This window comes from Chiloscyllium plagiosum, unplaced genomic scaffold, assembly GCF_037043375.1.
Source record: "Chiloscyllium plagiosum isolate Xiang-an unplaced genomic scaffold, Cpla_swu_hap1 HiC_scaffold_35, whole genome shotgun sequence".
NCBI classification, from domain to species: domain Eukaryota; kingdom Metazoa; phylum Chordata; class Chondrichthyes; order Orectolobiformes; family Hemiscylliidae; genus Chiloscyllium; species Chiloscyllium plagiosum.
Genome location: NW_028270173.1, coordinates 49,201,479 through 49,273,342, shown reverse-complemented (window position 1 = coordinate 49,273,342; position 71,864 = coordinate 49,201,479). Strand labels below are relative to the sequence as shown.

The 71,864-nt window shown below is 48.6% G+C and overlaps 1 protein-coding gene, 1 long non-coding RNA gene, 1 other non-coding gene and 1 pseudogene across 3 annotated transcripts; 3 read left to right on the top strand and 1 right to left on the bottom strand.

Annotated features, from left to right (window-relative positions):
• Positions 1-19,164: 19,164 nt before the first annotated feature.
• Positions 19,165-45,716, top strand: LOC148140811 (cytochrome P450 2K1-like). The gene is made up of 9 exons (XM_087978923.1): positions 19,165-19,356; positions 22,393-22,555; positions 24,674-24,823; positions 33,432-33,592; positions 34,628-34,801; positions 36,162-36,303; positions 39,390-39,574; positions 42,312-42,453; positions 45,140-45,716. The coding sequence occupies exons 1-9, from the start codon at positions 19,165-19,167 to the stop codon at positions 45,316-45,318; spliced, it is 1,488 nt and encodes a 495-aa protein (XP_087835049.1). The 3' UTR covers positions 45,319-45,716.
• Positions 45,717-53,924: 8,208 nt separating this feature from the next.
• On the top strand, positions 53,925-54,061 carry LOC122541669 (U1 spliceosomal RNA; annotated as a pseudogene).
• Positions 54,062-56,947: 2,886 nt separating this feature from the next.
• LOC148140810 (U1 spliceosomal RNA) lies at positions 56,948-57,111 on the top strand. Its single transcript, XR_015753212.1, has one exon. It is a non-coding gene; the product is annotated as a U1 spliceosomal RNA (small nuclear RNA).
• Positions 57,112-58,054: 943 nt separating this feature from the next.
• Positions 58,055-59,044, bottom strand: LOC148140809 (uncharacterized). The gene is made up of 2 exons (XR_015752963.1): positions 58,774-59,044; positions 58,055-58,484 (listed from the first exon to the last, which is right to left on the bottom strand). It is a non-coding gene; the product is annotated as an uncharacterized LOC148140809 (long non-coding RNA).
• Positions 59,045-71,864: the final 12,820 nt, after the last annotated feature.

Genomic DNA, 71,864 nt, shown 5'->3' with positions numbered 1-71,864 from the left:
GAGACACTCAGACCCTGGGGGAGGGAGGGGAATGCAGAGAGAGAAATGAAGAGTGTGGTGTGGGGTCTTCATGGAGTGGATTAATGACAGAGAGTGGTGTGGGACGTTTAGTTCCAGAGGCTCCAGTATGGGAGTTGATGGTGAGAGTCTGGTACAGAGAATCCAGCATGGAGATTCAGCTGGTTCCCTGCAGTCATGGGAGAGCCCATCTCCCCAGTGATCCTCATGGAGCATTCCATGTGCTGGAGGCAGACCCACAATGTCATTAGGGAGGGAGGGAATTCCAAGATTTGGAGCCAGTGACAGTGAAGGAATGGATGGTCAGGATGGTGAGTGGCTTTGAGGGAATTTGCAGATGATGGTGTTCCTCGGTGAAGCTACAGAACAGGACGAGGTGTGCAGAAACAACAGGAGCAGCAGAGACAGAGCTCAGTGATTCCACAACCAACAGATCAGATCTGCTGTCCTACCACATCCAGTCATGATCATTCAACAACTCAATGTAGGAGGAGGAGGCTCCACTTGGGTTGCTGGATTCCTGCTCTAGGGACAATCCCGATGTACCATCGCCTCCCCCAGTTGGAAGGACTGAGCCATATGTTTACTGTGAGAGGGGGATCGCAGGGTCCTAATGCTGTCCTGACGCTCATTGAGCTGGTGGGGGAGGCCTCTTCTCAGCCCCAGCCTTACTGGCTCAGAGCCTGAACCTCAGCCTGGCTGTGCTGGAGCTTCCCCGTCACTGGGACCGGGTGATCACTTAGCACTTGTTCCATTTTTCTGCTTCTGCAGCTTCACATCAAACAATGGATCAAATTTCTCAACAAATAGGGTGCAGTCTCCAAAGATTGTTGTGTTACTGGTTTTTCCAGTTTGTAAACAGAAGCTTTTTCCCCTCAGAGTGTTTAATTCCCAGTTCCTGATTGGAATAGGGGCAGTGTATTCCCAGAATGTTGTGATCCTTTCCTTTACCTCCCTGTGTTTTCCCTGAGTCTCTCCCGATGAGTAGAGAATTCAGCTTTCCATTCTTTCTCTGGGAACTGGGAGATTAAAGGCCATTCATGAATCATAGAATCCCTACAGCTAATCCACCCAACATACACATCCCTGGACATTGTGGGCAGGCGATTCATCCCATTGAGTCGACACTGACCCTCTCAAGGTTTTCCCACCCAGACCCACCACTCCATTCCATCCCGTAACCCTGCATGTTCCATAGCTAACCCACATGCCCATCCCTGGACATTGTGGGCAATTGAGCATGACCAATCCTCCCAAGGTGCACCTGTTCGACTGCGGCAGGAAACTGGAGCACCCAGAGGAACCCCCTGCAGACTCAGGGAAACTCCATACAGGCAGTCGCCCAAGGCTGGAATCAAACTCAGGTCCCTGGTGCTGTGAGGCAGAAGTGCGAACCACTGAGGCATGGTGCCACCCTGGGTCATGGGTCACAGGTCAGTATCAGTCACTGCTAACCCTGGGCTGGCTGGGAATCCCATGGACCTTGGTGTTCGTCCTGGTACTGAGTCTAATTCAGGACACAGTCAAAGGGGAGACACTCAGACCTTGGGAGGGGGGGGGAGTGTGGACGGGGGAAGTGCAGAGAGAGAAACGCCCAGGCTCACCCCCAGGGTCAAGGTTCTGGGTCATGTGGCAAAGAGAATTGGGCTATTCTACCAGGAAAGGAAGCACCTGATGGGATTTATAAAACATTAAACAGTCTGGAAAAGGGAAATCTGAGATTGGTTTTAAACTAAACCGAGAGATTCAGAACAGGAGGACACAGTTACAGTGAGAGAGATTCTTCACCCAGTCAGTGATCAATGAGCTAAACCTGACAGAGAGTTTAATGTGAGGGAACATGGAGTGGATTAATTACAGAGAGTCAGGTTGGCCTATGGGCTTTTGTGAAAAGGAGTTTTACAGAGTTATTTGCATCACATAATCACAGAGAATCCGATATGGGGTTTGGTGGGAAGAGTTGGCTGGAAAGAGCAAACTTTCTAGCCGACTGGGGGTGGGGGATTGATGGTGAGAGTCAGGAACAGAGAACTCAGTGTGGGGGAGGGGTGTGGGGGAGGTGTGGGGGGATTGATGGTGAGAGTCAGGTACAGAGAACCCAGTGTGGCGCGGAGGGGCGAGGGGGGGATTGATGGTGAAAGCCAGGTACAGAGAGCCCAGTGTGGTGGGGGGGAGTGGGGGATTAATGGTGATGGTCAGGTGTACAGAGAACCCAGTGTGGGGGGGGGATTGATGGTGAGAGTCAGGTACAGAGAACCCAGTGTTGGGGGGGAGGGGGATTGATGGTGAGGGTCAGGTACAGAGACCCCGTGGAGGTGAGGGGGGGTGGGGTTACAGCCCGTTCACTGCACCCTGCTCCTACCAATAACCATCATATGGGAACACATTTCCCCATTAAACCTCATGGCACACCCCCAAGCCCCTCCCCTCCTGTGGGATGTGAACAGATCGAGCAGATGAAGACTGTGTGTCCATGAGGTACTGTGGGTCATCAACACCAGCAGAACTGCCATCCAATACAAACTGTAACCTCATGGCTCACCCCAACCCCCAGTCTCTCATTACCACCAAGCCAGGGGACCAACCCCGGTTCAATGAGGAATTTGGGAGGGATCACAGGAGCAGGACCAAGGAGAGATGAAAAGTGATGTCTTTTTTATTCACTGGAGAGACGTGGGAATCACTGGCTGCTGGAATTTATTTCCCATCCCTAACTGTCCTTGTGAAGGTGGGGGTGAGCTACCTTCCTGAACAGCAGCAGTTCATATGGTGGTGGGAGGGAATTCCAGGATTTTGACCCAGTGACAGTGAACCAAGTGCAATATACTTCCAAGTCAGATGGTGAGTGGCTTGGAGGGGAACTTGTAAGTGATGGTGTTGGTCAGTGAAGTGACAGATCAGGACTGATTGTGCAGTAAACAGCAGAGGGAGTAGAATCAGAACTTAGTGATTCCACAACCGATAGATAAGATCGAAGCTCTGCTGTCCTGTCACATCCAGGTGTGAACATTGATCAACTCCCTGGAGGAGAAAGAGGCTTCTCATTCTGGAATGATACTTTGGTCACGGGATTCCTCCTCCAGAGACAATAACCATGTATCACACCTCCCCCAGTTTTTGTATTGATTCTGTTTGTGTGGGATGTGGGTGTCTCTGGCTGGCCAGCATTTATTACCCGTCCCGAGTTGCCCTTGAGAAGGTGGTGGTGATCTGCCTTCTTGAACTGCTGCAGTCTACCTCCTGTGGGTTGAGCCACAATGCCATTAGGGAGGGAAATCCAGGATTTTGACCAGCAACAGTGAAGGAATGGCGATATATTTCCGAGTCAGGATGGTGAGTGGCTTGGAGGGGAACATGAAGGTGGTGGTGTTCCCATATATCTGCTGACCTTGACCTTCCAGATGGAGGTGGTTGTGGGTTTGGAAGGCACTGTTTAAGGATCTTTGATGAATTTCCGTAGATAGCAAACACTGCTGTAACTGAGCGTCAGTGGTGGAGGGACTGGATGTTGGTGGATACAGTGCCAATCAGTTGGGTTGCTAAGTCCTGGATGGTATCAAGCTTCTTCAGTGTTGAGATGGCAACACTGAAGGCCCCAAGCAGGGAGTATTCCATCACACTCCTGACCTGTGTCTTGTAGTTGGTGGACAGGCTTTGAGAAATCAGGAGACGAATTACTTGCTGCAGTATCTCTCGCCTCTGACCTGCGCTTGTAGACACTGCATTTATGTGGTGAGTTGAAAATGTGTTGCTGGAAAAGCGCAGCAGGTCATGCAGCATCCAAGGAACAGGAGAATTGACGTTTCAGGCATAAGCCCTTCTTCAGGAATGAGGAAAGTGTGTCCAGCAGGCTAAGATAAAAGGTAGGGAGGAGGGACTTGGGGGAGGGGCGTTGGAGATGCGATAGGTGGAAGGAGGTTAAGGTGATAGGCCGGAGTGGGTGTGGGGGCGGAGAGGTCAGGAAGAAGATTGCAGGTTAGGAAGGCGGTGCTGAGTTTGAGGGATTTGACTGAGATAAGGTGGGGGGAGGGAAAATGAGGAAACTGGAGAAATCTGAGTTCATCCCTTGTGGTTGGAGGGTTCCCAAGCGGAAGGTGAGGCGCTCTTCCTCCAACCATCGTGTTGCTATGGTCTGGCGATGGAGGAGTCCAAGGACCTGCATGTCCTTGGTGGAGTGGGATGGGGAGTTGAAGTGTTGAGCCACGGGGTGGTTAGATTGGTTAGTCCGGGTGTCCCAGAGGTGTTCTCTGAAATGTTCCGCAAGTAGGCGGCCTGTCTCCCCAATATAGAGGAGGCCACATCGGGTGCAGAAGATGCAGTAAATGATGTGTGTGGAGGTGCAGGTGAATTTGTGACGGATATGGTAGGATCCCTTGGGGCCTTGGAGTGAAGTAAGGGGGGAGGTGTGGGCGCAAGTTTTGCATTTCTTGCAGTTGCAGGGGAAGGTGCTGGGAGTGGAGGTTGGGTTGGTGGGGGTTGTGGACCTGACGAGGGAGTCATGGATTGAGTGGTCTTTTCAGAACGCTGATAGGGGAGGGGAGGGAAATATATCCCTGGTGGTGGGGTCCGTTTGGAGGTGGCGGAAATGACGGCGGATGAAATGCTGTATATGGAGGTTGGTGGGATGGTAGGTGAGGACCAGTGGGGTTCTGTCCTGGTGGCGGTTGGAGGGGCAGAGCTCAAGGTCGGAGGAGCGAGAAGTGGAGGAGATGTGGTGGAGGGCATCGTCAATCACGTCTGGGGGGATATTGCGGTTTTTGAAGAAGGAGGCCATCTGGGTTGTACGGTATTGGAACTGGTCCTCCTGGGAGCAGATGCGGCGGAGACAAAGGAATTGGGAATATGGGATGGCGTTTTTACAGAGAGCAGGGTGGGAGGAGGTGTAGTCTAGGTACTGTGGGAGTCGGTCGGTTTGTAGTAAATATCTGTGTTGATTCGTTCTGCCGAGATAGAAATGGAAAGGTCTAGGAAGGGGAGGGAGGAGCCTGAGATGGTCCAGGTAAATTTGAGGTCGGGGTGGAAGGTGTTGGTAAAGTGGATGAACTGTTCAACCTCCTCGTGGGAGCACGAGGCAGTGCTGATACAGTCATCGATGTAGCGGAGGAAAAGGTGGGGTGTGGTGCCAGTGTAGCTGCAGAAGATGGACTGTTCCACATATCCTATGAAGAGGCAGGCATAGCTGGGGCCCATGCGAGTGCCCATGGCTACTTCTTTGGTTTGGAGGAAGTGGGAGGATTGGAAAGAGATGTTGTTCAGGTTGAGCACCACTTCAGTCAGTCGAAGGAGGGTGTCAGTGGAAGGGTACTGGTTGGTACGGCTGGAAAGGAAGAAGCGGAGGGCTTTGAGTCCTTCGTGATGGGGGATGGAGGTGTACAGGGACTGGATGTCCATGGTGAAGATAAGGCATTGGGGACCGGGGAAGCGAAAATCATGGAGGAGGTGGAGGGCGTGGGTGGTGTCCCGAATGTAGGTGGGGAGTTCTTGGACTAAGGGGGACAGGACCGTGTCGAGGTATGCAGAGATGAGTTCGGTGGGGCAGAAGCAGGCTGAGACAATGGGTCGGCCGGGGCAGTCAGGTTTGTGGATTTTGGGCAGGAGGTAGAAACGGGCGGTGCGGGTTTGTGGGACTATGAGGTTGGAGGCAGTGGATGGGAGAACCCCTGAGATGATGAGGTTATGGATGGTCTGGGAGATGATGGTTTGGTGGTGGGAGGTGGGGACATGGTCAAGGGGGCAGTAGGAGGAGGTGTCCGTGACTGGCGTTTAGCCTCAGCGGTGTAAAGGCTAAACTACTACTGCACCTCCCTTGTCTGCTGGTTTGATAGTGAGGTTGTGGTTGGAACGGAGGGAGTGGAGGGCTGCAGGTTCCGAGGGTGAGAGGTTGGAGTGGGTGAGAGGACTGGGGGAGTTGAGGTGGCGGTTAATATCGCGGCGGCAGTTGGCTATGAAGAGGTCGAGGGCAGGTAGGAGGCCAGCACGGGGTGTCCAGGTGGATGGGGTGTGTTGGAGGCGGGAGAAGGGGTCGTCAGAGGGTGGGCGAGAATCCTGGTTGAAGAAGTAGGCACGGAGGTGAAGGCGGCGGAAGAATTGTTCGATGTCACGCCGCGTGTTGAACTCGTTAATCCGAGAGCGTAGGGGAATGAAGGTGAGGCCTCTGCTGAGGTCTGATCTTTCATCCTCAGAGAGGGGTAGGTCTGGAGGGATGGTGAAAACACGGCAGGGCTGGGAGCGAGGACCTAGGACCTGGTGTGGGGCTGGAGCTGGGAGTGGGGGTGGGGTTGGGTGTGGGGGCAGGGACGGAGATCGGCGTGGGGGCGGGGTTGGGCGTGGTAACGAAGATCGGCGTGAGGGTGGGGTTAGACGTGACGGAGATCGGCGTGGGGGTGGAATTAAGCGTGGTGACGGAGATCGGCATGGGGGTGGAATTAAGCGTGGTGACGGAGATCGGCATGGGGGTGGAGTTAAGCGTGGTGACGGAGATCGGCGTGGGGGCGGAGTTAAGCGTGGTGACGGAGATCGGCGTGGGGGCGGAGACACATGCAGCGTGGTGGTCGTGCAGGTTGCTGATGTCACTGGGGGCGGAAGTGGCTGTGGTGACGACAGAGACAGTGTTATTCCCGATAGCCACGGAGGCCGCTTATCTGTCGGTGATGGTCTTCCTGGCGATCGTGGAGGCGGTTCCCCTGCAACCGCAAGAAATGCAAAACTTGCGCCCACACCTCCCCCCTTAATTCCCTCCAAGGCCCCAAGGTGACCATGTATCAAACTGTCGATTGTTGTAAAAAATCCATCTGGTTCATTGATAACCCTTAGGGAAGGAAATCTGCCAGTCTTACCTGGTCTGGCCTACATGTGACTCCAGACCCACAGCAATGTGGGTGACTCCACTGCCCTCTGTGTAATAAATGTCGGTCCAGCCCCTGTCACTCACATCCCATGTCTGAAACCAATGCTACACCCTGGACACAAACATCTACATGATGTCATGAGCACTACGATGAGATAAATAATCAGATACAGTGAGCGCTTGAAGCTACACATTCGTAGTTCCATCCAGAAACTAGGGGCAGCACTGAGCGATATTTTAACAGATGTTTAACACAGAATCTTCCTCCATCAAAACCCACAAAGTCCTGGTGTGGAGTCTGAAATCTGTGGAGATTCCCCTTACTGCTGAAAAGGTGTGTCACTGTACCTGCTGATGCCTCAGAATTAAGGCCTCGTTTAGGGTCTGAATGCTGTTCTCACTCAAGGTTTCTTCAGCTGTTTTGAAGAAACTGTCGAAGATTTCCATCATCTTATCTCGATTTTCAATCATCTTCCTGCGAGCCGGAATCAGAAATCCCAGAGATGGGTAAGAATTGTACAGCTGGATTGGAACAAGAACATAACCAATAAGTTCAGGCGTTGAGTTGATAAGTGACTGTCCGTCTGTAGTCGATGCGTTGGCCAAGTAACTTACGGTGACATAAAACAAAGAGCTGCTGGAAATTAGAAACAAAAGCAGGAATTTCTGGAGAAACACAGTGCGTCTGGCCACATCAGTGAGAAGAAAGCAGAGTTAACATTGTGAGTCCGGTGAGGCCTTGGGATTTTTTTCAAAAATTGGAACAGGAAGGGCAAGTTATGTAAACCTTGCATGACCTTGGTCAAAAAGAAAAAGGAGAAATATGTAAAGTCTGGGAGGATGGAATTAACTGATTAGCGATGAAGAAAGGTTGGATAGACTGGGTTTGTTTTCACCGGAACGCAAGAGGTTGAGGGGTTAGAATAGAGGGGTGACTTAATAGAAAATAATAAGGGGCTTGGATGGAGTGGATAGGGAGGACCCGGGTTACCTCACAGAGAGGCCAAAAATTGGGCACACAACTTTATGGTGATTGGTGGAAAGATTAAAGAGGACTCAAGGAATTTTTTTTTTCCCAGCCACAGGGTGTTGGGAGTCTGGAATCTGCTGCCCAGTTTGGTCGCTGAGGTGGGAAATCGCTGGAAAGGAGCCTGCATCCGCACTGGACACACTGTAACCTGCAAGGAAATGGACTGGATCACGGAAAGTGGAATTTGACCGGGTGGTGACATTATTCATCCGAGGACTGAATGGCATCGTTCTGATGTGTAACTGTTCCGAGGGGCTCCCACCTCTCACCTCGTTATTGACCTTCTGATTTATCAGTGAGGCAAGGCCGCTCTCTCGTTATCCCCACAGACTTTAAACGCCTGGCTGACCTGAGGCCTTTTCTGAAATACTGCCAAAGTGATCTGATCCCATCTTGTCACTGTCCATGATATTGTTGGTCCTGGCTTCACAGCAATGTCTTCTGTAGTCTTTTCCCCCTTGCTTTTGGGATTTCTATCTTTTGTTTTCAAAATCTTGGTCTGCACTATTTGGAGTCTTCCCATTTTTTTCTCAGCTTCGCCTTTGAATCTTGCAAGGGCCTGTTCTGCTATCGAAGTCACAGAGTCATCGAGCTGTACAGCACGGAAACTCGAGCTGTACAGCCCCTTCTCCCCTTTAAACAACCACCAAACCTCAAACAGATCATTGTTCGTAGCAAATTGCCCAGCTTTCAGGACAATACCATACAACCCTGTCACGGTAGGTGCTGCAAGACGTGTCAGAGTGTGGACATGGATTCCACCATTACAGGTGGGGACACCTCCCACCATGTACGTGGCAGGTACTAATGTGACTCAGGTAAAAACAAGGACTGCAGATGCTGGAAACTAGATTCGAGATTAGAGTGGTGCTGGAAAAGCACAGCAAGTCAGGCAGCATCCGAGGAGTGGGAAAATCGAGGTTTCGGGCAAAAGTCCTTCATCAGGAAAAGAGGCAAGGTGTCTGCAGAGTGGAGAGATAAATGAGAGGGGGGGGTGGGGGTGGGGAGAAAGTAGCAGAGAGTACAATAGGTGAATGGGGGTGGGGATGGAGGTGATAGGTCAGAGAGGAGGGTGGAGTAGATAGGTGGGAAGGAAGATAGGCATGTCGGACAGGTCATCAGGGTGGTGCTGAGCTGGAAGGTTGGAGCTGGGGTGAGGTGTGGGAAGGGGAAAGGAGGAAACTGATGAAATCCACATTGATGCCCTGGGGTTGAAGTGTTCTGAGGAGGAAGATGAGGCATTCTTCCTCCAGGCATCGGGTGGTGTGGGAACAGCGGTGGGAGGGGGAGTTGAAATGTTGGGCCACAGGGTGGTGGGCTTGATTGGTGCGGGTGTCCCGGAGATGTTCCCTAAAGTGCTCTGCGAAGAGGCGTCCAGTCTCCTCAATGTAGAGGAGACCGCATTGGGAGCATCGGATACAATAAATGCTTTTGGTGGATGTGCAGCTGAAATTTTGATGGATGTGGAAGGCTCCTTTGGGGCCTTGGATGGAGGTGAGGGAGGAGGTGTGGGCGCAGGTTTTGCAATTCATGCGGTGGCAGGGGAAGGTGCCAGGATGGGAGGGTGGGTTTTTGGGGGGCGTGGACCTGACCAGGTAGTCACGGAGGGAACGGTCTTTGCGGAAAGCGGAAATGGGAGGGGGAGGGAGATATATCCCTGGTGGTGGGGTCCGTTTGGAGGTGGCGGAAATATCATCGGATGATGTGGTTTATGCACAGGTTGGTAGGGTGGAAGGTGAGCACCGGGGGGTTCTGTCCTTGTTATGGTTGGAGGGATGGGGTTTGAGGGCAGAGGTGCGGAATGTGAATGAGATGCATTGGAGGACATCTTCAACCACGTGGGAAGGGAAATTGCGGTCTCTAAAGAAGGAGGCCATCTGGTGTGTTCTGTGGTGGAACTGGTCCTCCTGGGAGCAGATATGGCGGAGGCAGAAGAATGGGGAATAAAGGATGGCATTTTTGCAAGAGGTCGGGTGGGAAAAGGTGTAATCCAGGTAGCTGTGGGAGTCGGTGGGTTTGTAAAAAATGTCAGTGTCAAGTCGGTCGTCATTAATGGAGATGGAGAGGTCCAGGAAGGGGAGGGAGATATCAGAGACGGCCCGGGAGAATTTAAGGTCGGGTTGGTGAAGTTGATGAATTGCTCAAACTCCTTGCGGGAGCTCCCATTCACCCATTGTACTCTTTGCTACCTTCCCCCACCTTCCTCCCTGACCTATCACCTCCATCCCCACCCCCATTCTCCTATTGTACTCTATGCTACTTTCTCCCCACCCTCACCCCCCTTCTTATTTATCTCTCCACTCTGCAGGCACACTGTCTCTATTCCTGATGAAGGGCTTTTGCCCGAAATGTTGATTTTCCCGCTCCTCGGATGCTGTCTGACTTGCTGTGTTTTTCCTGCACCACTCTAATCTAGACTTATGCGACTCAACGTTGTCTATCTGATACGCTGCTGGTAAGGATGCCCTGAGGCATGGTACGTTGGCGAGACCAAGCAGAAGCCACAGTAACGGATGAATGGACACCGCACAACAATCAACAGACAGGAGTGTTCCCTCCCAGTCAGAGAACATTTCAGCGATCCGGGACATTCGACCTCAGAACTTCGGAAGACCATCCTCCAAGGCGGACTTCAGAACAGGCAACAATGAAAAGTAGCCAAGCAGAGGCTGATAGCTAAGTTTGGTACCCATGGGGAGGGCCTCAACTGGGACCTGGGGTTCATGTCACACTACAGGTGACCCCATTGCACTATACACTCACACACACACACGCACACACACACACAAACAAACACTCTGAGACACACACACAAACACACACAGACACTTCTACACACACACACACATATACTCCTACACACACGCACACACTCCTACACACACGCACACATACATACTCTCTTACAGACACACACTCATGCAGACCCTATCTCATACACTCACACGTACATTCCCACACTCACAGACGCACCCTCTCACAGACTTATACCCCTTTACACTCACACTCACACACATACACACACTCTCTCACAGACCCCCATAACATCCCCCCAATACCCACACACCCACATACACACATACACATATAAGTTTGTCGGGTGAATCTGTACTTGCAGAATTACATTTTACTTTACTCAAAAACTGCCTGAATCCATGTAAGATTCTGTAAATCTGTTTTCCAGATTAGAATCAGCCCGACCATTGTGGCACAGACAGTCTCACAGAAGGAAGCTCACACCTTCCATACATTATCTGGGCTAACGTGACACCAATTGTTAAAGTTCACTTGAGAATGTAATTTTTAAAAATGTTTTGCGATTTACATGTGTAAGAACTGAAACCAACATGGTCATTCTAATTGATGAGAGACTTAACAAACAATCCAGGTCTTTTTCAATATATAATTTCAGTCACATCACACTGTAAACTTTGCTATAAATTCTGTGTGTCTTACAATCTTCTACTCCACAACCACCTGATGAAGGAGCAGCATTCCGGAAGCTAGTGTGCTTCCAAATAAACTTGTTGGACTATAACCTGGTGTTGTGTGATTTTTAACTTTGTCCACCCCAGTCCAACACTGGCACCTCCAAATTAAAAATAGTCAACTAAATCAAATATTTACTTTTCCTCTTGTGCTGCATGATTCGTTGTGAGGTGATAAAACTCTGCAATTTATTTTTTCTTTTTAATCAAAGTCTGAACAAAGTTCAGAGATCGTAGGCCCAGAGGTAACAGATTCCCCGATCACGGATTCCAGATTAGATTCGGGCTCTCTCCTTCTGTGGCTCTCTCGGTCTCTGTGAGCTTCACCTTGGGAGCTGTTCCTTCACACCGCCCCATCCCTCAGACAGTCCCCCAGTGAAGGATTCTCACTTACCCCCATGAGAGACCAGTCCAGCTTCTTGAGGTCCAGTTGGTGCAGGCTTCCGATCAGAGGAAGCGGGGTCGGTCCAGGAGGGAAATTCCTGGGAACTCTCCACCGAATAACTGACACGGAAGAGAAAGAGGGCCAGCAGCGATAGGGCCAAGGTGTAGTCTGTGGGGTAGAGCTTGAGGAGAGCCGTTGTGCCCAAGTGCCCACACACTAAGTGGAGTCACTGGTGTTCCTGATGTTATAATGTGGGCTGTCCTTCACTCCAACCCTCCACTTAATAGTTCCCAAAGAACCGCCTCATTTTGCTTCATCGCCTGTGTCTCTTTAACCCCTACCTTGCCATGTGCTGGGCTATTAAATTAAACAGGTCGGTGTACATTCCCGGAGCTTCAGCTTGAAGTACAGGACAGTTTCTGATAAAGGGCAGAGAAAATGGTGGTGCCTTCACCTGGAGTCCCTGGGGGGAGTGATGTTCAGGCACAGCAAGATCCCACTCAGAGGAAGTGCTGCAAACATTCACAGCTGACTCTGGCTGAGCTTGTCTGGACAGGTTAACCTGACGTGGTTTTATGGTAAGATTCTCATTCCCGGGATACAGGTTTCGATGAGAAGTAAGGATATCTAGTCACCTTACACACATGTAGCAAAGCAGAGAATTATATCTCTGCACGCTTGCTGTACCAAATCACACCTTAAAGGTTATTGACATCCATGTGGTGAATCGTTGCTTGGTAGTACAGTCTTGAGCATTCCTAATAAAAGAGACATTCTACTGAGGACTTGCATCTGGTACAGGTCATAGAGTCATACAACATGGACACAGACCCTTCGGTCCGACCAGACCATGATGAACATAATCCCAAACTAAATTCATCCTACCTGCCTGCGCTTGGCCCATATCTCTCTAAACATTTCTTTTTCATGGACTTATCTATAAGTTTTTTAAACATTCCAACTGTCTACTACTTCCCCTGGAAGTCCTTTCCGCACACGAACCCCTCTCTATGCAAAAAAGTTGCCTCTCAGGTCTTTTTTTAAAATCTTTCTCCTCTCACCTTAAAAAATATGCCCCCAGGCTTAGGGAAGGGACACTGTCATTCACGATTTTATCGCTCAACCACAAGTTCATCCCTCAACCTCCTGCACTCCAGTGAGAAACAGCTCAGCCTATCCAGCCTCTCCTGATAACTCATACCCTCCATTCCAGGCAAAGTCCTGGTAAATCTCTTCTGAGCTCTCTCCAGTTAAATACTAACCTTGCTATAACGGGGCGATCAGAACTGAACAGGGGCTTCCAGAAAAGGCCTTACCAACATCCTGTTCAACCTCAACATGAGGTTCCCAACTTCTTTGTCCAAAAGTCTCAGTAATGAAGGCAAGCATGTTAAATGCTTTGTTCACCATCCTGTCTACATGTGATACATGTCAAGCAATTACGTCTATGATCTCTTCTGTTGTCCGGTCTGAGGGAACAACAGGTTGTGCTACACGAGACGAGGTTGCTCATTCATGGGAAAATACGGTCTGACTGGGCGAGATGATTCCATGGATAATGCCCCAGAGAATTATTTCTTGCCAAGCATTTGGTTAAATTCAAATCAGGCTGACTCTGACTGACTAAGACATTGCTGTGAGGAGTACATGTTTTGCTGAGACAGCTCCACAGAGGTTGGTATCTTGTCACTGAGTCACCCTTTATTGAATGGCCCTTGACTTTAGTACTGCCTCAGTCAGAGACAGGTACTAGAGTGTCGGCATCTCATTGTCATTCTCAGTGTCTGGCCTATTCTCTTTCAATGTTCCTATTGACCCTGCTTCCACAACCCTTTCAGGTACTGCATTATAGATGGGAATGAGAGGCACTAAATGAAATCTTACCCTCTCTTCTGATTTGCTGTTAACCAATGATCCTCCCAATTTCAGTGTTTGTCCATTCATCCGGTTCACTAATGTCCTTTCGGGAAGGAAATCTACCATCCTTACCTGATCTGGCTGGCATGCGACTCCAGAGCCACAGAAATGTGGTTGACTCTCAACTGCCCTCCGAACTGGCCAAGCGAGCCACTCAGTTGTATCGATCGCTAGAAAGTCACAACAGAGACCCACAGCCAGTGGACTGCAGCGATTCAAGAAGGCAGCTCACCACCACCTTCTCAATAGGGATGGGCTGTCCATGCTGGCCAAGTCCCACAAATGATTAAAAAAATTAAGATGGTCCTATGCTAAAACAAGCCAACCCAGTCATGAGTTATGTTTGTTGACCAAACATTGACCAGCTCGAACATTTCACATGCAGGTCAATGTTCTGGCGCTTGAGCAACATTTATGGAGTTAGAAGAATTGTTGACGCACGGGGAGGTTTGGTTGATAAAGCCCACAGAAAGTCTGGATGATTTCCAGGACTATTCCTTGTGCCAGGAATTCAATGATGAGAATTATCTCGAGCCACGTGGGAAAGGAGTGCAGTACCTTGAGTCAGCAGGGCATTGGCAATTGGCCAATCTCAACAGCAAATAAAAAGTAGGAAGGTAACTGGGTTTGATTGTCAACCCAGCAGCTTAACCAAGGGAGGGATCAGCTCGAAATCCGATTGCTGGAATTTAAATGACAAGAGGAAGCTCAATCACATTCGGGGTTTGGACGAGATGGTGATACTTTTGTAGCACTTTAGCCTCTGGGTCACAAGGTTCTGGGTTCATTTTGACTCTCAGCCTGAGCATGAAAATCAGTGCTTGTGCTCCTGTGTAGGACACATTGAGTATTGCATTGTTGAGCTGCCGTGTATTATTTGAGACAAAGTCACAAACTGTCTGTTCGGGAGGATATAAACAATCATCATGACATGGTTTTGGGATGTTATTCCCAGTCACCAAGCCCACAGTCACCATGCAAAGCACATCCTCTAGCCTTACCAACATTCCAAATTACGCCCAGCATGGAGGTGAACTGATACATTGGCTGACTATTGCTTTACCTGTCTGTGGAACAGCTTTCCCAATTTGGTTTAGCTCTCTAGGTATGGGTGCAGGGTCACTGCACAGAGAGTGCCTTTATTGTTTCCAGTAACTGCACTGGTACTGGGTGATCCATCCAGTTTGATTCATATTTCACTCCTGTGTTCAGCTGATGCAATGAGTTGGTGGTTCATTTCAGAGGGCATTTAAGTGTCAAGCATGTGACTGTGGGTCCAGGGTCACATGTAGCCTATTACCTCACTGTATTTGATGTAAACATACCAATTGTACAACAAGTGTTGGTGAGATATTAAATCCTTATGTCGAGATAATTGAAGAGTTCACTGGGTGAAGCACATGGGACCTGGGCTGTATTCAGAGTAATGGGACTAACTACATCACAGCTCGATGGGAGGGATTGGCAGCAGTTTGAGAAAAACACCCTGACAGGTACATGCACGTCATAGACCAGACTGGGTGGAGAGAGCAGATTGCCTCTCCTGAAGAACATTAACAGGTTTTTACAATCATCTAACATTTTTGTGATGATCACTCAGCAGACGAGGTTTTATTTGAGATTTATGAACTAATTTATTTCAAATTTCCCAAGCTGCCTCGTTGGGATTTGAACTCACATCTCTGGAGCATTAGTGTAGATTTATGAGCATAAGAATATGGTCACTATATTCCCATGCTCTGACATAACAAAGTACGATGAACAACTGACCCGGTATCACTCAGCATTAACACTAAAATTACCTCCTCGATCAACACAGTCCTCCCCATTTCCTAGTTAATTCCTCACCAATTTTCTTTGAAGGAAAATACATGATTTATCTTCAGGCTGAAGTCAATGCCCCCAAACTGATAGATGAGAGAACCAGAAATAATACTCACAGGCTTGACCATGACCTTTGCAGGAGGTTAGCTTACCAGATTGTCTGAATATTTAATATTTGCACTGCTTAAACCTCTTCTCTCTGAAGCAGTAGAGAGGAGAGTTGAGGGAATGGGTGGGGTATCCATTTCAACTTTCACGCAGGAAACGACTGTGGATGAGCATTGAGAGGTAAGACCATTGCAGAGCTTGACAATGCAACTGCCTCATGTACAAAATCACAGTCAAATTCATCAGAGGGCAAACACCAGTCAAATGGCAGTGACTTATTACTGATTCAGGCCAATGTGGGAGGGACGAAGGTCCCAGGAGTATCCCAGAAACAGCAAATGGATCATTGCTATTCAGAAACCGAGCCGAGCTTTCTGATATCGGATATTTGTCGCAGATATATATTTCATAAAGATACCGGGGAACATCTTAGTTCAACACTATCCGAGTGAGCGGGCAAATGGGTTAACCATCTTATCTCAGGCAGTCTCTTCAAGAATGTGGCACACCTATCCAATCATCTTAGACAGTCTCTTCAAGAATGTGGCACACCTATCCAATCATCTTAGACAGCCTCTTCAAGAATGTGGCACACCTATCCAATCATCTTAGACAGCCTCTTCAAGAATGTGGCACACCTATCCAATCATCTTAGACAGCCTCTTCAAGAATGTGACACACCTATCCAATCATCTTAGACAGCCTCTTCAAGAATGTGACACACTATCCAATCATCTTAGACAGCCTCTTCAAGAATGTGACACACCTATCCAATCATCTTAGACAATCTCTTCAAGAATGTGGCACACCTATCCAATCATCTTAGACAGCCTCTTCAAGAATGTGGCACACCTATCCAATCATCTTAGACAGCCTCTTCAAGAGTGTGACACACCTATCCAATCATCTTAGACAGCCTCTTCAAGAGTGTGACACACCTATCCAATCATCTTAGACAGCCTCTTCAAGAATGTGACACACCTATCCAATCATCTTAGACAATCTCTTCAAGAATGTGACACACCTATCCAATTATGTCACACAAAAAACGGATACTCCTCTCACACAATAAACGGGGCAAATCTGGCAAGAGTCAGGTTAATAAGAGCAATGAGGTGAGGTGAGGCTCTTTTCGGTCATGGCTGACTATGAATTGCATCCTTGTTGTTGTCGCTTCCTGCTTCCCTGAAGCAACGTCGCTTGTGACTGAAGAGACCGATACTGGACAGACAATCCCGGTCACAGAGGTCACATCTATATGTGGTCATTGATCTGATAGAGCTGCTGCACTCCTTCCTGCGTGCCCACTTGTCTGCTGCAGCGCTCACATCAATAGGGACCAATAGCAGTGAGAGGCAGACAGAACATGGAAACTTTTACACAGGAGGGCTGATTGTGATAATGCAATTGATGTGGATCCAGGGACTTCCAAAAGACATTGGACAAATTGCCACATAACAGGCTTGCTGCCAGAGGAAACGCCCCATGGAGTAAAGGAGACAATGACAATGTGGAGTTTGAATGTGTGGGAAATTAGATACTGCTGCAAAATGATGTTTTATTTTTGATTGCAGGAAGGTTTCTAGTGGGAGTTGTTCACCGGTTGGTCCTGGGAGCAATGCTTTTCTTGATGTAATTGAATGACTTATACTTAAATGGAGAGGACACAACTTAAATATATGAAGATGAATCCAAAGTTGGGAAGTATCCTGAACAGCGATGATGATAACATCAACTTCAAGAGGAGATGCAAAACAAATTAAAGGATGCAATTCTGAGGGGAGTGCAAGTCCAGAGAGACTGGGAGAACTGGGGTTAGGAACTGAAAACAACAAATGCTGGAGATCACAGCGGGTCAGATGGCATCCATGTGGAGAGAGCAAAGTAATGTTTCAAGTCTAGATGACTCTTCATCAGAGCTGACATGAAGTGGGGGGGGGGAGGGGGCAGCATTTATGCTATAGTTAGGTTGGGGAAGAGGGTGTGGGGCTGGTGGGGTGTAGAGTGCTGGTGGAGAAAAGATGTTGATTAATGTTTGGAAGGAGAGAATGGCAGAATAATGGTGTGTCTAACTACCAGATGGGAAAGGACAGGCTGTCCCACTGGGGTGGGGGGAGGGAACGAGAGGGCATGGCGACAGAGGATGCAACAAATAAAGCTGTAAAGGAATAACTTGGAGAAGGTAACAAATAAAATAAAAGAAAAGGAAGAAGTCGGAGGTGGTTCACAATCTGAAGGTGTTGAACTCAAAAAAGAGTTGTGGGCCGGGGCCAGTGTGGGACTGGAACAAGGATTGTTCCACATCCCCCAAAAAGAGGCAGGTATAACTGGAACCCATGCAGGTCCCCTTGGCCACTCCTTTGACTTGGCAGAAGTGAGATGAATTAAAGGAGAAATTGGTCAGTGAGAGAACAAGTTCAGTCAGGGGGAGGAGAGTGGCACTGAAACTAACAGGCATTTTTGCACAGTTACATCAGTAATCCCACACACCAGACAGTGTCTCATCATCTCATTAAGGGTTATAGTCACAGGGCCATAGGGATGTACAGCACAGAAACAGACCCTTTGGTCCAACTCGTCCATGCTGATCAGATATCCGAAATTAATCTCGTCCCATTTGCCAGCACTTGGCCCATATCCCTCTAAACTCTTCTTATTCACAGACCCATCCAGATGCCTTTTAAATGCTTTAATTGTACCAGCCACTACCACCTCCTCTGGCAGCTCATTCCATATACACAGCACCATCTGTGTGTAAAAATTGCCCCTGAGGGAACTTTTGAATTTTTACCCTCTCACCCTAAACCTATGCCCTCTAGTTCTGGACTGCCCCACTCCAGGGAAAATACTTTGTCTATTTATCTTATCCATGCCCCTCATAATTTTATAAACCTCTATAAGGTCACCTTGCAGCCTCTGACGCTCCAGGGAAAACAGCCCCAGCCTATTCAACCTCTCCCTATAGCTCAAATCCTCCGACCCCAGCAACGTCCTTGTAAATTTTTTCTGAACCCTTTCAAGTTTCACAACATCTTTCTGATGGGAGGGAGACCAGAACTGCACACTACATTCCAAAAGTGGCCTGGCCAATGTCCTGCTGTACAGCTGCAACATGACCTCCCAACTCCGATACTCAATGATCTGACCAGTAAAGGAAAGCATACCAAATGCGTTAAAATAGATTCACATGCTCCTGTCAGTCAGCCGATTATGAATGCTGTGTGAATTGTTGGCATTGTTGGTGGCACTTTCCACCTCTTTGCAGTTATCCTGGGATCCCGACCGAAGCCAAGAAACCAACTCAGGCACGTCCACCTCATGAGACAAGACAAAACAAGCTGGAGAGGGGTGTGGGAATTGACACAGCTTCCATGTAGAACTACAAGAGAGGGCAGCACCACTTCTGTGCCAAGAGACTGTCCTATACTGAAGCTCAAAAACACTCAGTGTGACAAATCAGGAAAAGGAGGCTGTTCTTTGCCAGTGGGGGCTGGACTGAAGGACATAACACACTCTAACATCACTGGTGTCTGAGCACTCTGACACAATGGCTCTCCTCAAGCTCTTCCCCACAGACTACACCTTGGCCCTATCGCTGCTGGCCTTCTTTCTCTTCCTGGCTGTGTCTGTTATTCGGTGGAGAGTTCCCAGGAATTTCCCTCCTGGACCGACCCTGCTTCCTCTGATCGGAAACCTGCACCAACTGGACCTCAAGAAGCTGGACTGGTCTCTCATGGGGGTAAGTGAGAATCCTTCACTGGGGGACTGTCCGAGGGATGGGGCGGTGTGAGCTCACAGAGACCGAGAGAGCCACAAACTGAAGCAGATCCCTAATCCCTGATCGAGGAATCTGTTAGTCCTGGGGGCTGTGTTCTGAGAGTCTCTGATCTCTGATCTCTGATCGGACTTTTACTCTAAACAGAAAAAAACAAACCAATTGCAAAGTTATGGAAGCTCAGAGAGTCTGGCACAGTGGACAATCTGGGAAATGTTCAATTTAATTAACGTGCAAAATTAATATGTGCCATTCCTGACGAAGCCCGAAACATTGACTCTCCTGCTCCTCAGATGCTGCCTGACCTGCTGGTCTCCAGCATCTGCAGCCCTCACTTTCTCCCAGATCCTTACAATCACATATTTAAAATATAGAGCGGATAGATATAAAATCATGGAAGAAGATCTGGGAGAATTGAAAATCTCTGGGCTTTTTTTTTATGCCATTAGAACCAGAGATATTGACATTGTGAAAGATCAGGAAAACACTGGAATTCATGTCCTGATCAAAAAACCAAAGTGAGGTCAACGCAAAGGGAAGGGACTGATTTGTGAGAGTGAGTTCCTTTGAGGTATATCCCAGAGCCAAGTGTCCATCAAATACGTGGTGCTGGGGGAACAGAAAAAAAATCTTAAAATTCAGTCCAATAATCGTGAACAAAATGAAAGCTGATTAAAGTCACCGCTTCCCAACGCAATTTGAAGTCAATGGGTCCATACCACCACAGGGCGCCCAAGGTTGGGTATGGGGTGGAGTAGGTTTGCAAGGGGAGGATTGGGAAAGCAACAGCTCTAAGGAATTTGGGACTTGGGAGAAAAGGCAGGTGTTTCTGCGGCCCCAGCTGGGAATCCAGGGCAGTGTGATGTCTCTCCGGTTCCTGGTTCATGAACGTCACTGAATGCCTGCAGAACACTCAGAGGGTGAACAGCTAGTGGCTATGCACATCAATAGAAAGAGGGATGGGGCCCTGCAGTTCGACTTGAAGGAGCTGGGAATGGAAATAGCCAGCAGAACGTCAAAGGCAGCAATCTCAGGATAACTTATAGTGCTACACACCGGTCAGGAAACATTCAGTGGGATAAGCAGATAGACACATAGAGTCGTACAGTTACAGAATCATAGAGATGTACAGCATGGAAACAGACCCATCTGTCCAACTCATTCATGCCAACCAGATATCCCAACCCAATCTAGTCCCACCTGCCACCACCCAGCCCATATCCCTCTAAACTCTTCCTATTCATATACCCATCCAGATCCTTTTAAATGCTGTAATTGTACCAGCCTCCACCACTTCCTCTGGCAGCCCATTCCACACATGTACCATCCTCTGTTTGAAAAAGTTGTCCCTTAGGTCTCTTTCATATCTTTCCCCTCTCACCCTCAACCTATCCCTACTTATTCTGGACTCCCCAACTGCAGGGAAAAGATCTTGTCTATTTACCTGATCCATGCCCCTCATGATTTTATAAACCTCTACAAGGTCACCCCCTCAGCCTCTGAAGCTACAGGGAAAACAGCCACAGCCTGTTCAACCTCTCCCTGTAGCTCAAATCCTCCAACCCTGGCAACGTCATTGTAAATCTTTCTGAATCCTTTCAAGTTTCAAAACATTCTTCAGATAGGAAGGAGACCATTATGCCAGGGGATATATCACAGGAGGGTGAGCTTTAGACTCCTCGGAGGTTAGTAACAATTCTGGAGCAGAATGAGATTTGTCCAAGCTGGATGATTTACGCCTGAATAGAGGCTCGACAAGCATCCTGATGGGATAGTATGTTAATGCTGTTGAGAAGGGTTCAAATTAATTTTTCGGGGGAATGGGAATGAGGAGATAACACTAGAGAGGAAAAGCCAGGAATTGGAAGAGGCAGCTAGCAAGAGAATGAAAAAGGTACATTCTGAGTAAGAGAAACAGCAGTAAGGTCCAAAAAACAATCACTGGGCCTACCCGTGAATGCACAGAGTGTGGTCAATGATATTGGTGAGTCGCTGATGCAGATAGCCAGCCACATGGGACCATGACAACATGGAAGTAAGTTAGTGCTGAATCTACAAGGAGAAAGTATTGCTGTTCCTTCAGTGTCACTGGCTCAACAGTGGGTGTGCAAAGTGACTTGAGAGTTTGGGTGCACAGATCATTGAAATATTGTAAGTAGGTTCAGAATATAATCAAGAAAGTTGGTTGAATGTTGGCCTTCATACCTGGAATACAAAAGGATGAATAAATTATGCTGCAGTTAGACAGGACCCTGGTCAGAGCCCACGTGGAGCACTGTGAGCAGGTCTGGGCTCCACACCTCAGGAAGGGTGGAATGGCCTTGGAGGGAACACAGCGAAGGTTTACAGGAATAATACATGTCCTTCAGGGGTTAGGTTATGAGGAGAGATGATCCAAATAAGGCCTGCTTTCTCTTAAATTTAGAAGGATAAGGGGTGATCTGATCAAAATCTTCGAGATTGTTAACATGAAAAGGGTGGATAGAGATAAACTATTTCCACTGTTTGGAGAGTCTCGAACGAAAGGACAAAGTCTGGGCCAGACCGTTCGGGAGGGAGATATGAGAAAGGGTGGTAGAACACTCTTCCACAAATGGCAGTGGGTGTGGGATCAGTTATTAGTTTTAAACTTGAGGTAGATACATTTTTATGAAGCAAAACCATGAGGGGATATGGGCCAAGGGCAGGAACATGGAGTTCGGCCAAAGATCATTCATGATGTAATTGAGTTGTGGAGGGAGCTTGAGGGGCTGAATGGCCTCCTTCTGTTTCTATGTTCAACATTCTGGAATTCCTTTCCCAACACCATTGAAGGTTTACCCACCTGCACTGCAGTGGGTCAGGAAGGCAGCTCACCAACACCTTCTAGAGGGAAAATACAGATGGGCATCAAATTCTTAAGAATTGGGGATTAAAATTCTTTCCTTCATTTTTCGCCCCTGACTTGTGCTACAGCTGATTCGAAATAAAACCTTAATGAAATAAATCTCTCTTTGTTAGCTTGCAGAGAAATATGGCAGTGTATTTTCAGTGGAGCTCGGCCCGCTGAAGGCAGTGGTGTTGACTGGTTATGATGCAGTGAAAGACGCTCTTGTGAATCACGCTGATCAATTCAGTGGGAGGCCAAACTTACCGATATATGACGCAGTTTCATTCCGAAGTGGTAATTTCCCTCTTTCATCTCTATGTTACTCTTTGATCATTTCCATCTTCAATCAACTCACCTGATCATGGTGGTCAAAGTGACACAAAATGTTATGATATTGAACTGTAGCATTTTAGCCACTATTTCCCTCAATTATCAATACCCAAGCTTTTCATTCCCAATAATCCTGGGTTAGGCCAATGTTTATCAGCGATTACAACTGAACTGGTCCTGCTCCCCTACCCTTTCCTCCACCGCTGAAAAGCTTTCCCTCGTCAGGCACTTATGCAATTCTCTTTTGAAAACTTCCATTGAATTTCCATTGATCAGGCACTTCTGATCATCACCATTCAATGTGTCTTTCACAAACCCTCTTTGTTTCTTTTGCCAATGCTATGAGCTCTGTGCCATCTGATTCTCAGTCCTCCAGCCAATGGGAAACATGCAGTGTTCACCTACTCTGACTAGATCCCTTATGATCTTAGATATCTCCATCCAAAAGCTCACACAACCTTCTCTTCTCCAAGGTGACCACCTTTGACAAGTGATCATCATTCATTCATCTGATGGCGACCCTCACTCAAGCATTTCCCAACAATGTGGCGCTCAGAATTTAATACAATGTTCCACTTCAAGCCAAACTAGCATGTTGTTAAATTTCAATAAAACTTCCTTTATTTTTGCTGAAGAAATACACATTCTATCAATCTGTTACCTTGCATTTTGCTAGAAAATGCCAAAGTAATGTCAACCAAAATTTGTGCTGCATGAGAGGAGGGCTACTATCAATTAAAGTCATTACATTTACACATCCACATAAATACATTGTGCAACTTCGACATCTCATTCAAAACCCCAATACACTCGAGCTTCCTGCTGTCATATTAAATGGCAGGGATCAGATCCCGAACTGCTAACAGACCTCACATCCCTCCCTTGGTTAAGCTGTTGGGTTGGCAGTCAGACCCTGTTACCTTCCTACTTTTTATTTGCTGCCAATTAACTTCTTGCCAATACCTTGCTGTCTCAAGGTACTGCATTTTTCATCACATTTCTCAAGATGGTGTTAATCATCAAATACCTGGTACAATCCCCTGCGTCAATAATTTGTCTAACTCCATAAATGTTGCTCAAGCATCAGAACATTAATCTTCACGTGATATATTTTAGACGGTCAATATTAAATCAACAAATAATTTTACTGTGGGACAATCTTAAATATGAACTGACAAACACTGAAATTGGGAGGGTTATTATAGTATCATAGAGTCATAAAGCACTGAAACAGACCCTTCGGTCTAACCGATCCATGCTGAACATAATTCCAAACTAAACTAATCCCACCTGGCTGCACTTCGTCCACATTCCTCCAAACATTTCTTATTCATGTACTTATCCAAATGCCTTTTTAATGTTATAATTATATCCACTTCTACCACTTCCACTGGAAGTTCATTCCACACACAAACCACACTCTGTATAAAACAATGGCTGCCATCTCTTGTTTAAACCTTTCTCCTCACACTGAAAGAATATGCCCCTCGCCTTGAAATCCTCCACCTGGGGGGAAAAGACACCTGTCATTCACCTTATCCATGTCCCTCATGATTTTATAAACTTCTACAAGGTCACCCCTCAACCTCCCACACTCCAGTGAAAAAAGTTGCAGCCTCTCCCCATACCTCATACTCTCTAATCCCGGGAACATCCTGGTGAATCTCTTCTTAACCCCATCCAGCTTAATAATATCCTCCCTGCAGAGGGAGACCAGAATTGGACAGACGACACCAAAAGAGGCCGCTTGCTGACAAAAACCAATCAGAGGGAAGATGAGATTTGGTTTTACGGCTCTCATTGTCATCTGGAATGCAGTACCTGGGATGGTTCTGGAAGCAGGGTCAACAGGAACATCCAAAGGGGAATTGAGAATGACAACATGAAGAGGAATCTTGTGAAGGGAGACCAATGGGCTGACGCCTCCAAAGAGCACTCATGGATACAATGGTATTCGTCTTGGTTTTTGTAGAATGGTGTAATTCTCAGGAAAGGAAAGGGTGTTAGAAACCTGGGGTTTGGCAGCACTCACAGCAGAACCCGTGTACAATATTTGATCAGCTTTTCGTGTGTCACTTTCAGGCGTGATATTCAGCGACGGGAAGTTGTGGCGGGAGAACCGAAAGTTTGTGATCTCAGCTCTCCGAGGCTTTGGCATGGGCAAGAAATCCATTGAAGACAGGATCAATGAAGAGGCCAGCTTTCTTGTCAATGTGTTTGAGAGTCACAAGGGTGAGTGCTTGGTGGGTCATAACATGCTGGAATTCATGGTTCCCTCGAAATTGACATCGACAGAAAAGATTTTCACTTGAATAAAAGATGCCAACACCAACTTTAGATCAAGATGTTACAGGGCAGCATCCACATACCAATGCTGCTGCTGCTGTGAGGATTCAGGTCTATGCTTCCCCTCAGTTTAACTCAGTCCTGCCTGATCAGCAGAGACTCTGCCACTTGTGGGGCAGGTCTGCTTGAAGAGTTCGCCACACGAGTCCTTTGACCATCGCCTCCACGTGTTGGTGACAGGCTCTCACGTATACAGCAGAGATGTGGGTGGCGAGGTACCTAGACTTGCTGAGCTACGGCGGTGGTGAGGCTCCCAGGTCAGTCACTGTAGGGGTGGCCCAATGGGGGCCCTCAGGTTCCAGGTCCCAATACAACTTGGAGATGAGTGGAAAGCACCATTGTGGGATTTCTTATTTTAAAATGTGGGCTGGTCCGTGCACACCGATTCCCACAGGACACAACAGGGTGTGACACTGGTGCAGTGGCAAGGGGGTTTGAAGGTAATTTGAGTCCAGACTCTGGTGTGTAAGCACGGACACAACATGGTCTGTGTCTGGTTGTCTGCTCCTGCACAAAGCTTACTGAATTACTTCCATTCCTTCAGTGTGAACGGTGGTTGCTAAAGGTTAGGTGCGATGGGGTATTAACAGTCTTTCCCATGCTCTTCCCAACTCTTGGGTCAATTTAGACATTTGTTTGTTCAAACCAATGGTCCATTTCACCCCGAAGATCTGTTTGTTCCTCCTTGACCTGGTGTGATATAATTGACAGGTAAAGTCACCGCCGTCCCTCTCTCTCACTGAGTAGACATGACTGGTGCTGAGTTTAACCTTAAACATGCCTCAGGTAAGGGGTGAGGTTGAAAAGGTGGGACCTTTATAGCAACCACTGCCAGTGTGAGAATTGACACCATGCTATGTTTTCAAAATTTTACGCATGGAATTGGCACTGCTGACTGCCAGCAACATTTTTGCCCGTGTCTAGTTGCCTCCTGAGAAGGAGACGGTGAGCTGTCTACTTGAACAATTCCAGTTCACATGCTGTAGGTTGACCCATAATGTCCTGATGGAGGGAATTCCAGGATTTTGATTCAGTTATGCAAAATAGCCATACATTTCCAAGTGAGGATGGTGAGTGGCTTGGAGGGGAATTTGCAGGTGGTGATGTTCCCACGTATCTGCTGCCCTTGTCCTTCGAGATGGAAGTGGTCATGGGTTTGGAAGGTGCTTCAAAGGATCTTTTGTGAATTTTTGGAGTGCATCTTATAGCTTGGTTGAAGGGCGGTACGGTGGCTCTGTTGTTAGCACTGCAGCCTCACAACACCATTGACCTGGGTTTGATTCCAGCCTCTGTTGACTGTCTGTGTAGTTTTCACTCTCTCCCAGTGTCTGTGTGGGTTTCCACACCATAGTCCAGTTTCCTCCCACAGTCCAAAGTTGTGTAGGTTAGATGAATTGGCCAAGCTAAATTGCCCACAGTGTTCAGGGATGTGTAGGTTAGGTGGATTAGTCAAGGTAAATGTAGAGTTATAGTGTAGGGAAATCGGTCTGGGTGGGATAGTCTTCAGAGGGTCAGTGTGGACTTGTTGGGCCAGTGTTTCCACACTGTAGGGATTCCACGATATTAGTTACGACAGAGCATCGGTAGTGGAGGAATGGTTCGTTATGGATGTGATGCCAGTCAAATGGGCTGCTTTGTCCTGGATGGCATCTGGCTTCTTGAGTTTTGTTGGAAATGCACACGTCCAGGCAAGTGGGGAATTTCCATCACACTCCTAATTTGTGCCTTGTAGATGGTGGACATGCTTTGGGGGATCAGGAATTGAGTTCCTCTCTGCAGTATTCCTAGCCACTGGCATGCTCTTGAAGCTACTCTGTTAATGTGACCAGTCCAGTTGAGTTTCTGGTCAATGGTAACCTCAATGAAAGTAGGGGATTCAGTAATGGTAAAAACTCCAGGAACTCCCTACATATGTTCGAGACACCACCCACGCCCTCCACCTCCTCCAAGACTTCCGTTTCCCTGGCCCTCAATGCCTCATCTTCACCATGGATATCCAATCCCTCTACACCTCCATCCGCCATGACCAGGGCCTCCAAGCCCTCCGTTTTTTCCTCTCCCAACGTCCCCAACAGTACCCTTCCACCGACACTCTCATTCGTTTGGCCGAACTGGTCCTCACCCTTAACAGTTTCTCCTTCGAATTGTCCCACTTTCTCTAGACCAAAGGGGTAGCCATGGGCACACATATGGACCCCAGTTATGCCTGTCTCTTTGTTGGCTACATAGAACAGTCGATCTTCCGTAATTACACCAGCACCACTCCCCACTACATTGATGACTGCATTGGCGCCACCTCATGCTCCCGCAAAGAGGTTGAACAATTCATCAACTTCACCAACACATTCCACCCTGACCTTAAATTTACCTGGACCATCTCTGACACTTCCCTCCCCTTCCTGGACCTCTCCATCTCCATTAATGATGACCAACATGACACTGACATTTTTTACAAACCCACTGACTCTCACAGCTACCTGGATTACACCTTTTCCCACCCTACCTCTTGTAAAAATGCCATCCCGTATTCCCAAATCCTCCGCCTCCACCATATCTGCTCCCAGGAGGACCAGTTCCACCACAGAACACACCAGATGGCCTCCTTCTTTAGAGACCGCAATTTCCCTTCCCACGTGGTTGAAGATGCCCTCCAATGCATCTCATTCACATCCCACACCTCCGCCCTCAGACCCCACCCCTCCAAGCGTAACAAGGACGGAACACCTCTGGTGCTCACTTTCCACCTTACCAACCTTTGCATAAACCACATCATCTGATGATATTTCCGCCACCTCCAAAAAGACCCCACCACCAGGGATATATTTCCCTCCCCACCCCTTTCACCTTCCGCAAAGACTGTTCCCTCTGTGACTACCTGGTCAGGTCCATGCCCCCCAAATAACCCACCCTCCCATCCTGGCACCTTTCCCTGTCACCGCAGAAACTGCAAAACCTGCACCCACACCTCCTCGCTCACCTCCATTCAAGGCCCTAAAGGAGCTTTCCACATCCATCAAAGTTTTACCTGCACATCCACTAATATCATTTATTGCATCCGTTGCTCCCGATGCAGTCTCCTCTATATTGAGGAGACTGGGCGCCTCTTAGCAGACCGCTTTAGGGAACATCCAGGACACCCGCACCAATCAACCACACCGCCCTGTGGCCCAACATTTCAACTCCCCCTCCCACTCTGCCGAGGACATGGAGGTCCTGGGCCTCCTTCACTGCCGTTCCCTCACCACCAGACACCAGGAGGAAGAACGCCTCATCTTCCGCCTCGGAACACTTCAACCCCAGGGCATCAATGTGGACTTCAACAGTTTCCTCATTTCACCTTCCCCCACCTCACCCAAGTTCCAAACTTCCAGCTCAGCACTGTCCCCATGACTTGTCCTACTGCCTATCTTCTTTTCCACCTATTCACTCCACCCTCCTCCCTGACCTATCACTTTCATCCCTTCCCCCACTCACCCATTGTACTCTATGCTACTTTCTCCCCACCTCCACCCTCCTCTAGCTTATCTCTCCATGCTTCAGGCTCTCTGTCTTTATTCCTGATGAAGGGCTTTTGCCCGAAACGTCGATTTTGCTGCTCCTCGGATGCTGCCTGAACTGCTGTACTCTTCCAGCACCACTAATCCTAAAACAAGATTCAGTAATGGTAATGATCTTGATTGTTAAGGGATAAAAATTAGATTATCTCTTATTGGTGACGGTATTAGTCTGGCATCCATGTGGCATGAATGTTACTTGTCACTTGTCAGCTCAATCCTGGATATTGTCCAGATCTTTTTGCCTGCGAACATGGACTGCTTCAGTATCGGAGGTGTCACAAATAGGTGGTGTTCTCCTGCATCATAGTCCAGCCAACTGAGTGAAACCGACCCCCAACCCTCAATTCACCAATTTACCATAAATCATTACTTTCACTGACAATGAAACTGCCCTGCTCCTAAATTTGGCAGAATCTTTTTCTTCCTCCCACACTCCACTCCCTTAGGAGATGTAGGTTTGAATCCCACCGCTGCCAAGTCATTTTTTAAACTGGAGGATCCTGTGTAACCTGAGGTGGAGGACGGGAAAAAATATTGGCTGTAACAGCTGCTCCATATTGGAGGTATTTCAGGTTGGAGATGATTTCCTGGTATTTTTGAAGCAGTAATTATTGTTTTATAAGCTGTTGCTTTGTTTACTTTGGGAAAAAATCAAAACAACAGTGTTCAAAAAAAAGAGAATGAAGTGAGACAAAACAGAGACCACATGGGAGGTTAGAAATGGAGACATAAACCTGCAAAGTTGTGTGACCCAGCAGTGACCCTGTACAGCTGTGTGACCCAGCAGTGACCCTGCACAGCTGTGTGACCCAGCAGTGACACTGTACAGCTGTGTGACCCAGCAGTGACCCTGTACAGATGTGTGACCCAGCATTGACTCTGCACAGCAGTGTGACCCAGCAGTGACCCTGTACAGCTGTGTGACCCAGCAGTGACACTGTACAGCTGTGTGACCCAGCAGTGACCCTGCACATCTGTGTGACCCAGCATTGATCCTGCACAGCAGTGTGACCCAGCAGTGACCCTGTACAGCTGTGTGACCCAGCAGTGACACTTTTCAGCTGTGTGACCCAGCAGTGACCCTGTACAGCTGTGTGGCCCAGCAGAGACCCTGAACAGCTGTGTGACACAGCAGTGACCCTGGACAGGTGTGTGAACCAGCAGTGACCCTGTACAGCTGTGTGACCCAGCAGTGACCCTGCATAGTTGTGTCACCCAGCAGTGACCCCGCACAGCTGTGTAATGCAGCAGTGATCATGCACAGCTGTGTGACCCAGAAGTGACCCTGCACAGCTGTGTGACCCAGCAGTGACCCTGCACAGCTGTGTAACCCAACAGTGACCCTGTACAGCTGTGTAACCCAACAGTGATCCTGTACAGCTGTGTGAGACAGCAGTGACTCTGCACAGCTGTGTGACCCAGCAGTGACTGCACAGCTGTGTGACCCAGCAGTTACCATGCACAGCTGTGTGAGACATCAGTGACCCTGTACAGCTGTGTGACCCGGCAGTGACCCTGTACAGCTGTGTGAGGCAGCAGCGACCCTGCACAGCTGTGTGAGGCAGCAGTGACCCTGCAGAGCTGTGTGGCCCAGCAGTGACCATGCACAGCTGTGTGACCCAGCAATGACCCTGCACAGCTGTGTGGCCCAGCAGTGACCCTGCACAGCTGTGTGACCCAGCAGTGACCCTGCACAGCTGTGTGACCCAGCAGTGACCCTGCACAGCTGTGTGGCCCAGCAGTGACCCTGCACAGCTGTGTGACCCGGCAGTAACCCTGTACAGCTGTGTAATCCCAGCAGTGACTCTGCACAGCTGTGTGGCCCAGCAGTGACCCTGCACAGCTGTGTGGCCCAGCAGTGACCCTGAACAGCTGTGTGACACATCAGTGATCCTGCACAGCTGTGTGACCCAGAAGTAACCCTGCACAGCTGTGTGACTCAGCGGTGACCCTGAATAGCTGTGTGACACATCAGTGATCCTATACAGGTGTGTGACCCAGAAGTAACCCTGCACAGCTGTGTGACCCAGCAGTGACCCTGCACAGCTGTGTGGCCCAGCAGTGACCCTGCACAGCTGTGTGACCCGGCAGTGACCCTGTACAGCTGTGTAACTCCAGCAGTGACTCTGCACAGCTGTGTGATCCAGCAGTGACCCTGCACAGCTGTGTGGTCCAGCAGTGACCCTGAACAGCTGTGTGACACATTAGTGATCCTGCACAGCTGTGTGACCCAGAAGTAACCCTGCACAGCTGTGTGACCCAGCGGTGACCTTGCACAGCTGTGTGACCCAGCGGTGACCTTGCACAGCAGTGTGACCCAGCAGTGACCCTGTACAGCAGTGATCATGCACAGCAGTGTGGCCCAGCAGTGGCCCTGCACAGCTGTGTGACCCAGCAGTGACTCTGCTCAGCTGTGTGACCCAGTAATGACCCTGCACAGCTGGTGACCCAGCAGTGACCATGCATAGCTGTGTGACCCAGCAGTGACCCTGCACAGCTGTGTGACCCAGCAGTGACCCTGCGCAGCTGTGTGACCCAGCAGTGACCATGCACAGCTGTGTGACCCAGCAGTGACCCTGCACAGCTGTGTGGCCCAGCAGTGACCCTGCACAGCTGTGTGACCCAGCAGTGACCCTGCACAGATGTTTGACCCAGCAATGACCCTGCACAGGTGTGTGACCCAGCAATGACCCTGCACAGCTGTGTGACCCAGCAGTGACCCTGCACAGCTGTGTGTCCCAGCAGTGACCCTGCACAGCTGTGTGTCCCAGCAGTGACCCTGCAAGATGTTTGACCCAGCAGTGAACCTGCATAGCTGTGTGGCCCAGCAGTGACCCTGCACAGATGTTTGACCCAGCAATGACCCTGCAGAGCTGCCTGATTTTGCTGTTTAGTAACCAATGTGTCTGGACATTGGAGTTCATTCTGACAAAAATGAACAAACAGTGAAATTCACAGTTGACCTTTGAGAAACCATGTGGGGATCTCACAACAGGGGAGCAGCGAAGTGACTAGTTTTAAAGTGTAACCTTATTGTGTTTTTTGGTAAATCTACAATTGTGAGTACAATTATTTTTTGATTATATATTTTTATTGAGATCTCTCTCTTTAATATACTTTAAAGATATAAAATATAGGTACTAAGTTATCCTTTTAGAGCAGCAAGACTGAGCTATTTTCTGTGTCTGTAGATTATTATGGTGTGAAGATGGCCTTTATTCGGGTGATGTGCTCTTCCTGTTGGATGTCGGAGATTAGGGAGAGTTTCCAAGTTACTGATGATGTAACTGAGGATTCATGAGGGCAGAGTGGTGCATGTGATCTGTATGGACTTCAGTAAGGCATTCAACAAGGTTCTGCACGGTAGACTGGTTAGCAAGGTTAGATGACATGGAATACAGAAAGAGCTAGCCACTTGGATACAGAGCTGGCTCAAAGATAGAAGATGGAGGGTGGTGGTGGAGGGTTCCTTTTCACTGGAGGCCTGTGACCAATGGTCTGCCACAAGGATCAGTGCCTGCGTTCACTGCTTTTTGTCATTTATATAAATGATTTGGATGTGAACATAGGAATTATTGTTACTACATTTGCAGATGACACCAAAATTGGAGGTATAATGGACAGTGAAGGAGGTTATCTCAGAGTACAATGGGATCATGATCAGATGGGCTGATGGATCAGTGAGTGGCAGATGGAGTTTAATTTCGATAAATTGGAGGTGTTGCAGCTTGGAATAGCAAATCAGAGCAGACTTATACACTGAATGGAAAGGTCCTGGGGAGTATTGCTGAACACTGGAGTGCATTTTCATAGTTTCTTGACAGGATAGTGAAGAAGGTAGTTGGTCTGCTTGCCTTTATTGGTACATTGAGTATAAGAGTAGGGAGGTCATGTTGCGGCTGTACAGGACATTGGTTAGGTCACTTTTATAATACTATGTGTAGTTCTGGCCTCCCTCTCACAGGAAGGATGCTGTGAAATTTGAAATAGTGCAGAAAAGATGGAAAAGGAATTTGCCAGGTTTGGAGAGTTTGAACTATAGGGAGAGGCTGAATAGGCTGGGGCTGTTTTCCCTGGAGTGTGGAGGCTGAGGGATGACCTTACAGAGGACGATAAAATCATGAGGGGCACTGATAGGTTGAATATACCAGGTCTTTTCCCTGGGGTGGAGGAGTCCAGAGCTAAAGGGCACAGGTTTAGGGTGAGAGGGGAAATATTTAATAGGCACCTAAGGGGCAGCGTCTTCACACAGAGGGTGGTGCGTGTGTGGAAATGTGCTGCCAGAGGAAGTGGCAGAGCCTGGTACAATTACAACATTTAAAAGGTATCTGGATGGGTACATGAATAGGAAGGGTTTAGAGGGATATGGGCCAAGTGCTGGCAAATGGGATTAGATTAATTTCAGATATCTGTTCAGCATGGGAGAGCTGGAGGGAAGGGTCTGTTTCCACACTGTGCACTTCTATGTGCACTTTGTTGTAATTTTGACTTCCTGCTTCCTGATTAATCCCAATTCTTCCCATTTCTGACAAAACTCAGCAGGTCTAACCTTTTGAGTCCCCGTCTTTAGAACAGGAACATTGAATAGGGAACTGGACAGATTCCTGAAGAAGCAGGGAATAGAGGGATATGGAGTGTGTGGAGGCAGAAGGGTTTCAGTTCAGAAAGGTTTCATGCATCAGTACAGGCTCGATGGGCCAAAGGGCCTGTTCCAGTAATGTACTGTTGTTTGTTAAAACACTAACTCTGCTTTCTCTCCAGGAATACTGCCAGATGTGCTGAGTTTCTCCAGCAATTTCTGTTGTCGCTTCAGATTTGCAGCCTCCGCGGTTCTTTGTTTTACATGAGTAACTTGTGCTTTGTAAAAGAGGACAATGATTGAAGTATTATTACTGTTTAGAGGCCTTTTTGTAATGGAATTCTGTGTTTATTCACAGGTCAGCCTTTTGAAACTGCACAGATTATGTATTTGGCTGTGAGCAATATCGTCTGTTCCATCATATTTGGAGACCGTTTTGATTATAACAATGAAGTATTTATCTATCTAACAAACATGGTTAATGAGAACACGAGACTGTTGGGAACAGCTCCAATACATGTAATTGTCGTTCTGTGGTATTGTACTCAGGCTGAGTGTTGAGGTCATTTGCAATTTGGTGTGTGAGACGGTTTCCACATCTGACTTGTTACAGGTTGAAGACTCTTGTTAACATTGTGTCTCAGCCATAAATGCTGATATGTGAGACAGGCTTACGTGGGCTAAATTGGAAAACGTTTAAGTGAGAAAATAAACGTGGAAAACTATTTTAAAATAAAGCAAAGAACAATGGGGGTGCTGGCAATCAGAAAATGGTTGGGAAGTTGCTGGAAAGACCCAGGAGGTCTGGTAGCCTCTGTGGAGAGAAAGTTTCAAGTCCAATGGCCCTCCTTCAGCACTGACAAAATTAACCTGGCCTGGCACTGAACGTGTTGTCACCGTAATGAGTTTTCTCAACTCATTTAGAATGAAATGAGGCATTTTATAGAATCACAGAAAGATTCCCCGAAGTGGAATCATTCTCCCAGACTCTTGATATGGAGAGGGAGTGGGTGGGGTTGGGGTGTGGGGGGGGGGGGAGGTGGGGTAATGCTTTCAAGAGATGTGATTCCCTCAGCTTCCCACATGAAGGAAAATGATGCAAGTGACATCAACCTGGGGGAGCCGGGTTCAAATCCTGCTGTGGTGGATGGCGGAATTTCAATTCGCTTTAACAATACAAATCTGGATTTAAGAGTATAATGATGAATATAATTGGCAAGAAAAGCCCAGCTGGTCCACTAATTTGGAGGAAATCTGCTGTCCTTACTTGGTCTGACCTGTATCTGAGTTTTGGAATCCATGTGTAACAGATGATAGCTGATAGGTCACCCATTCTGGATGAGAGCTAAAGCATTCAAACTAAAGCTGTAAATTTGGAGGGTTTATGGGTTGGGGTGGGGGCACTGAGGAGAGGAGAGGAAGTGCGGTGTTGCCATGACAATCTCCTATCTCCCATGAAGCATCACTGAATATAAGTAGTTGCTGCACTGACCGTGGACGAGCGATCACTGGATCCTCCAAAGGCCTGATCCTTATGTTCTTGTTCCAATCCAGCTGTTCAACTCTTTCCCATCTCTGGGATTTCTGATTCCGAGCCGCAGGAAGATTATTCAAAATCAAGTGAAGATGCATGAAATCTTTGAAGGTTTCTTCAAAGCTGCTAAAGAGACGTTGAGCGAGAACAGCATCCAGACACTCAGCGAGGCCTTAATTCTGAGGCATCAGCAGGTACAGTGACACACCTCTTCAGCACTAAGGGGAATCTCCCCAGATTTCAGACTCCACACCAGGACTTTGTGGGTTTTGATGGAGGAAGATTCTGTGTCAAACATCTGTTAAAATGTCGCTCAGTGCTGCCCCTCGTTTCTGGATACAACTACGAATGTGTAGCTTCAAGCGCTCACTGTATCTGATTATTTATCTCATCGTAGTGCTCATGACATCACATGGATGCTCAATGTGTCCAGAATATAGCATTGATGGTGTGTGAGATTCAATCTTGCAAAAGTCAACACGGAAAGTCTCATGAGTAATATAACTGAGGAGAGGTCTTTCCTAATTTTACACATTATTTTCCCCGAACACTGCCCTTGAACTCACACCTAGATCTGTTGTTCAGTGCTTTGGAGCCACACTATTCTCATTTTGACGAGGAAATCAATCTCTTTAATGAATTTAAACCCCACATTCATTAAGTCCTGCCCCTTCATCTCTGCTTAGCTGCCAGAGTGAATTGAAACCTAATGGTGAACTCAGACAGGAGAGGCAACTTTCCTTCAGAGAATTGGAGGGTGATACAGCAGAGGGGAAGGTCGCTCGGCCCATCATATCGATAGCTGCTCCCTGGTAGAGCTATCCCACTCCCCTATTCTTTCTCCACTGCCTTGTCACTTATTTCCCTTCAAGTTTATCCCCGACTCTTGTGTGAATGTAGCTTTGTGTCTGTGTCAGGAATTCCAGTCACTCAGCATCGCATTACAGTAGAGTGCTCCTTGTTGCCCCCTCCTACTGGACTTGTCCCTGACCCACCCTGCTCCTGCAATCATCTCTCCTTACTTATCCAGTCAAACCCATTCATGATTTCCAACGGTTCTATCGAATCTCCCCTTGATCTTCTCCCCTTCAGTAAATCTGCCCTGCACTCACGCCCCAGCATTGACATTTTCCTGAAAGTGTGACACCAGAACTGGATGCAATATTCCAGCTGAGGCCTTACCAGATTTTTATATATATTTGTAAATAAAACAGAATGGTGTGGGTTAACTTCCTAATGTACGTACTCAGTCCAACAAAAGCTGTAAAGTTGCTTTAAAGGACTTCCCGACCTGTCCCTCCACCTTCAAATTGGTGAAGTCTATTGCCTCCCCAAAGCCTGACCATGAGTGAGTGTATTTCTCCTCCCTCCACTTCCCATTTCCCTGCATTGTATTCCATCTGCCAAGTCTGTCATTGTCATCGTGACATTCATGACCAGAGGCTGGAAGGATCACTATCCTCGGGCACACATACCCCTGTCCAGACATTTATGGAGCTGAATATTTTCCTGAAGGAGGCGACACACTCTCCTTTGTTTCATTTTGTCTTGAAGGAGCTGGGAGGTGAAGATTTAGAGAGTAAGAAAAAGGATATCGTGGTTACAATCACTGACCTGTTTGCTGCTGGCACAGAAACCACCTCCACTACCCTCTGCTGGGGACTTCTTCTGATGGTAAACTACCCAGAAATCCAGAGTAAGGAATCCTTCACTCTGTGTTTGTTAGATTAGATTACAGTGTGGAAACAGGCCCTTCGGCCCAACAAGTCCACACCGACCCGCCGAAGCAAAACCCACCCATACCTCTACATTTACCCCTTACCTAACACTACAGGCAATTTAGTATGGCCAATTCACCTGACCTGCACATCTTTGGATGGTGGGAGGAAACCGGAGCACCCGGAGGAAACCCACGCAGACACGGGGAGAACGTGCAAACTCCACACAGTCAGTCGCCTGAGGCGGGAATTGAACCCGGGTCTCTGGCGCTGTGAGGCAGCAGTGCTAACCACTGTGCCATCGTGCCGCCCGTGTTAGTTTGTTGGTTGTGCCTAAATTGGCATCTGAATCTAATATAATATTGTTGCTTGTATAATTGTATCTTGTTGCTTGTAATGTGGATAGATGTTTGGGAGGGGAATGCAGACATGGTCTGATTGATGCGTTTGTGGATGACACACAGTTCAGGGGTGCTGTGGATGGTAAGGAGGATTGTCAGAGGATACAGCAGGATAGAGATTGGTTGGAGAGTTGGGTGGAGAAATGGCAAATGGAGTTTAATCCGGACAAATGGAAGGTGATGCATTTCGGGAGATTGAATGCAGGAGGGAAGTACTGCACACAGTAAATGGCAGAAACCTTCGTAGCACCAACATACCGAGGCATTTGGTGTGCAGGGCCACAGTTCCCTGAAAGTGACAACACAAGTTGATAAGGAGGTCAAGAAGACATCTGGGCATGCTTGCCTTCACTGGTCAGGGATAGAGGATGAATAATTAGCAAGTCATGTGGCAGTGGTGTGGTACTTTAGTGAGGCCACATTTGAAATATTGTGTACAGTTCTGGTCGCCACACTACCAGAAGGATGTGAAGGCTTTGGAGAGGGTTCAGAAATGGTTGATAAGGATGTTGCCTGGTGTAGAGGGCATTAGCCATGAGGAGACAGTGGAAAAACTCAGTTGTTTTCACTATAATTTCAAAGGATGAGGGGTGACCTGATAGATGTTTACAAATTATGAGAGGCATGGATAGATGGAGTCCTTAATGACAGTTCCTGGGTGACATCAATTTAAGGTAAAAGGGGGTAAGTTTAACAAAAATATGAGAGCCAAATTTTTTTTACCCAGAGGGTGGTAAGTGCCTGGAGGAGGTGGTGGAGGTGGAGACAATAGTAACGTTTAAGAGACATCTTGACAATTGAGGAACAGGCAGGGAATAGAGGGATACTGACCACGTAGAGGCAAAAGGGTTTTAGTTAGAAAGGCATCACGTGTCAGCACAGTCTTGTTGGGCTGAAGGGCGTGTTCCTGGGCTCTACTCTCCTTTGTTTTGTTTTAGTCAGTCCTTTATGTTCCCTGAGGGAGGTTAGTTCCTGTCATGAGTGTCTTGGCACGTGGCATTTCATATCTACATCTGGCGCTCAAACCCACCCTCCCCTCAGGGTAAAATACTGACCCCTGTAAGAATCTGATTGAGAATAAGACAAGACATTGTCAGCCAGGAACCAAGTGACCACCAAGAGCAATACTGAAACAGCTCTGGGTTCAGCACTATATTGGCCATCTCAATCAGAAACCCCTCCAATGGTTGGGATTAGAACGAGCTGATCATTAGTGAGCCAGCAAGTGGAGTCTTCCTGAGCTTGAGCCCAAGGTGACACCTCTGGGCACAGAGGAGACAACTTTCATTGCAGGTTCCGGGATGATACCCAGGGTGACGTTCATAAAGACACAAAATCAATATTGACACATCTCATCAATCCACATTTTAAATTCTGTATTTGATTTCTGCCCTGGAATTGGAGCACAAAAACTTTATTAAACACTAGAGAAAATGCTAGACCTGGGAGTGCAGGTTTGAAAGAGAGCAGAGCTATAACCTGTTGACAGTGTGGCACAGTCATAGTCCTGCATCTACACACTAATCCCACTAGGTGGAGCCTTGCAGTCCAGCACTGAGCTCCATACCTGGATCGATGTTCAGAGAATTATCCAATTTATCACAATTTTCCTGAGTTTAAGCCCAGGTGAACACCCCAGTAGCTGCACAGTGAACACTCCAATCTTGTGGATCGTTGTGGTCAAGGGGAACCAACAGCATGGAATGTGGAGACAGAGCATTGATAAGCCTCGAACAAGTTGTATCCAAGACCTCTCTCGCTCTCTGACAGAGAGACAAAGCCTCCCTCAGGGACATCGGGAATCCAACAGAATTGGCAGATCCTCTGTCAGTCTGATTCACTTGGGTAAATAATTACCTCACTGTCTGATTCCCAATTGGACTGAAGACAAGAAGGCTTTATGTAGGTTGAGATGGAAATGTGTTGCTGGAAAAGCGCAGCAGGTCAGGCAGCATCTAGGGAACAGGAGAATCGACGTTTCGGGCATTAGCCCTTCTTCAGGAATGAAACGTCGATTCTCCTGTTCCCTAGATGCTGCCTGACCTGCTGCGCTTTTCCAGCAACACATTTCCATCACTGATCTCCAGCATCTGCAGACCTCACTTTCTCCTCCTTTATGTAGGTTGAGGTGAACAGTTATCCCAATAAACAGGTCACTGCAGAGGGGATGGGCCACTTGGATTGATTTGTTATACTTTCGATCTAGGTTGAGCGGGGAATACTCTGGGGGTGGCCCTAAAATGTCCCTCCTGGGATCATCCTGCCCCTGCCGAGTTTCCTGCCCAGCACTTTGTTTGTGGAAATTATGACACTCGACAAATCAGCACTTTCAATCGGTACCTTCTCAAGGGTAATAAATATGAATAGTGGCATGGAATTATTTTAAATAGATTGTCAAATTGTCCTCAGTAGTGAACAATAAAAATTTACCTTGGAGGTTAGCACACAGTGGGTGGTATCACATCAGCTGTGTGTTTGGGGCAGTTTGATGTTTATGCCTGTCAGAGTTGATGAAGTAAAGTATTGAGAGGGGAATGTACTGGCAATGGAACTGATCGAGCCCGTTCCGTGTCACTCAACAACACAAAGTTCTCCACTTCAGTTCAGTCTGCTGTAAACTGTTACCCTCCATCCAAAGATCTTTACCTTTTTGTCTGTTTCAGGGAAAGTTCAAGATGAAATTGATCGGGTGATAGGAGCTGGTCGATTCCCGAGGACAGAAGACCAGAGACACATGCCCTACACTGAGGCTGTGATTCACGAAATCCAGAGGTTTGCCAACATTGTCCCGAACCTTGCTCATTCGACAACCGAGGACACACATTTCAGAGGGTATTTCCTTCCAAAGGTATCAGAGATACAAGGCTTACTTTTCACAATTTGTGCCACTTGGAGCATTGTTCGAGACAAAAGAAACTGCAGAGACTGGAAACCAAAATAAACAAACAGGAGGCTGGAAGGACACAGCAAGTCAGGCAGCACCAGGAGGTGGGGAAGTGGGCGTTTCGGGTGTAACCCTTCTTCAGCACTGGGGGTGGGGGTGAGGGGGTGGGGTGGGGGAGGGGGTCAGAGTGGTGAGGTAGGAATAGGTGAACACAGGGAGAGGGCACGATCTGGTTGGTCGATGGGAGGAATGTATCCAGTTGGTAGCCGGAAGGAAGGGTCAATCCTAGGAATGGAAGGGAGGGGGAGGGGCTGGGAAGGGAGTCAGGGGATGGAGAGGGATTGAAATTGGAGACCTCAACGATGAGTCCTCCTGGCCGTAGGCTGCCCAGGCAGAAGATGAGGTGTTGTTCCTCCAACTTGTGGTCTGGCAATGGTAAAGGTTGAGGATGATCATATTGGAGAGGGAGTGGGAAGGGTTATTAAAATGGACAGTGACTGGGAGGTCAGGTCGGCCCCTGTGGGCCCGGCTGAGAGGTTCAGTGAACAGTTCCTTAAGTTTACATTTTGCCTCCCCAGTGTAGAGAAGACTACATCGGGAGCACCTGATACAGTAAACTAGGTTGGAAGTGAGGCAGGTGAACCCCTGTCTGACCTGGAAGGACTGTTTGGGGCCCTGGAGGGAGGTGAGGAAAGTGGTGTACCAGCAGGTTTTGCACCTTTTCCGGCTGCAGGGGAGGTACCATGGGTTGGATGTGGGGTGATGGGGAGATGTTGGTGGGAGAGTGGCACAAACCAAGGACTGTTGAAGGGAGCGTTTTTTTCCTGAGGGCAGAGAGGGGCGGGGAGGGGGAGATGTTCTTGGGGTTGGGTCTAGTTAGAGTTGGCCAACCTGACCTCCCAACCACTGCCTATTTCAATTCCCCTTCCCATACCCTCTCCGACATGTCCATTATCCTCCGCCTCAACATTGAACTCTCCAATTTCAAACAACCTCCCTTCCCAGACCATCCCCCTCTCTTCCACTGCTCCCTGCCACCCGGCCCACTTCCTACCCAAAATCCTCCCCGACATCCCCCCCCACCTTTATCTGCAGCTCCCCTCACCCCCCACCCGAGTCCTGAAGAAGGGTTCTACTTGGAACATTATCACCATGGTAATAATATTATGGTACTTTCTGAATAAATACAGGAACTGAGTTAGAAGGGAAACAAATTAAAAGGGGAAATTTCAATGTTGAGAATTGCTAATAAAAAAGTCACATTGAAGGTTCCCATCACACAACCTCAACAGTGAAAAATGAGGCCATTTCTCCCATCTTATCTGTACTAGCTCTCTTTAGCATTTTGACAGAACCAAACGTCTGCCTTTCCCCCATAAGCCATTGGTCCTATTGAAATAATCATCAAGTGCTCTCCTGAATGCCTCATGTGACCCTGTCTTGACCATACTTCATTCCAAACCCAGTCACTAACTGTGGGAAGAGGTTTGATTTTAAATCTCACCTCACATTTGTGTTTTTTAAAATGCGTCAAATCGCACCTCACACATGCACTTTTTAAAATGTGGTTAAAATGTGCCATCTGACTCTCAATCCTGTTACAAACACTTTGCACTCATCAATGAAAAGGGTAATATTATTGTTTTTTTTCTTTTCTTTCCTTTTTCTGTCGGGGAAGGGGATAGAGTGGCCAGTGACAAGTACTGCCCTTCACATCAAAGGGCAGTGCTGTGTGATCAAAACAGTGAAGGGGAGGGTAGGGACGACACTCTCGTTTATTTTTTTTTATTTTTTTGTCTTTTGTTAACCCCCACACTACCGCCTAACCGCGGTGGTGCTTATTTTTTCCCCAGCACCCATGGTGTGTGTGTGCAGGTGTGAGACACATTGAAAGACACAAAGCGCATGGATCTTTATTCAATTTCCACCACCAGGAAGATAGGAAAACACCCGAGTGGCCAGTGACAAGTACTGCCCTTCACATCAAAGGGCAGTGCTGTGTGATCAAACAGTGAAGGGGAAGGTAGGGACTAAATCAAAATAGAGTTGGAAGGAGAAATAATGCCCTCCACTCCCTGTGGCGCCCACCTCTCCCTGAACAACTCCAGGGTGTTGGTGGACACCGCGTGCTCCTTCTCCAAGGACACCCGGGCCCTAACGTAACTACGGAAGAGGGGCAGGTAACATTATTGTTAATGAATGAGAGGAGAGTGCTGATTGGTTGGCCAGTAGACTCTGATTAGCAGAGGTCAAAGCAAATGCACCAGTTAATGATGACTGGTGCTTAACTGCCAAGCTCTGTTTAAGTTTTAAACTGGGCAGGTTGACTATGATTGCCCTGAAGAGTGAACTGGATAAAGGCAGTCACCTGTTTTATTGAGTTGAACAGGCACAATCTATGTACGTGTTCCTTCTGTCAGCAAACAGCAGGGCCCTGTGCACTAATCTACCCAGCCTCCACTGCAGGTAATTATGTCCCACTGCAGGCCAAACAGCAATTTGGATTTTAGGAACTGAGTTTCTTTAATCGTGGGGAAGAGCCGCTACATTTGACAATAAGGTGGAGTCGGTTATAACCTGAGGTATCTCATGAAACTAACAGGATCAGGGAGAAAACTGGGTTTTCCACATCCTGCATGACTCACTCTCCATTAAACACAGGCACAGTAACACATTCAGAACGACTTTCCGTGTTTTTCAGGGAACGTCCGTTATTCTTTTATTGACCTCGGTGCTGTACGATAAAACCCAATGGGAAAAGCCCCACCAGTTTAACCCGGCTCACTTCCTGGATGCTGATGGGAATTTTGTGAAGAGAGACGCCTTCATGCCTTTCTCTGCAGGTAACCAGTTGTAAAAGGGGCCATGTGTTCCGTGACTAAAATATTCTCATTTCTGAAGTGAGGCAACTGACTGTGGAGAGCCAGCTCTGATTTGAACTGGGAGCAAGCTCCAAAATTTCACAATGAGTTGAGCTCCCCCATTTGGCTCTTACTTCATCCACGGTATGTGGGTGTCACTGGCTGGGCCCAGGATTTATTGCCCCTGCCCAAGTTGCCCCTTGAGAAGGTGGTGGTGAGCTGGTGTCTTGACCCACTGCAGTCCATGCGCTGGACCAATGCTGTTAGGGAGGGAACTCCACGATTCTGAGCCAGCGACACTGAAGGAATGGGGAGATGGAAAAGGCAGGGCAGTGGATGTGAAGAATGTGGGATGAGCCATAATCCTATTGAATGGCAGAACAGTCTCGAGGGGCCGAATGGTATGCTCCAGTTCTTATTTCTCGTGGTCTTAAGGTCAGGATGGTGAGTGGCTCGGAGGGACTGTAGTGTTTCAAGAAGCCAGCTCACCACCACCTTCCCAACGGGACAAATCGGGAATGGGCAATAAGTGCTGGGCCCAGCCAGTGACACCCACATACCGTGGATGAAGTAAGAGCCAAATGGGGGAGCTCAACCCATTGTGAAATTTTGGAGCTTGCTCCCAGTTCAAATCAGAGCTGGCTCTCCACAGTCAGTTGCCTCACTTCAGAAATGGGAATATTTTATGTTCCATGAGTGAATAAGGAAAAGGGAAGTTAAATACGAAGGCTATGACCAGTAATGTCAACTAATTCAGCTCAGGAGGTGGCACAGGTCCTGCGATCCCATAGGGGTTTGGTGGGACCACACTCAGTCACAGTTTTGGTCTCTCCACCCAAGGAAGGGTAAAGTTACCTTAGAGAGAGTCACTGAGCTGACTCCTGGAACAGGGTCTTGGTGCTCTATTCCTTAAAGACATTGAAATAAGGATAATTCTTCAGGCCTGGAGAGGGGATGTGTCATAGAGTCATAGAGATGTACAGCATGGAAACAGACCCTTCGGTCCAACCCGTCCATGCCGACCAGGTATCCCAATCCAATCTCGTCCCACCTGCCAGCACCCGGCCCATATCCCTCCAATCCCTTCCTATTCATATACCCATCCAAATGCTTCTTAAATGTTGCAATTGTACCAGCCTCCACCACATCATCTGGCAGCTCATTCTATACACTCACCACCCTCTGGGTGAAAAGGTTGCCCCTTAGGTCCCTTTTATATCTTTCCCCTCTCACCCTAAACCTATGCCCTCTAGTTCTGAACTCCCTGACCCCATGGAAAAGACTTTGCCTATTTACCCTATCCATGCCCCTCATAAATTTGTAAACCTCTATAAGGTCCCCGCTCAGCCTCCAACGCTCCAGGGAAAACAGCCCCAGCCTGTTCAGCCTCTCCCTATAGCTCAAATCCTCCAACCCTGGCAACATCCTTGTAAATCTTTTCTGAGCCCTTTCAAGTTCCACAACATCTTTCTGATAGGAAGGAGACCAGAATTGCACGCAATATTCCAACAGTGGCCTCACCAAGTCCTGTACAGCACCAACATGACCTCCCGACTCCTGTACTCAATACTCTGACCAAGAAAGGAAAGCATAACAAACGCCTTCTTCACTATCCTATGTACCTGCGACTCCACTTTCAAGGAGTTATGAACCTGCACTCCAAGGTCTCTTTGTTCAGCAACATTCCCTACGACCTTATTATTAAGTGTATAAGTCCTGCTAAGATTTGCATTCCCAAAATGCAGCACCTCGCATTTATCTGAATTAAACTCCATCATTTCTGTTCAATGGACAGCCTCACAGTGAAGGAGTGTCCATTTCGGATGGGGAGAGGACAATGTTCTCTCACTCAAAGTGGGGTGTGTCTTTGGAATTCCCTGCCCTGAGGGTCTGTGGATGTTCAGTCATTGAGTAGATTCAGGACCAGGCTATTGGATCCGAACTAAATGGATAGGAATGGAGAAGGTTTGGGAAGGTGGGGTGGAGGGAGCATATCAGCCAGGTTCTTATTGAATGAGCAAAGAGCATGAAGGGCCGAATGTACTCCCAGCTGTTCGAGTTCTGTCTGTACGGGGATAGAGAGACACACTGTGGGAATGAGATTGCTTGCAGTTGGTGACCATTGGGATGGTTTCAGCGATGGGGGTTTGGAAGATGGTGGTCTCTGAACAGACTGTGTGTGTGTGTGTGTGTGTGTGTGTCTGTGTCTGTGTGTGTGAGTGGGTGGGAGTGTGTGGGGGGGTCAGTGTGGATCTGAGTGTGTGTTGGTGTGTGTCTGTGTCTATGCGTGTTTGTGTGTGTCTGTGTGTGTATGTGTGTGTGTCTGTGTATGTGTGTGTGTATATGTGTGTGTCTGTGTTGTGTGTATATGTGTGTGTACATGTATGTGTGTGTGTGTCTGTGTGTGCGAGTGTGTGTGTATGTGTCTGTATGTGTGTGTGTTTATGTGTGTGTATATGTGTGTGTATATGTGTGTGTGTCTGCCTGTTTGTGTGTGCGAGTGTGTGTGTGCGAGTGTGTGTGTATGTGTGTGTGTGTATGTGTGTGTGTGTATATGTGTGTGTGTGTCTGTGTGTGTGTATATGTGTGTGTGTGTGTGTGTGTGTCTGTGTGTGTGTGTGTGTGTGTGTGTTGGGTGAGGTACTGACCTTCCCCTGTTCTTTTTCAGGTCGGAGGGTGTGCGCTGGTGAGGCACTGGCTAAAGTGGAGCTTTTCCTGTTCTTCACCACCCTGCTGCAGAAGTTCCACTTCCAGGCCCCACCAGGCGTGACAGACCTGGACACCAGCCCGAGAATCGGCTTAGTGTCCAACCCGAAACCCCACCGGGTTTGTGCTGTGTCTCGCTGATGGGACCCAGCGACAGGCCCAGTCGGTCTTTCACTGCTGGGTTTATAAAGGTGGGAGCTGCAGCACAAAGTGTGAGGCAGCACCAGAACCGGATTACCCTGTCTCTATGTGACGTGGCACACAATCATTTACTCTCCGTACAAATCTATATCGTCCCACCTTCACTTCTGTAACGATAATGTTTCCAGGGAATCGGCTGAGAATGTTCTCCCATTACAAAAGGAGGCAGACATTTCATTGAGGGTTTGAATGCTCTTTGCAAATTAACTCAGACCCCATTCCAAACCTGTCTGACTGATTCATTTTGAGGTGAATCCTTGCTTTTTGGAGCATTACATTCATTGAGGTATTTGTACTGATGCATTGCAATGACTGAATGATTAAACCATGTTCCCGAATCTTGCAATAATTCGCATTTCTCTCTGAATTGTTTGTTTGGGAGGTTTCACACAGCCTAGTCAGACTGGTCGGTCTAGTTCCATACAAACCTAATTGTGTAAAAACTGTCAGATTAAATGAATAACTGAATGGTTTAACCATGTTCGCTATTAGAGTCATACAGTTATAGAGATGTACAGCACAGAAACAGGCCCTTCAGTCCACCTTGTCCATGCTGACCAGATATCCCAACCTAATCTAATACCTTTTGCCCACACTTGGTCCATATCCCTCCAAACCCTTCCTATTCATACACCCATCCAGATGCCTTTTAAATGTTGTAATTGTTCCAACCTCCACCACTTCCTCTGGCAGCTCATTCCATACACTCCACAGTCTCTATGTGAAAAAGTTGTCCCTCAAGTCCCTTTTAAATCTTACCCCTCTGACAGTAAACCTAAACCCCTCGCGTTTTAGACTCCCTACCTTGAGGAAATGACATTGGCTGTTCACCCTCTCCATATCCTTCATGGTTTTTGTAAACCCCTAGAAGGTCACCCCTCAGCCTCCGACACTCCAGTAAAACCAGCCCCAGCCTGTTCAGCCTCTCCCTGTAGCTCAAATCCTCCAATCCTGGCAGCATCCTTGTAAATCTTTTCTGAACCCTTTCAAGTTTCACAACATCCTTCCTATAGCAGGGAGACCAGAACTGAACACAGTATTCCAAAAGGGTCCTAACCAAGGTCCTGTACAACCACAGCATGACCTCCAACTCCTATACTGAAGTGAATTGTTCATCTGCGACAGCCCATTTTGCTCTCTGTAATAATTGAGGAGTCACAGCTGGAAAGGAAAATTGTTTCTTATTGGACACCAAAATAGAGCCACTACTTGTTTTGTATATGAGCCAGTCCCAGCCTGGGGCAGACGCACCCCTGAGTCTGCAGCACGATGGTCCTGTGGTCAGCACTGCTGCCTCACAGCGCCAGGGACCCGGGTTCGATCCCAGCCTTGGGCGATTGTCTGTGTGGAATTTGCACAGTCTCCCCGTGTCTGTGTGGGTTTCTTCCCACTATCCAAAGATATGCAGGTAAGGCTGGATTGGCTGTGCTAAATTACCCCAAAGTGTTCAGGGATGTGGTTAGATGCATTAGTCAGGGTTAAATGCAGAGTAATAGGGTGGGGGAATGGGTCTGGGTGGGTTACTCTTCAGAGGGTCAGTGTGGACTTGTTGGGCTGAATGGCCTGTTTCCGTCCTGTGAGGATTCTACTCTATGAATAGTGCCCAGAGCGTGGGGCCCGGACTGGTGGCTGGTTACTTGCTGTTTTGAGTCAGAGCATGGAGATGAGCAGGTTTGTACTTTACCTCTGTTACACAGGCTCATGTATATCACACTGAGAGGCCACATGATAGAGAATTCATGGTGCCTTTTTGAACACCTCTGTATCCCTGGGTCTGTCGCTTAAACAGATCTCTGCTCGCAACTCACAGTTTCCCCGGGAATGGGGCAGACCAAGATTAATCTTTGTGCATTTAGGGAAGAGATAGAATCCCCACAGTGTGGGAACAGGCCATTTGGCCCAACAGGTCCACACCAACCCTCCAAAGACCATCCTATCCACACCCATCCTCAACCCTAACCCTGCCCTCCTCGTGGCTAATGCACCATCCTGCACATCCCTGGATACTGTGGACTATTTAATACAGGCCAATCCACCCTGACCCACAGCCCTGAACATTCTGGGCAATTTACTGTGCCAATCCATCGAACCTGCACATCCCTGGACACCATGGGTAATCCACCTAAGCTGCACATCTTTGGACTGTGGGAGGAAACTGGAGCACCTGGAGGAAACCCACTCAGACACGGGGAGAATGTGCACACTCCACACAGACAGTTGCCCGAGGGTGGGATTGAACCCGGGTCCCTGCCGTTGTGAGGCAGCTGTGCTAACCACTGAGCCACCGTGCTGTCCCTAGATCTCCACTGTCTTTCTCTCCCTTCCATGTCACCTTCTCCTGCTATTGCTGAAGGCATCTCACTTACATAACAATGTAGGAACACAAGAAGTGGGAATGGGACTGACCAATTGAACCCCTTGATTGAATATGACCAAGGCTGAACTTATCTTGACTTCAACTCCACGTTGCTGCCCACTCTCCATATCCCTTCAACCCATCACTAATTAAACACCTGTCTATCTCCTGCTCAACTTTAATCAATGTCCTGGCATCCACCACATCCGTCCACATTCAACAGAGATTTGCCTGCACTTCCACACACTACTGTATCCGTTGCTCCCGATGCGGTCTCCTCTCATTGGGGAGACAGAATGCCAATTTGTGGAACGTTTCATGGAATATCTCTGGGATACCTGCACCAAACAACCCCACCACCCTGTGGTCGACCACTTCAACTCCCCCTCCCACTCCCGCAAGGATTTGCAAGTCCTGGGTCTCCTCCACCACCAAATTCTGGCCACCCGCCGCCTGGAGGCAGAATGCCTCATCTTCTGCCTTGGGACCCTCCAACCACACGGAATCAATGTTGATTTCACCAGTTTCCTTAATTCCCCGCCAATTCCAGATCCAACTTTCCAACTCGACACCTCCCTCTTGAACTATCGTACTTGTCCATCTTCCTTCCCACCTATCCGTTCCACCCTCCACTCTGTCACCGTCACCCTCCCCTTCATCGACCTATTGCATTCCCAGCTGCCTTCCCCCCCACCCTCACCCACTCTCCCATTTATCTCTCAGCCCCCTTGGGCACCCCCTCTCATTGCTGTTGAAGATCTTATGCTCGAAACGTTGACTCTCTTGCTCCTCGGATGCTGCCTGACCAGCTGTACTTTTCCAGCACCACACTCTCGACTCTGATCTCCAGCATCTGCAGTCCTCACTTTCTCCTGCTGCCAGATCTGCTGAGTTTCTCCACCCAGACCCTGATGTTTGCAGCAGATTTCCAGCACACACTGTATTTGACATTACTTTTCCCAGGTCTCAGACCTCAGTGGTATTTCGAAACAGGGGCTCGGAAAAATTGCTTGAGTGAAGGAAAATGCAGAAGTGGCATTCATGGGGAGGTAATAAATGGCAGAGAGAAAATCGTACGTGTGGAGAGAATTGCAAGTAAGTGTAGGAATTATGTAGGATAGGGACAATCACGTGGCAGTTACTGCGGTATGGAACAATGTGAAAGGGGGGAAGTGATGATTGGAAGGGGTATCTGTGGGGTGAGAGAACGAAAGCTCAATAAACATACCATACAGAATCGTCTTCTCTGTGGATAGTAAACCAGGGGAGGGGTGGGGAGGGGGTGGGTGGGATAGAGAGAAAGAAAGAGAGAGACAGGATCCACCAGTTTTGGCATCATCCGCAAACTTACTAACCATATCTCCTGTATTCACATCCTCATCATTGATATAAATGATGAAAAGCCATGACCTAAATGAGCGGTGGGGCAGCATCTACAGGCTGAATGGTCTACTCTTGTTGCTATCTTGTGAGGGGACATTGTAACTGTGCAGGCAGCTGGGGTGAATATCTTCCTTAATGCTGGAAAACAGTCAGCTCCAGTCACAGTCAGCGCCACAGACCGCAGCAGATGGACCACTGCCTCCCTCTGCTGGAGTAGCCCCTGCACTGCACATTAGGGCCAGTTGAAGGTCCAGCTCAAAAACAAGTGAAAAGCCCTTCCTCATGAAGAATTTATGCCTGAAACGTCGACTCTCCTGCCCCTCGGATGCTGCCTGACTGGCTGTACTTTTCCAGCACCACACTCTTCATCTCTGACTCTCCAGCATCTGCAGTCCTCACATTCTCCTACGTTATTATCAGTACACCTCACAAACCTGATTCTGTTGTGATTACCACCTCTCATCCCCAGGGAACACAGGGACAGCAGACCATTTAGCCCGCCATTTAATGTAGCCATGGCTGATTGAACAGTTACCATTTACTTGCACTATCGCCATAGTCCCTTTTACCAACGATACCTAAAACTCTAAACTTTAAAGACAGCTAATTCCTGATTTCTTAGGATTCAAATTCCAGCATCTGTCGCAATTGGATTCGAACCTGCGCCTCAGAACATCTCCTGAGCTGTGGTTTGTACCAATATCCCATCGCCTCCCCAACAAGCCACGCTCTTTTTCCCTTTTATGTCACGAATGGGTCAAACTTTCTGTCAAAATGATGGATGGTGACTGCTTCAAACGTTCCATTCTGTGGGGAATTCCCTACCTGCAACACGACATGGGTACAAATCCTCCAAAGTTCCACGCTCATTCCCATGCAACAATTGTAAGTGTTTCCTCTGGAGTTATCCGAAAAACAGGAATGGTTTCTGCATGCCCACTTCTTCAAATTCCTTCCCAAAGTTAAAGATGCCCATTTGTTGTCCCCAACACTCCACAGTATAAAGTCTGAGATTGACATCATTTCCTGGCTGGCAGCTCCTTAACCTGAATCAATGATATGGAAACATGGGTGGTACGGTGGCTCAGTGGTTAGCACTGCAGCCTCACGGCACCAGGATCCAATTTCGGTTCCACCCTCGGGCAACTGTCTGTGTGGAGCTTGCACATTCTTCCCGTGTCCAATAGTGTGCAGGTTAGGGTGGATTGGCCATGGGAAATGCAGGGTTATAGGGTAGGGGGTGGGTCTGGTTGGGATGCTCCCTGGAGGGTCAGTATGGACTCGATGGGCCTAATGACCTGCTTCCACACAGTAGGGACTCTATGGTTTCTGTGCAATATTTCCCACATTTTCTCCAAAGATGTCTATTTAATATGAAGATTGGGGATCCTCACTGGCAAAACACGCAATGCTGACACGAGAAACAGCACAAGTGGATTGGATCTGGAATACATTGCCGCAGAGCACACAGGGGGCTCGATCAGTTGTGGCTTTCTGAGGAGAATTGATTAACTATCTGATGTAGAAATAGGGCAATCCTGTCTTACAGAGAGCTCTTCCTGGGGTGTAAGCACTCTCTTGATTCTCTTATTCCCCAAGTGTCATCGATGCACATTGGCACATTTTGACCTGGCTACAGAATTGGCTATTTGCCAAGAAACACTGAGTGGAGATAAGGGCTTCTTTTTCAGGTCGGTGACCTGTAACCAATGGGGTTGTCCAGAGGTCAGTGCTGGGACCACAAGTGTTTCTATTAACCACTTGGAGGAAGAAAGGGGATGTACCATCACCAAACTTACAGACAGCATAAAAATGGGTAGAAAGGCAGACAGTTTATGGAGGGAACTGAAAGAACTTTGGATGCTGTAAATCATAAACAAAACACCAATTGCTGGTTTCATCCCACCATCAGACTGACCATGGACTACTCCTTAGTAGCTGTCTCATTCTTCGACACATGCATCTCCATCAAGGATGTGGACCTCAGTATTCCACTCTCCCCAAACCCACAGATAATCTCGTAATGCTACAATTCTCCAGCTTCCACCCACAACATATTAAAACAGCCATCCCCTATGGACAAGCCCTACACATTCACAGGATCTGTTCAGATGAGGAGGAACATAACGGACACCTGAAGGTGCTCAAGGATGTTCGTAAAAGAACAGGGTACGATGATCAACTCAGCGACTGCCAGTTCCGATGTGCCACAGCGAGTACCTGTAATGACCCCCTCAGGAGACAGGTACGAGCTGCAACCAACAGTATCCGTTGTTGTTCAGTACTTCCTGGGAGCTGAAAAATGACACCGTGTTCTTCACAGCTTGCAACATGTTATCGATGAGGATGAGCATCTCGCCAAGACCTTCCCTATGCCTCCAGTTCTCACCTTTAAACAACCACCAGACCTTAAACAGACTGCCCAGCCTTCAGGATAACATCGACCACAACACTGTACATCCCTATCATGGGAACCCTGCAGGACATGTCAGAGTGTGGACACGGATACCACCATTACACGTGGGGACACCACCACCATGTACTGGCTGTATCCCAATCTTTGTCTCGGCCAGCGCTGTCTACCTCATACGCTGCAGGCAAGGATGCCCCGAGGTATGGTTCATTGGTGAGACCAAGCAGACGCTACAACAACAGATGACACCGCACAGTAATCACCAGGCAGGGGTGTTCCCTCCCAGTTGGGGAACACTTCAGCAGTCAGGGAAATTTGGCCTCAGATCATTGGGTGACCATCCTCCAATGGGACTTTGGGATATACAACAACTCAGAATGGCCGAGCAGAGGCTGATAACCAAGTTCGGTATCCATGGGGATGGCCTCAACTGGGACCTTGGGTTCATGTCACACTAAGGTGACCCCACTGCACTACACACTCTCCCTCACACACCAAGCACACATACACACACACTTTTACATATTCACACAGTCATGCAGACCCTCTCTCATACACACTCTCTCTCTCATACACACAAACATACACCTCCCACACTCACACATTTTCACCAAGCTTTCACACATGCAAACACACTCTCTCACTTTCACTAACACTCACCTACTCACATGCACATACCAACTCTCTCTCTCTCTCTCAAACACATGCACACACATATTAGTCGATAGGGTGAAGTTATATGTGTAGTATTATATTTGCAGATACATTCTATTTTGCTCAATGCACAATCTGCAGGCAGTCAATACATGCATGTTTTGTAAATTCCATGTTGGAAATAGAATCATAGCCCTTCTTCAGGAAAGGTTGGGACATAGACAGACTTTAACCTCACACCTTTAATGCATTGTCTGAGCTGAATTATCACCATTTGTTATGAAACCTTAAGTTATCTTGAAAAGGTGACGTGAAAGATATTCTGCGATTTACATATGAATGAATTGAAATATTCTAATGATGAAAGACTTAACAACAATCTAGGTTTGTTCAATATATTATTTTAGTTGCATGACACTGTATGCCCTCTCTCTCTCTCCTGCCTTGTTTGTACGCAAACACTAAGTGTCACTTCATACTGAGGTTCTACCTGTCCCCGGTGTTGCGAAGGATGGGCCTGGCCTCGCTGCCGAGGAACGCTCCGAGTAGTTGGACCGTTCCGTATCAACTGTCCTTCGTGGAGAAGTTTATGAAGAAAAACACCTTTGACCACAAGTCCATCAGGAAGTGGTCAGCACGTAGTGTCCTTGAGACCCTTCGGGAAAAGGAGAGGGCGGATCCTATCGAACGGTTCCCTGAGCAGAATGTCAAAGCCATTTGGCAGAATGCCTCATCGCCAGAACTTTTCAACAAGCACCAAGACATGGCTTGGCTGGTGGTGAGAAGGGCTTTGCCTGTGAGATCCTTTATGCACGCCCGGACTCTCTGCCGCACCGCACGCTGCCCTCGAAGCGGCTGCAGGGGGGACGAGACTGTCACACACCTCCTTCTGGAATGTGCCGACGCAGAAGAAGTCTGGAGAGGAATGCAGTGGTGTTTGTTGAGGTTTGTCCCGAGCAGCGCCGTGACGTGGGACTCCGTGCTCTACGGCCTGTTCCCCCGGTACGCACACCGAGACGAACATCAACTGTGCCTGGAGGATCATCAACTCGGTGAAGGACGCTCTCTGGGTGGTCCGAAACCTGCTGATCTTCCAGCTGAAGGAGTGGACCCCGACTGAGTGTTGCAGACTGGCACATTCCAAGGTCCAGGACTACGTGTTGAGGGACGCGCTGAAGCTTGGGGCAGCTGCCGCCAAGGCGCGGTGGGGAAAGAACACTGTGTAACATCTGCCTGCCTAAAGAAGAACAGGGGGCCCGCGCAGTCATTTGGGCTCTGTTGGCGCCTCAGCTCAATGTAATCGCATCAACCTGTAAATAAGAATAATTAGATTACTTACAATTAGATTACTTACTCGGGCAGTCTTTGGTGGGCGGCACGGTGGCACAGTGGTTAGCACTGCTGCCTCGCAGCGCCAGAGACCCGGGTTCAATTCCCGACTCAGGCGACTGACTGTGTGGAGTTTGCACGTTCTCCCCGTGTCTGCGTGGGTTTCCTCCGGGTGCTCCGGTTTCCTCCCACAGTCCAAAGATGTGCAGGTTAGGTGAATTGGGTGGGTTTCGCTTCGGCGGGTCGGTGTGGACTTGTTGGGCTGAAGGGCCTGTTTCCACACTGTAATCTAATCTAAAAAAAAAAGAATGATTACACTGTCTCGATACGCAAAGAAATGGAATGTGTACATGTGTGTGACATGTCCAGTTGTATAGATCAAACTATTTATGAATAAAGTATATTTTTGAAATAAAAAAGGGTGGCGTTCCCAGGACGAGGCTATCCCATTGCACTTCGGGTGTGCTAACGCCTGCGATGTCCCCAAATGCAGGATACTCGACTGCAAAATTTGTGGTAGTGGGGGACTGCGTTCGCGCTCTCCCCTGATTTACAAACCAATGGCAGAATCTGAATTGCAGTTTTTCTGGAGGCAGTGCTGTTATGCTGCGACTTGTCTTGTCACTGCTACGTTAACACCCATGTTTGCTCGGGCAGTCTTTGGTATACCTTTCTTCCCTCTCCAAGCAAGAGCCGTCCTAACTTTAAAACCGTTAAGCCCACCAAACCTCTGCTGCATATGCGACCATTTCCCTCTATTTCCTCACTATATCTCTCAACATGCTGCTTAACCACCTTCCCTCTTAACTGCTCTCAGTCACTATCTGCTCCATGTCTTACTACCGTTTGCTTCTTCGCCAACCTATCAAGCAAGGGCACCAACACCCTGAGCTACAAAGTGCAAAGTCCAGCCCACCTCATGCCTGGGGGGAGCAATGCCTCATCTTCCGCCTTCGGACCCTCCAACCACACAGCATCAATGTTGACTTCACCCGTTTCCTCATCTTCTAACCCCCACCTCATCTCAGACCCGATCCTCCACTTGACTTGTCCCAACTGTCCATTTCCTTCCACCTATCCACTCCACACTGACCTATCCCCATCAATGCTCCCCAACCCCCACCCACTTGCATGTGCCTATCACCTTCACAGTAAGTTTCCCCCACCTCCACAACCACCTCCAGTCCAATTACTGCTTTCACTCCGCTCCAAGTCTCCAGTCTGCTCCAATTCAGCTCTCAGTCTTTCTGTACTGATCCAGGCCTCAGTCATCCTGTACTGATCCAGGCCTCGAATCCTGCCCCAACTAGCTCTCAGCCATTCTGTACTGATACAGGCCTCTAATCCACTCCAGTCCAACTCTCAGCCATTCTGTACTAATACAGGCCTCTAATCCGCCCCCATCCAGCTCTCAGCCATTCTGTAGTGACACAGGCCTCTAATCCACTCCAATCCAACTCTCAGCCATTCTGTACTGATCCAGGCCTAAATCCGCCTCCATCCAGCTCTCAGCCATTCTGAACTGATACAGGCCTCTAATCCGCTCCCCCGCCATCCAGCTCTCAGCCATTCTGAACTGATACAGGCCTCTAATCCGCCCCCGCCCCCCATCCAGCTCTCAGCTATTCTGTACTGATCCAGGCCTCGAATCCGCCCCCATCCAGCTCTCAGCCATTCTGAACTGATACAGTCCTTCTAGATTAGTTTAGATTACTTACAGTGTGGAAACAGGCCCTTCGGCCCAACAAGTCCACACCGACCCACCGAACGCACCCACCCAGACCCATTCCTCTACACCTAACACCACGGGCAATTTACCGTGGCCAATTCACCTAACCTGCACATTTTTTGCACTGTGGGAGGAAACCGGATCACTGGAAGAAACCCACGGGGAGAATGTGCAAACTCCACACAGTCAGTCACCTGAGTCGGGAATTGAACCCAGGTCTCTGGCGCTGTGAGGCAGCAGTGCTAACCACTGTGCCACCATGCCGCCCCGTCCTCTAATCCGCACCCCCCCCCCCCGCATCCAGCTCTCAGCTATTCTGTACTGATACAGGCCTTGAATCCGCCCCCATCCAGCTCTCAGCCATTCTGTAGTGATCCAGGCCTCAAATCCGCACCAATCCAGCTCTCAACCATTCTGTCCTGATACAGGTCTCTAATCCACTTCAATCCAGCTCTCAGTCATCCTGTACTAATTCAGGCCTCGAATCCGCTCCAATCCAGCTCTCAGCCATTCGAGACTGTTGCAGCTCTCCATCGGCTCCTCTTCAGCTCTCAGCTGCTCCGCACTGATCCAAGCCTCTGGCTCACTCTGTTCTGCCTCACATCTGCTCCACACTGATCCAGGCCTCCAGCCCACCCTGTTGTGCCTCTCAGACTCTCCACACCACACTAGGCCTCCAGCCCACTCTGATCTGCCTCTCAGCCTCACCACACCACACTAGGCCTCCAGTGTGCTGGGTCACAGCAGCCCCGCACTGATCCAGGTCTCCAGCCCACTTTGTTCTGCCGCACAGCTGCTCCGCAGTAAACCAGATATCCTAATTTAATCTTGTCCCATTTGCCAGCACTTGGCCCTTATCCCTCTGAACCCTTCCTATTCAGATGCCTTTGGCATGTTGTACTTGTACCAACCTCCATCACTTCCTCTGGCAGCTCATTGCGTCCACGCAGCACCCTCTGTGTGAAATAGTTGCCCCCTAGATCCCTTTGAAATCTTTCTCTTCTCACCCTAAACTATGCCCTCTAAATTTGGAATCCTTTACCCCAGGGAAAGCAGCAGGTAAATCAGACACGGAAGAAAAGGACGATTACATTTTAATCACAGGCCAGTTTATTTTACACAGAGGGTGGTGAGTGCTCGGAATGTGCAGCCAGACGAGGTGGTGGTGGTCTCAGTTTCGTGTCTCATCCAACATCATGTTAAGAAATATGTTTCCCTGGCACCCTTAATCTTGTATGTGATTTCAACCTGAAGTCACTAATCTGATTGAAGAGAGATTTGCAAAGCTGCAGCTAAACATTGTAGAAAGTCGAGGTAAATTGGTTTTAAAAAATGCTTTTAGTTTCACAATCAAAGATTGTAAGTTGCTTTTATTCGCGTTGACATCAAATTCGGACGAGTGTTTGAAAACAAAGTTGGAACTTTCCCTCCTGTTTTTCCGCGAATCAGGAGGCAGCCTGAAGGAAACAGGGGCGGGGCGCGTCCTTTTAAGGGATAGATGCAGATAAGCAGCGCAGGCGCAGCCGTGGGTGGTATTTGAGTAAAACGGGAGTCCTGGAGACATTCGGTGATCCATTTGAAGAATGAAGCTGATCGACAGGCAGGGCAGGTTGAGGAAGTGAATGTTCGATGTTGCAAAAGTGAGTGAGTGTGAGAGTGAGAGGGAGCGGCTGTTGTGGGGTGTGAGTGAGTGTGAGTGCTGAGCATACTTACCTGGCAGGGGAGATGACATGATCATTGCGGTGGCGCTCCCAGGACGAGGCTGTCCCATTGCACTTCGGGTGTGCTGACGCCTGCGATGTCCCCAAATGCGGGATCCTCGACTGCCAAATTTGTGGTAGTGGGGGACTGCGTTCGCGCTCTCCCCTGATTTACAAACCAATGACAGAATCTGAATTGCGGTTTTTCTGGAGGCAGTGCTGTTATGCTGTGACTTGTCTTGTCACTGCTCCGTTAACACCCAAGTTTGCTCGGGCAGTCTTTGATATACCTTTCTTCCCTCTCCAAGCAAGAGCCGTCCTAACTTTAAAACCGTTAAGCCCACCAAACCTCTGCTGCATATGTGACCATTTCCCTCTATTTCCTCACTGTATCTCTCAACATGCTGCTTAACCACCTTCCCTCTTAACTGCTCTCAGTCACCATCTGCTCCATGTCTTACCACCGTTTGCTTCTTCGCCAACCTACCAAGCAAGGGCACCAACACCCTGAGCTACAAAGTGCAAAATCCAGCCCATCTCACGCCTGGGGGGAGCAATGCCTCATCTTCCGCCTTCGGACCCTCCAACCACACAGCATCAATGTTGACTTCACCCGTTTCCTCATCTTCCCACCCCCTCCTCATCTCAGACCTGACCCTCCACTTGACTTGTCCCACCTGTCCCAAAACAGCTGTTATTTTATCTCAAAGATTACGTACAAGGTTCCAGAAACTTCCTCACGTGCTTCCTTTAGCGTTCTGGGATATTTCCCCATCAGATCCGGGGGACCTGTCCACCTTAATGCCTTTTAAAGGCCCCCAACCCCACCTGTTGTTTAATGTTGAGATGCCCGGAGTACCAACATACCTGTCCCTAAACTCCCCATCCACCATGCCCTTCTGCTTTGTGAATACTGGTGCAAAGTATTCGCCACCAACATCACCCACTTCCACCAACCCCACACATAGATTTAGGTTCTGTTGTGTCACGTGTACTCAAGTACAGGAGTACGGTGGAAAGTATATAATGTCGCCACACACGGGGTCACCTTCCAAATAAACTTTAGTACTAACTATTAAAAGTTTAAACGAAAAACACCACCCAACACCAGGTTATAGTCCAACAGGGTTTATTTGGAAATACAAGCTTTCGGAGCACTGCTTCTTCAGGTGGTTGTAGAGATACAAGACACAGAACTTGTACCAAATACACCGGCGTCTCCAAATCATCACCGAACATAGTTCGTGGCTGGGGATCAGCCCTTGATCGCGGATTGAGGATCAACCCTTGATCGCGGATTGAGGATCAGCCCTTGATCGCGGATTGAGGGTCAGCCCTTGATCGCGGATTGAGGGTCAGCCCTTGATCGCGGATTGAGGATCAGCCCTTGATCGCGGATTGAGGATCAGCCCTTGATCGCGGATTGAGGATCAGCCCTTGATCGCGGATTGAGGATCAGCCCTTGATTGTAGAGTTGAGTCTTTCACACCCAGAGCCAGCTACCAGGCAGGGATCAGCAAACAATCTGGCGCCTTCGGTGACCTGTGGGGAAAGGAAACAAAATGGTTAAGGTTTCAACTTGCATCTGAACAGCATTATCACGGACGCACTGCTCGAGTAACTAACGTAACTAACTCAGTCAGAACAGAAAAGTGTAGTTCAGTTGGAAACTCCCGACTCGAAACCGGTTACTTTCTGAGCTAACCTTTCAAAAAAAGGGGGAAGTAAGATGGAAGAGAATAGCAGAAGATAGGGTAGAAGTAGCAAGGTAGAGATTGACAGCCGAAAGAGGGAAGGAATGAGGGTGGTCCAAGTGAAGAGAGCGCTTAGCTTGGGTAAAGCCTTTGCTTGATGCAGCCGTCCGAGTGGTTGGTGTCCTCGAAGAGTCCCAGCAGGCAAAGTCTGGCTGGCCTCTTGCAGGACCATGGGGGCCGAGCTCTGGAAGCGCAGGTGGGTCTTGAAGCCCTGGGCGATGTCCCGTAGCGGGCGCTGGAAGGGCAGCTTGCGGATCAGCAGCTCGGTGGGGTTCTGGTAGCGGCGGATCTCTGGCAGTCCCACGGTCCTTTCCCCTCCCAGTGAACTTCCGCGCCGTCTGCTTCGTCCTCGCCCATTCCCACTCTCTCCCATCCCCACTCTCTCCCATCCCCATCCTCTCCCCACCCCATCCCCATCCTCTCCCCCTCATCCCCATCCTCTCCCCCTCATCCTCACCCACTCTCTCCCCGCCCACTCTCTTACCCCCCTCCCCCCATACTCACTCACTCACTCACTCACTCACTCACTCACTCACACACACTCACTCACTCTCTCTCACACTCACTCACCCATCCACCCCGCCCCTCCTTTTATACAGTCCTGAGCCACTGGCGGCTGGCGCACGGCGTTTTCTGATTGGTCCAGTAAAGCTCGCGTCTGATTGGCGCATAAAGCACCCCCGCTGATCTCACTGATTGGTTGATATTGCGCTTTGTGATTGGACAGTTTGACAATCCGGGAACAATCACCCCCATATTTGGGAAACACAAAGTTTGAGCTTTAACCTCTGTGTTGCTGGACAGAATTGCATCAGGCTGCCTTATTAGGTTATGATGCTCGTGTTCAGCACAGGGTGCTGTTGTTTTGAGCGCAAAACTTTTTTTTTCTATTTTGTATGCTTTGTTCACACAAATCTTTGTTACATTCACAGCTGATGGTGCCATTCACATTCAGAGAACAGATTCCGTCGTTGATTTCACTGGATTAAATGCCCATCCTCTTGGCTTCAGCTTGGGTCACTCAGCACATCGTCCTGGACCTTGGAATGTGCCAGTCTGCAACACTCAGTCAGGGGCTGGGAGATTTGTCATAACCAAAGCAATCATTTTGTCACATACTAAAAGCCTGGAAACCATTTTGAATCTTATGTTAGTGTCTGTCTGTCATTCGTTCCCTGGCTCAGTGAGGTGGTTGAACTTGCAGCTGCACAAATACCTAACAGTGAAGTATTTCCCAGCTCTTCCTTTACAAGAACCTCTTGTATACAGACACTTGCTTATCAGCTACTAACCAACACTGTCCAGACACTATGTGACTGAGGCTAGTGACTGGGAAAAGTGCCTGAACTCGCCTTATCCCGCAATTAACAGTTGATGCTGCTAGATTAGCAGAGCGCATGATGTGGAGGAGGAGGTCTTGGGCTGGGATGAACAAAGTTAAAAATCACACAAGCCCAGGTTCTGGTCCAAGAGGTTTATTTGGATCACTAGCTTTCAGAGTGCTGCTCCATTATCAGGTTGCTGTGGAGAATAGGACCAAGACACATCACTTATCGTGAAGGATTACAGTGTGATGCAACTGAAATGATATATTGAACAAACCTGGATTGTTGTTAAGTCTTTCATCATTTAGAATATTTTGATTCATTAATACGTAAATCCCAGAACTTCTTTTAAGTCACCTTTTCAAGGTAACTTTAGGTTTCATAACAAATGGTGATAATTCAGCTCAGACAATGCATTAAAGGGGTGAGGTTAGAGTCTGTCTGTATCCCAACCTTTCCTGAAGAAGGGATTATGCCCGAAATGTCGATTCTCCTGCTCCTCGGATGCTGCCTGACTTGCTGTGCTTTTCCAGCACCACACTCTCGACTCTGATCTCCAGCATCTGCGGTCCTCACTTTCTCGCATATATCCCAATTTTGAGTCAGACTGGTTCTATTTCCAAAGTGGAATTTACAAAATGTTACATATATTGACTGCCTGCAGATTATGCATTTTGTGAGCAAAATAGAATGTATCTGCAAATATAATTCTGCCAATAAAAATTCACCACATCGACTAATATGTGTGTGCACGTCTTTCAGAGAGAGAGAGAGAGCGAGGGTATGTGCGTGTGAGTGGGTGAGTGTGAGTGAAACTGAGAGAGTGTGTGTTTGCATGTGTGAAAGCTTGGTGAAAGTGTGTATGTGGATGTGATGGAGTATAACTGAGAGGGTGTGAGTATGGGAGGTGTATGTTTGTCTGTATGAGAGAGAGCTTGTGTATGAGAGAGGATCTGCATGACTGTGTGAGTAAGTAAGAGTGTTTGTGTATGTGTGAGCGAGTGTGTATCGTGTAGTGGGGTCACCTGTAGTCCAGGTTGAAGCCATTCCCATGGGTACCGAACTTAGTTATCAGCCTCTGCGAGGCCACTCTGATTTGTTGTAGATCCCAAAGTCCTCCTTGGAGGATGTTCACTCGATGATCTGAGGCCAAATTTCCCTGACTGCTGAATTCTGGGAGGGAACACCCCTGCCTGGTGATTGTTGTGCGGTGTCATCTGTTGTTGTAGCGTCTGCTTGGTCTCACCAATGAGCCATACCTCGGGGCATCCTTGCCTGCAGTGTATGAGGTAGACAGCGCTGGCTGAGACAAAGATTGTGATACAGCCAGACCTGCTACGTACACGGTGCGTGGTGTCCCCACGTATAATGGTGGTATCCGTGTCGACACTCTGACATGTGTTGCAGGGTTGCCATGATAGGATTGTACAGTGTTGTGGTCGATGTTATCCTGCAGGCTGGGCAGTTTGCTGTGAATAATGGTCTGTTTAAGGTTTGGCAGTTGTCTAAAGGTGAAAAGTGGAGGCGTAGGGAAGGTCTTGGCGATAACGTGTTGCAAGCTGTGAAGAACATGGTGTCGTTTTTCACCAGCCTGAAAAAGAAGCCCTTAACTCCACTCGTTGTTTCTTGCCCAATAGTCAATTCTGCAGCCAGGTCAAAATGCATCGATGAGAGCATCCTAACCAAACCCACCCCCTACCTACACTATAACCCTGCATTTCCCAGTTGCAATGCACCCTAACCTGCACGTGTTCGGACTGTGGGAGGAAACCCACACAGACACAGGGCGAAAGTACAAGCTGCACACAGACAGTTGCCGGAGGGTGGAACCGAACCTGGATTCCTGGCGCTGTGAGGCTGCAGTGCTAACTACTGAGCCACTGTACCACCCGGGTTTCCATATCATTGATTCAGGTTAAGGAGCTGCCACAGCCAGGAAATGATGTCAAGCTCGGAGTTTATACTGTGGAGTGTTGGAGTCGGACAACTCCAGAGGAAACCCTAACAATTATTGCTTGGGAAAGAGCATGGAACTTTGGAGGATTTGTTCCCACGTCGTGTTGCAGGTAGGGAATTCCCCAAAGAATGGAGCATTTGAAGCAGTCTCCATCCATCCTTCTCACAGAAAGTTTGATGCATTCGTGACGGAAAAGGGAAAAAGAGCGCGGCTTGTTGGGGAGGCGATGGGATATTGGTACTAACCACAGCTCAGGAAATGTTCTGAAGTGCAGGTTCCAATCCCCTTGTGACAGATGCTGGAATTTGAATCCTAAAAATAAATCAGGAATTAGATGTCCTTAAAGGTTAGGTTTTGAAGTATCATTGTTAAAGGGATTATGATGGTAGTGCGAGTAAATGGGAACTGTTCAATCAGCCATGGCTACATTAAATGGCGGGCTAAATGGTCTGCTGTCCCTGTGTTCCCTGGGGATGAGAGGTGGTAATCCAAACAGAATCAGGTTTGTGAGATGTTCTGATAACAACGTAGGAAAACGTGAGGACTACAGATGCTGGAGAGTCAGAGTTGAAGAGTGTGGTGCTGGAAAAGTACAGCCAGTCAGGCAGCATCCGAGGGGCAGGAGAGTGGACGTTTCAGGCATCAGCCCTTCATGAGGAAGGGCTTTTCACTTGTTTTTGAGCTGGAACTTCAACTGGCCGTTATGTGCAGTGCAGGGGTTACTCCAGCAGAGGGAGGCAGTGGTCCATCTGCTGCGGTCTGTGGAGCTGACTGTGACTGGAGCTGACCGTTTTCCAGCATTAAGGAAGATATTCACCCCAGCTGCCTGCACAGTTACAATGGTCCCCTCACAAGGTAGCAACAGGAGTAGACCATTCAGCCTGTAGATGCTGCCCCACCGCTCATTTAGCTCATGGCTTTACATAATTTCTCTCAATGATGTGGATATGAATTTAGGAGATATGGTTAGTAAGTTTGCAGATGATGCCAAAATTGATGGTACAGGGTAACTTTCTCTCCCTCCCTCCCCTGGTTTACAAGATTTGGGCTGACAAGTGACAAGTAACATTCACACCACACAAATGCCAGACTATGACCATCACCAATGCGAGACAATCTAACCACGCCCCTTCACATTCAATGGTGTCACCCTCACTGAATCCCCCACTATCAACATCCTGGGGGTTATCATTGACCAGACACTCAACTGGACTTACCACATAAACACAGCAGCTACAGGAACAGGTCAGAGGCTAGGAATATTCTGGCGAGTAACACATCTCTTGAGTCCCCAAAGCCTGTCCACCACCTACAAAGTGCAAGTCAGGAGTGTGATGGAATACTCCCCACTTGCCTGGGTGGGTGCAGCTCCAACAACACTCAAGAAGCTTGACACCATCCAGGACAAAGCAGCCTTCGCTTGTTTGGCACCACATCCACAAGCATCCACTCCCTCCACCACCGATGCTCAGTAGCAGTAGTGTGTACTATCTACAAGATAGAACATAGAACATTACAGCACAGTACAGGCCCTTCAGCCCTCGATGTTGCGCCGACCTGTCATACCAATCTGAACCCCATCTAACCTACACTATTCCATGTCCGTCCATATGCTTGTCCAATGACAACTTAAATGTACCTAAAGTTGGCACTGCAGAAATTCACCAAAGATTCTCAGACAGCGCCTTGCAATCTAGACTACCTCTATCTAAAAGGACAAGGACAGCAGATACATGGGAACACCACCCCTTGCAAGTTGCCATCCAAGCCACTCACCATCAAGAAGGGATTAGATTAGTTTAGATTCCCTACAGTGTGGAAACAGGCCCGTTGGCCCAACAAGTCCACACCGACCCTGTCACCCAGCCAGACCCATTTCCCTCTGACTAATGCACCTAACACTATGAGCAATTTAGAATGGCCAATTAACCTGACCTGCACATCTTTGGACTGTGGGAGGAAACCGGAGCACCCGGAGGAAATCATGCAGACACAGGGAGAATGTGCAAACTACACACAGACAGTCGCCCATGGCTGGGATTGCACCTGGGTCCCTGGTGTTGTGAGGCAGCAGTGCTAACCACTGAGCCACCATGTTATCCTCATGGGGCTAGGTAGGATGCTGTTCGGAGGGTTGGTGTAGACCTGTTGGGCTGAATGGCCTGTTCCCACACTGTGGAGATATATCGCCGTTCCTTCACTGTCACTGGGTCAAAATCCTGGAATTCCCTCCCCACAGCAGGTGGGCAGCAGTGATTCAAGAAGGCAGCTCACCATCATCTTCAGAAGGGGGCAACTAGGGACGGGCAGTGACTGCTGTGCCCAGACAGTGATGCCCATGTCCCATGAGAGAATGAAATAAAATTGAGACCAAGAGGTATCCAATTTAAAAGAGTAATGAGGAGGAAGTGTTGTGAATTGATTAGCCCAGAGGGTGGTGGATGCCAGGACATTGATTAAAGTTAAGGAGGAGATAGACAGATTTTTAATTAGCAATGAGTTGAAGGGATATGGAGAGTGAGAAGGAAAGTGGGGTTGAAGCTGAAATGAGATTAGCTTTCGTCATATCAAATGGTGGAGCAGGCTCAAGGGGTTCAATTGGTCAGTTCCGCTCCCACCTCTTGAGTTCCAACATTTTTATGTAAGTGAGATGCTTCAGCAATAGCAGTAGAAGGTGACATAGAAGGGAGAGAGAGAGAGAGAGAGAGAGAGAGAGAGAGAGGGGTGGCACGGTTACTCAGTGGTTAGCACCAATGCCTCACCGCGCTAGTGACCCTGGTTCAATCCCAGCCTCGGGCAACTGTCTGTGTTGAGTTTGCACATTCTCCCTGTGTCTGCGTGGGTTTCCTCTAAGTGCTCCGGTTTCCTCCCACCATCCAAAGATGTGCAGGTCAGGTGGATTGGCCACAGTAAATTGCCCCATAGTGTCCTGGGATGTGCAGGTTAGGGTGGAATGGCCCACGTGCAGGCTAGGTGCATTGGCCATGAGGAGGACAGGGTGTGGGTGGGATGCCCTTTGGAAGGTTGGTGTGGATCTGTTGGGCCGAATGGCCTGTTTCCACACTTGTGCGGATTCTATCTCTTCTCTAAATGCACAAAGATTAATCCTGGTCTGCCCCATTCCTGTGGACACTGCGAGTTGCAAGCAGAGATCTGTTTAAACGACAGACCCAGGGATACATTGGTGTTCCAAAAGGCACGATGAATTCTCTATCATGTGACCTCTCAGTGTTGTATACATGAGCCTGTGCAACAGAGAAAAAGTACAAACCTGCCCATCTCCACGCTCTGACTCAAAACAGCAAGCGACCAGCCACCAGTCCGGGCCCCACACTCTGGGCAGTGACAGGCATTGGGTGATACAGTTGGAATGCATCAACGGAGCCCTTTACAAAGCAGACTCAGGGATGGGTCTGCAGAACTGTCTGCCCCAGGCTGGGACTAGCCCATATACAAAACAAGTAGTGGCTCTGTTTTGGTGTCCAACAAGAAACTATTTTCCTTTTCAGCTGTGATTCCTCAATTATCACAGAGAGCAAAATGGGCTGTCGCAGATTAACAGTTCACTTCAGTATAGGAGTTTTAGGTCATGTTGTAGTTGTACAGGACCTTGGTTAGGGCCCTTTTGGAATATTGCGTTCAGTTCTGGTCTCCCTGCTGTAGGAAGGATGTTGTGAAACTTGAAAGGGTTCAGAGGGATCTGGGTCAAATGCTGACAAAAGGGAGTTGATTAATTTCGGATATCTGGTCAGCATGGAGGAGTTGGACTGAAGGGTCTGTTTCCATGCTGTCCATCTCTGAGACCCGATGACCTCATACACATTACATCTTGTTCTGAATCACTGGGGTCGCTGGGAGTCAAGGAGTATTCCCCAGTTTCCCCGACTTTCTGATAGAAATCACAGACCAGGTTTCTGCATTGAACAAGAATCAATGTTTATTACAAGAAATTAGTCTCTAACCTCAGGTAACCATAATGTGGAGGAGCTGGTGTTAGACTGGGGTGGGCCAAGTTAGAAACCACACAACACCTGGTTATAGTCCAACAGGTGTATTTGGAAACACTAGCTTACTTCCCAATAAGCCTTTTGGACTATAACCTGGTTCCACCGGCATATAATTACTAACTTCTAATCCCCTTCGAAACTCCCCTGTCACACACATGCACCCACAAGACAAATGAGAGGGTAAAACAGAATGATCACAGGAAAGACTGGAAAGACAGTTCAATAGTGTTCATTCCCAGATTCTGTTGTCAAAATGATCTCATAGACTCACAGAGTCATAGAGAGGTACAGCATGGAAACAGACCCTTCGTTCCAACCCGTCCATGTCGACCAGATATCCCAACCCAATCTGGTCCCACCTTCCAGCACCCGGCCCATATCCCTCCAAATCAATCCTATTCATATACCCATCCAAATGCCTCTTAAATGTTGCAATTGAACCAGCCTCCGCCACTTCCTCTGGCAGCTCATTCCATACACATATCACTCTCTGTGTGAAAAAAATTGCCCCTTAGGTCTCTTTTATATCTTTCCCCTCTCACCCTAAACCTATGCCTTTTATTTCTGGACTCACCCACCCCAGGGAAAAGACTTTGTCTATTTATCCTAGCTATGCCCATCCTGATTTTGTAAACGTCTACAAGGTCACCCTCAGCCTCCGACGCTCCAGGGAAAACAGCCCCAAGCCTGTTCAGCCTCTCCCTACAGCTCAAAACCTCCAAACCTGGCAACATCCTTGTAAATCTTTTCTGAACCCTTTCAAGTTTCACAACATCTTTCCGATATGAAGGAGACCAGAATTGCATGCAATATTCCAACTGTGGCCTAACCAATGTCCTGTACAGCCGCAACATGACCTCCCAACTCCTGTACTCAATACTCTGACCAAAAAAAGAAAGCATACCAAACGCCTTCTTCACTATCCTATTTACCTGTGACTTCACTTTCAAAGAGCTATGAACCTGCACGCCAAGGTCTCTTTGATCAGCAACCCTCCCTAGGACCTTACCATTAAGTGTATAAGTCTTTCTGCTGGCCAACACATTGCAGTACTCCTTACTCTGAATGCTTGCAGAGGCAGCAGATGGCTGGTACCACATAAAAAATGCCTCTGACTTATCAGTTACAAGCCACAACTTACAACTATTGATGCAGGAAAGATAAGACCATAAGACATGGAGCAGAAATTAGGCCATTCAGCCCATTGAGTCTGCTCCACCATTCAGTCATGTCTGATAAGGTTCTCAATGCCATTCTCCCATAACCCTTGATCCCCATGATACTCAAACTGCTTTTCATCAGGTGCTTTGACTGCAGTGAACAGAGAGACCACTCCTGAACTGAGCAAGTACTGTACTCCCCTCTTTCTCTTTGAAATTTGTTCCCAGCTTCAGGCTTTCCAGAGACCTGAGAACCAATCACTCAGTTGTTGCAGGCAGAACAGTCTCTGTGCGGGAGAAGGGAATACCATTTTGCCTACTGACCACTTCCTTACAGAAAACATGTTTGGCTCTAGCGAAAGAGGGCCTACCCACAATGCCACTGGTACCTCAAATTAGCTACACTCAGGAACTAACAGTAAAAGAGCCAATACCTGAGCCATTACCTAATTGGAGGAACATGTTTTCTAAACAACCCGCTAATGGGATTCTCGACCTCACAATGGCACTGCACCTCCAGAATCCACAAAGGCTCTCTCTGTCTCCCCAGGAGTCCAGCCGACACAATGTCGCCACAGACTAAATGGCACCAGGGTATTCCATATGGATGACCACTGTCCGATGGAACTATTGTGAACAGGATGCTACCCCTTACTGTCTCAATGCCTTTAGATTAGCTAACCTCCTGTGGGCATTGTTTACCTGACAGATACTGCTGGACACGCAGCATTGATTCAACAATCTCAAACTATCAACTATAATCAGAACGGTATTGTCCTGTAATTAACTTTATTTTTATTTCAGAAATATACTTTATTCATAAAATAATTTGATGGTCTGTACAGTTGATCATGCCATACATATGTAAACATGTACATACAGAGATCAGAATTTATCATTTTTCTATACAGGTCTGTACATTTATCCATCACATGCCCATATATTTAGCTGACGCGTCAGCAGAGCCCAAATAACTGCGTGGGCCCCCTGTTCTTCGTTAGGCAGGCAGACGTTACACAGTGGTCTTTCCCCACCGCGCCTTGGCGGCAGCTGCCCCAAGCTTCAGTGTATCCCTCAACATGTAGTCCTGGACCTTGGAATGTGCAAGTCTGCAACACTCAATCGGGGGCAACTCCTTCAACTGGAAGATCAACAGGTTTCGGACCACCCAGAGAGCGTCCTTCACCGAGTTGATGATCCTCCAGGCACAGTTGATGTTCGTCTCGGTGTGCGTCCCGGGGAACAGGCCGTAGAGCACAGAGTCCCGCGTCACGGCGCTGCTCGGGACGAACCTCGACAAACACCACTGCATTACTCTCCAGACTTCATCTGTGTAGGCACATTCCAGAAGGAGGTGTGTGACAGTCTCGTCCCCCCCGCAGCCACTTCGAGGGCAGCGTGCGGTGCGGCTGAGAGTCCGGGCGTGCATAAAGGATCTCACAGGCAGAGCCCTTCTCACCATCAGCCAAGCCATGTCTTGGTGCTTGTTGGAAAGTTCTGGCGATGAGGCATTCTGCCAAATGGCTTTGACAGTCTGCTCAGGGAACCGCTCGATAGGATCCGCCCTCTCCTTTTCCCGAAGGGTCTCAAGGACACTACGTGCTGACCACTTCCTGATGGACTTGTGGTCAAAGGTGTTTTTCTTCATAAATTTCTCCACGAAGGACAGGTGATACGGAATGGTCCAACTACTCGGAGCGTTCCGCGGCAGCGAGGCCAGGCCCATCCTTCACAACACCGGGGACAGGTAGAACCTCAGTACATAGTGACACTTGGTGTTTGCGTACCGGGGATCCACGCACAGCCTGATGCAGCCACACACAAAGGTGGCCATCAGGGTGAGGGTGGCATTGGGTGTATTTTTTGCCCCGTTGCCCAGATCTTTATACAGTGAGTCCCTTCGGACCCGGTCCATCTTTGACCTCCATATAAACTGGAAGATGGCCCGGGTGACTGCGGAGGCACAGGTTCTGGGAATAGGCCAGACCTGTGCCATGTATAATAGCAATGACAGTGCCTCACACCTGATGACCAGGTTTTTTCCCGCGATGGAGAGCGACCGTAGCTTCCATCTTCCCAGTTTCTGCCTCACTTTGCTGATACGCTCCTCCCAAGACTTGGCGCACGCCCCAGCCCCTCCGAACCAAATACCCAGCACCTTCAGGTGGTCAGTCCTGATGGCGAAGGGGATCGAGGATTGGTCGGCCCAGTTCCCGAATAGCATGGCCTCGCTCTTGCCTCGGTTTACCTTGGCCCCCGAGGCCCGTTCGAACTGGTCACAAATGCACATGAGTCTGCGCACGGACAGCGGATCTGAGCAGAAAACGGCGACGTCATCCATGTACAGGGAGGCCTTAACCTGCAGGCCCCCGCTGCCAGGAATAGTCACCCCTCTCAGGCTCGCATCCTTTCTGATGGACTCGGCAAATGGCTCTATGCAGCACACAAACAAGGCAGGAGAGAGAGGGCAGCCCTGCCTGACTCCAGATCTGACTGGGAAGCTATCTGATTCCCACCCATTGATTGAGACTGCACTGACAATGTTGGTGTAGAGCAGTCTGATCCAATTGCAGATTCCCTCCCCAAAGCCCATTTTGGAGAGAACATCTCTCATATACCTGTGTGATATCCTGTCAAAGGCTTTCTCCTGGTCCAGGCTGATCAGGCAGGTGTCCAACCCTCTGTCCTGCACGTAGGCGATCGCATCCCTGAGGATTGCGAGACTCTCAGCGATCTTCCTGCCCGGCACAGCACAGGTTTGGTCAGGGTGAATCACCGATCCCAGAGCAGACCTGACCCAGTTGGCGATTACCTTTGACAGAATTATGTAATCTGCATTCAACAGTGAGATTGGACTCCAATTTTTGAGTTCCTCCCTCTCCACCTTCCGCTTGTATACGAGGGTGATGATGCCTTTCCTCATGGATTCACTCATGGTACCTGCCCGAAGCATACTGACATACACCTCCAGCAGGTCCTGGCCAATCAAGTCCCACAGAGCGGAATAGAGCTCGACCGGTAAGCCGTCACTTCCGGGAGTTTTATTCTTTTCGAAGGACTCGAGGGCCTTGGTCAGCTCGTCCAGAGATAGTGGCTGGTCCAGCCTCTCCGGTGTTCTGTCGTCTAAGACCTCTGTGATAGAGGACAGGAACGACTGGGAGGCCGCGCTGTCGGTCGGCTTCGGGTCATACAGACTGGCGTAGAAGGATTTACTGATCCTCATGACGTCAGCCTGAGATGACGTTACCGAGCCATCTTCTTCCTTCAGGCTGCTGAGCACGGAGCTCTCTTTGTGCACCTTCTGGAAGAAGAAACGTGAGCACGTCTCGTCCTGCTCCACCGAGCAGACCCTGGACCGGAAGATTATCTTGGAGGCCTCCGAAGCAAAGAGCGAGGCTTGCTGGCCTTTCACCTCCTTGAGGTCCTCCGTGATATCCAACCCCATCGTCTGCAGCAGGAGCAGGTTCTGCATACTTTCCTGGATCTGGGACAGTTTTCCCCGCCTCTCTCTCTCGCCTCCTGAACACATTTGAGGATGAAGAACCTCTGATGTTCCCTTTTACTGTTTCCCACCAGTCCGCTTGGGACTCAAAGAGGGGCTTCACGGTTCTCCAACCTGCGTAGTCCATCTTGAGCTCCTCAATGTTTCCCGGGGTCAACAGCTTGGTGTTCAGCTTCCACGTTCCCTTACCAGCCCGCTGCTCGTCCTGTAGGTGACAGTCGGCCAGCAGGAGGCAGTGGTCAGAGAAGAACACCGGCTTGACGTCGGAGGATCTGACCGAGAGCGTTCGGGACACAAACAGGTAATCTATCCTTGAGCGGATAGACCCGTCTGCCCGTGACCAGGTGTATCTCCGCTGCGCTCCGTCTGCAGGGGTGCTGAAGACATCGTGCAGCTTGGCATCTTTTACCGTGTCCATCAGGGCTCTGGACGTGGCGTCCAGTTTACGGTCCCCCCCGCCGGATCGTCCATCTGCATCAATGATACAGTTGAAGTCTCCGGCCAGACTGACTGGCCTGGACGTAGCCAGCAACAGAGGAAGCTGTTGCAAGACGGCCAACCGTTCCCTCTTACCCACTGGGGTGTACACATTAATCAGTCTCAGGGGAGCATTCCTGTACATGACGTCGGCGATGAGGAGACGCCCGCCCACCACCTCCTTAACCTCGGAGATGGTGAAGTTGCCTCCTCTCAACAGGATACCGAGGCCGGAGGCGCGGCTATCGTTGCCCCCCGACCAAACTGACGGCCCATGGGCCCACAAGCTCGACCATCTCCTGTAGCTGCTGAGGTGCAGTATCCCACACTCCTGCAGAAACAGGACGTCGGCTTTAACGTTGGCCAGGAAGGCCATCGTAGAAACACATCGCGTAGCCGATTTGATGCTACACACATTGATGCTGGCAATTTTTAACCCCATTTTAACAGTTTACGAGGTTAACAGTGTCCATTTGCTGCTGGTCTTGCCCCTCTGGGGTAGCTGTGTGCATTCCCGTGGTGACGGCAAACTGCTGGACCTTCCCAGGGCTGAGGTAGCTGTCCGGCTCCACGCTGGAGCCATGTCTCCGCTCTGGTGTCTTTGGGTCGGGCCCAGGGTCCGCACGGTCCAGTTCTCCATCTGACAGCGGGGCTGTCACAGGACCGCTGCTCCCAGTTACCTGGAGCTGTGGGCCGGTGGGTACCTCTTGGTTCTCACCAGGTCGGGGGAGGCCTTTACC

Excerpts from the sequence above, each read along its gene's own strand:
- LOC148140811 (XM_087978923.1), top strand. The coding sequence starts at position 19,165 with ATGGCTCTCCTCAAGCTCTTCCCCACAGACTACACCTTGGCCCTATCG. Across the intron at positions 22,556-24,673 it reads CGCAGTTTCATTCCGAAGTG|GCGTGATATTCAGCGACGGG; the intron begins GTAATTTCCCTC and ends TGTCACTTTCAG. Across the intron at positions 33,593-34,627 it reads TGGGAACAGCTCCAATACAT|CTGTTCAACTCTTTCCCATC; the intron begins GTAATTGTCGTT and ends GTTCCAATCCAG.